The sequence below is a fragment of the Cryptomeria japonica genome, chromosome 7 (assembly GCF_030272615.1).
Source record: "Cryptomeria japonica chromosome 7, Sugi_1.0, whole genome shotgun sequence".
Classification (NCBI taxonomy): Eukaryota; Viridiplantae; Streptophyta; class Pinopsida; order Cupressales; family Cupressaceae; genus Cryptomeria; species Cryptomeria japonica.
In genome coordinates this window covers 318,527,713-318,599,801 of record NC_081411.1, presented here as the reverse complement: position 1 = coordinate 318,599,801, position 72,089 = coordinate 318,527,713, and the positions used below count along the sequence as shown (strand labels likewise).

The following is a 72,089-nucleotide window of genomic DNA, read 5'->3' as shown; positions in this document are numbered from 1 at the left end:
ACTGTATGGAAACCTACAGCAACATCTATGGCACCAGCCATTCCAACAAAAGCCACTAAATCAACACTGTCGATACTTCCAGTAACAAATCCTTTAATCCCCATCACAGTTCCTGCAGCACCGATCACTACAAAGGTACATAAACCAATCACACCTGCCGTGTTTAACTCCAAAGACATCCCAGTATGGTATAGCAATCGGATGCTGGAGAGTGATTCAGAGACCGACTCACATGAGTGGGAATTTGATTCTGTACAGCTTAACACTTCAGATGAGGAAGACACATCACCACCTCCGCCACGCAAAGACATCCCTGTTTACGGAGAAGCACAGATAAAGACCACTTGGGTACCTGAGCTGGAAACATCTTCCACAGACCCTATGTCTCATCCTACGCCTGATTCTGACAGGGAGAGTACCATTAACGACCTTCACCATAATGTCTTAACCCTCACTGATACATCTCCCGCACTTAAACTAATCGATGAAGTAATGCCCATTATCCACCCTGAACTCATCGAATGGAACCAATCAAATCCTCCATGTCTTGACCTCTTCCAAAACGATGAGGCTATCATTGACTTTTTGGAATTACGGGATAATCTACCAAGCGGGGATCACAAAGCTGGATTCGCCATTGAACTTAATAGCGCAGCATACTTCGGGGCGGATGTCAAACCTTTCAGCTGCAAAAATATAACAATGAAACATGGATCTTCCAGTGAAAACCACACTGTGGCACTATTTGATCCCACAAAAGTAAAAAGAAAGAGCGTATCCAATGGTGAAAACCTCTTTGAGGCACCTGAGGATGAAGGGTTTGACATTCTCCCTGCTAATGCACAACAGGAACGATCAACGATTCTCATCGAGGAAACCAAAGAATACAATGTGGGGACTCCTGAAAATCCTCATATCATACATCTGGCATCTCTTCTCACTCCAGAGGAACAACCTAAATTTATAGAGTTCTTCCAGAAGCGTCAGATCAACTTTGCATGGTCATATGCAGACATGCCTGGGCTTGATCCTGATTTAGTCATGCATCACCTCACCGTAGCAGAAGGAGCCAAACCTATCAAGCAGAAGCTTCGTAAGATGCATCCTCAGATTGCAGTGCTAGTCAAAACAGAACTCAAGAAACTCCTAGATGTTGGTTTCATTAGGCCAATTGATTATGCAGAATGGATCTCCAACATTGTGCCTGTCGGCAAACCAAAAGGGGGCATCCGCATTTGTACTGACTTCAGAGATCTGAATAAGGCATGTCCTCAGGATGACTTTCCCCTACCAAATATCGACATCATAGTGGATCTAACAGCAGGACATGCGATGCTTTCACTCATGGATGGCTTTTCCAGCTACAATCAGATAAAGATCGCACCAGAGGACCAACATAAGACAGCCTTCACATGTCCATGGGGCACATACTGCTGGAATGTAATGCCTTTTGGTCTAAAGAATGCAGGAGTGACCTATCAAAGAGCAATGACCACCATCTTCCATGACATGATGCATACTATGGAAGATTATGTGGATGACTTACTAGCAAAATCACTTACTAGAGAAGGACATCTCCACATCTTAGATCAAATCTTTGATAGACTGGAACAATATCATGTTCGACTCAACCCAAAGAAATGTGTCTTTGGAGTGACCTCCGGGAAGCTTCTAGGATACATTGTCTCAAGCAAAGGCATTGAGGTCGATCCAGCAAAGGTTAAGGCAATAATGGACATGCCACCTCCAAAGAATATCAGTCAGCTAAGGACATTACAAGGGCGGCTTCAATCCATCCGAAGATTCATTGCACAATTGGCTGATAAGTGTCACCCATTCACACACTTGCTACACAAGAACATCCGCTTTCAGTGGGATGCCAGATGCCAACAAGCATTTCAGAAGCTTAAAGACTATCTCATGAATCCACCATTGTTGATGCCACCAGATCCAAGTAGACCGTTGTTACTTTATATCTCAGCGACAAGTACAGCATTAGGTGTATTATTGGCACAACATAATGCAGAAGGCAAAGAGTGTGTTGTTTACTACATCTCTCGCACACTGGTTGGCTATGAACTCAATTACACACCTATTGAGTGAGCTTGCCTAGCAGTAATCTTAGCAGCCACTAAATTGCGACACTATCTGTTGACACACAAGGTACAACTCATCGCAAAGATTGATCCACTCAAGTATTTACTCAGCAAAGCAGCATTGACAGGTCGCTTGGCCAAATGGGTAATGATTCTAAGTGAATTTGACATCGAGTATGTGGACCGTAAAGCTATCAAAGGGCAGGTCATTGCAGATCAGTTGGCCGATGCACCACTCATAGGCGATCATCCCCTCATTTCCAATTTTCCAGATGAAGAGATATTCATGATCACAGAAGTAAAACCATGGAAACTATATTTTGATGGTTCATACACTAGGCACGGCTCAGGGGCAGGCATTTTGTTTATCACACCTCAAGGTGACAGCATCCCGAAGTCTTACAAGCTCACATTTCCATGCACAAACAACATAGCAGAGTATGAGGCCTTGATCACAGGACTCAGGTTAGCCGTACAGTGGAAATTACAAGAACTACAAGTATATGGCGATTCCCAACTAGTCATTCGACAAGCAATAGATGAATATCAAACCAAAGATGATAAACTCATGCCATATAAGAAAATGGTGGACACTCTAAAGACATCATTTACTACTATCACTTTTGAGCAGATACCAAGAGATCAGAATCGAGCTGCTGACGCCATGGCTACCATCGCATCTCTACTAGATCTTCCACAGAATTCAACACGCTACGAGTTCTTCGTAGAACAGCTTTGGATCCCCGCTTATGATATCCCCGAATCTGAAATGATATGTCGCCTTGTTGGTTCCGAATCCCCATGGTACAGTGAGTTCTACACCTATCTCCGCGATCATACCCTTCCTCCCAACCAATCAAATAACCAACGAAAAACCTTCATTCGCCAAACTGCTCGATATACCATTATTGCCGAAACCCTATACCGACGTAGTCTTGATGGTACTCTCCTTCGATGTCTGGAACAGGATGAGATAACAAAGGTTTTGGAAGAGGTACATGAAGGAATTTGCGGGACTCACTCAAGTGGTCAATCACTAGCCAAGAAGATCATGCGAGCTGGATACTATTAGCCATCTATGGAAAAGGATTCCTACTACTTTGTTAGGAAATGCAAGAAATGTCAAGTTCACGGTGACCTGATACATGCACCAGCACAGGAACTGCAACCAATCACAACACCATGGCCTTTTTGTCAATGGGGCCTTGACCTTGTGGGTAAGATTCATCCATCTTCATCTAATGGCCATAAATTCATTATTACCGCTACCGAATATTTCACAAAGTGGATCGAAGCTGTTCCACTTACCCAAGTCACCAGCAAGCAGATCGCCTCATTCATCCTCAACTACATCATCTGCCAGTATGGTGTACCCATGTCCATCGTCACAGATAACGGTCTTCCTTTCAAAAATCAGGATGTCCGTGAACTTTGTGAGAAATTTCATATCCAACATCGCTTTTCCACCCCCTATTACCCACAAGGCAATGGTCAGGCTGAAGCATCCAATAAAAACATATTGAGAATCCTAAAGAAGATAGTCAATGATGCCAGTCGTGATTGGCATGTTCAATTGAATCCAGCATTATGGGCATATCGAACTAGCATTCGAACCCCTACAGGTGCAACTCCTTATTCATTGGTCTATGGTGCAGAAGCTATCTTACCTATTGAGGTTGAGATACCATCATTACGAGTTTCCTTGCATAATCTCATCGATGATGAAGCATACAGAGTCTCACGTCTTCAGGACTTAGAGTTACTTGATGAGAAGCGACAAGCTGCATACAATCACCTCAAAGCCTATCAGCAGTGCATGAGTAGAAGCTACAATCACCGAGTTAGATCTCGTACATTTGAGGTAGGTGATCTTGTTCTTCGAGAGAATCCTCGCAACCAACCAAATAGAGAACATCAAGGTAAGTTTGAATCAAATTGGCTCAGCCCATATGTTGTCACTGCTGTATTCGGGTCCGGGGCATATCAGTTGGCTACATCAGACGGAGAACCGCTCACAGATCCAATCAATAGCATGCACCTCAAACGGTTTTATACCTAAGGTGTACAAGGCATCAGGCTCCCCTGCATATCAGAAAATACCAAAAACATTCAGAAAAATGTCCTAAAGAAAATACCAAAAACATTCAGAAAAATGTCCTAAAGAAAATACAAAAACATTCAAAAAAGTAAAGAAAAATCATGCATCCAAACGGTGAACAACCACTCGAGTGGCACCTTGGGTAAGTACGATGGCAAAAACCTAGCAAACAGGTGCCACTCGTAAAGGAAATGGCTCCAGTATCTTTCAGGCTCGTTGCGATCCCATTCATACATACACACATCCATCCATCTAACCATGGCTTGTTATAAATCTACAAATCCAAGAAAGTACTACATGCATCCTGCATCCCACTTTTTCATAAATCATGTCCAACTTGGGGGCAATGCCCTTACAATCTAGATGATGGAAGTGGATTCTACATTACTGGTGATTCATTGGCAAAAACATTCAAAAATGACTCACAAAATCCAAAACACATTCAAAAACTATTACACAAAATCCAAAAACATCGAAAAACCCATCGAAAATCACATAAAAACATGGCAACACCTTGTACATATTCATTCGAGCAGATGCAAAACCAACATTAACACAGTACTCACACAATGACCATTTATCAATCGACCACACAATCCACATCCAACAAATCAGAAACTGTCTTTAAAAACAAAGATGCATCCTTCCTTACCAAAACAAAGACAAAAGTGACGTTTTCTTTGACAAGAAAATTATGTTAAGCTATCAAATGCTTGGTTGATTCGTGAGTAATTCATTTGTTTATCTGTATTGGGATTTTTCAGCATTGTTTTGTATCGTTTGCGCATTATTTCCGATGAAGTTCTGGGGCATGTACTAATGGTGTCTACGTGGGAAGTTCACTAAGCTAAGTAATCTTATGCCAAATATAGTCATAGATCATTACGGCTTGCTGACTACAGCGTATACCTCGACCATATGAGCATGAACCATTACCAAGGATCCATATTCTTTTATTCTTTATGTATATACTATTTGTTTACAGGTACAATGCTCATTCTTTGGTTCCTCCTCATCCAATTTGGATAAAGGTTTTTATTTCTTAGTACGGTATGCACTTGTCTCAGGATATGATCAGCCTAAGATCAAGGAGGACGATCCAAGTCATGCATGAATGGAGATAATCCTTGTCTGTTCCGCAAGCAATACTCAGGTCAACTTGATCCATTATATCAAGTTGCTTGTATTAACTTACTATATCAAATCCATGTAAGAAATACTCTGGTCATCTTGAATCATTATGTTAAGATGCTTGTATTCTCTTCCAACATTTTAAAGCTCAATGATGAAAATAGAGCACTATGGATCGTCATTCCATCTCATCTATATATACTGCATTTTGTTGCATTCCAACCATCCATACATTCATAATAGCTGCATATCATGCATACATAGTCATAATAATGCATACTCTATTTTCCTCTTCTTCCATAGGAATGAGTCATAAGTCCTCCATATCTTCTATCTAACATCAAATCCCCCCTCACCCTCCCTATCTTGATCATCAACATCATCCTAATCCCTTCATCGCTTCCCATCCTCACTCGCCCACAAAATTAAGTCAGTTACTCTGTCTACACAGATACATCGACTCCCACACACCTAGACTATCAACAGATACTCTGATCACGTATCTTCGAGTCTCAACAGGTAATCGATTATGGTAATCCTAGACTACATCAAGCATTTATCATAATGACCTAGTCTCAACGGGGCTGCCATGATTCCCCACAACCATCCATCACACGCACATACTATCAATTGATCAACCAATCAAACACAATCCAACGGACAATTACATCAATTGTCTACGTCTCAACGAGTATTTTGCTTCATATACCTTGACTTCATCGGGCAATTACATCAATTGTCTAAGTCACATCAGGTCACTTTGATTCACTTACTCAGACTTTATCATGTCCAAGCGACCAATTGACATCAACTGTCATGCTTTGACTTGACCGGGGCAATTAAACCGATTGCACCAGATTGTCCAAACAATTTTGATCAATTGTATAGCATCAATCCAAACCCCACACTACATCTGCTATGTATCTCTTGCATGACCTCAGGGTACTCGTTGGCTTGTTGTTTCTTCATATTCACTCCATTTTCTCCCATTCTTTCATCATTAGTTCTAATTTCTTCTATTCTACCTCCCCTCCGCTTTTCATTCTTTTTCGAGAGATCGCCCGATTTTTCAAAAAAAATTGGCCCATCCCTCGAGGGGGCATACCACCCATTAAATTTACATTTTATGGGGCATTTCTTCACACCTATTTTTCTTTCTTTGAAACGACGCGATAAACTGCACCGTCTCAAAGAGGGGCAAATGTAGTCACATAAATCTGTCCACTTAATTAAATGAATACTTAGTATTTATTTGATTATTTAACCATCAATTAATAATTAATTAAATTAATATTTAATTAATTCATCTTAACCCTCTTCTCCTATTAATTAAATAAATTATTCAATTTATTTGATTTAATTCACTTAACCAAATTCATACCATTAATTAAATAAATAAATCATATTTGTTTAATTAAATCTTCTCTCACATTTAAATAAATTAATATTTATTTAAATCCCCCAAAATCCCACCTCTCACATTTAAATAAATTAATATTTATTTAAATCCCCCAAAATCCCACCTCTCACATTTAAATAAATAAATCATTTATTTAAATCACCTTTATCCTCCACCCACTTGTATTTTCCTACAAAAGCAAGTTGCACAATTATTTTAAATAAATAATTTATTTAAATCACCTTTATCCTCCACCCACTTGTATTTTCCTACAAAAGCAAGTTGCACAACTATTTTAAATAAATTATTTATTTAAAATCCTATTTATCCTCACCCACTTGAAACCTTTAATGGTTTCCCTTAAAGTATTCAAACTTGATGGCTTTAAAGTCTTCAAACTTGATGGCTTCCTTCTATAGTCTTCTTAAGACTTTAATGGTTTTCCTTAAAGTCTTCAAGCCTTTAATGGTTCCCCTCAAAGTCTTCAAGCATTTTAATGCTTTATCTTCCTTTTTCTCATTTAAATAAATTAATATTTATTTGAATATTTATCCAAATACAACTTGCACACATTTATTGAAATAAATGAATTTTTATTTTAATAAAATCCTATTTTCCCTCACCCACCAAATCCACTTGCAAAATCTAATCCCCTTCTAGATTCTTCTAACCCCTTCCTAATTAACTTAATCCATCCCCTAATTATTGTCACATTCCTAAGCAAAATGGAGTCACTTCTCAAAGCCTAAAAGTCTTTGATAACCATTAAAGGCTTTCAACCTTCAACCACTAAATGTCTCAAAGTCTTGGATAACCTTTGAAAGCTTCCAACCTTCAACCACTAAATGGCTCAAAGTCTTTGATAACCATTGAAGGCTTTCAACTTTCAACCACTTAATCCCCAAAGTCTCCAATAACCATTAATGGTTACCTCAAACCCTCCCACATGGTTAAAACATTTGTTTTGACTCAACTTCTACCCAACCCAAGGGTCTCATCAAGCCTTTAATGCTTTGACCATGATTATCTCTTAATCATTTGCACAAAGGTTTATCCTTGCATTAACTCCTAATCCAGTGGGTAATCCTAATTTAGGCTTGACCCTTACCTTCTAGATAACCATGAGGTCTCCTCAGGCATGTAATGCCTCCAACCTCTTCTCTCAACCCAATCTTATGTTGACACTTGTCACCATTTCATTGGTGCAAATTGTGCACATGGATCCCCAACTTTCAAGCTTGACCCTTGATTAAACCTTTCAATCCTGGCCATCCATTGCTCCATTTTTCCTATAAATAGAGCCCATTCCTTCATAATCCAGATCCTGAAAACTTGTATGCATTTAGGCTATAGACATTTTTAGAGAGCATTTAGCATAAGCAATCTAACATCTTATCATTTTTGGTTAAAATATATCATTTTAGCATCAATAGCATAGTATTTAGCTTTTCATTTCATATTTGAAGCTTAATATTAAATCTCAATCCTCCATAAGCATCCATAGTGCAAAAAGCTGCTGAGAGCTACACTATTTTGGAACTTGGAGAGGAGAGGAACAAGGGAGAAGGAACTAAGAGTATGTTAGGAGGTATTTGGAGATGCCTCATCATGTTTGCTTTGATAGTTAAATATGCTTGCATGCTTGTAGTCTCTCTTTTGGTATGCCTTTTTAGATTAGTTTTCGATTGACTAACACTAATGTTTTGTGTGTTTTTGTGTTATTTGATCATAGACTAATCTTGTGCCATTTAGGAGGGCATCATGATCTACTAGAGTTGTTTTTGGAAGATCCTTTGTTCTGGAATCTAGCATTTGCTAGTCATAGTTAAAGTTGTATAAGTTGAATTGGTATTCTAATGGTTGTATTGCATTATTTTCTATGAATTCTATGCTCCGAAATTTATAGTATTTGTATCCTGAAGTTGGAAGTTGTTATGCTTGGAATTTACGCTTATGGGTTCATATCTATGGGTCTGGTAGACCCTTGTTTTGTTTCAGTAATTAAAGTGTGTGAAGGAAGCATGTAGAAGATTTGTGAAGGCCAACTTGGTTACTCTGTTTTTGGTGAAAACATATTTTGGCAATGTGTTGATCTGAGTAATGCTTTATTGTGTAAACCTTTTGTGTTTGGTCAATGTATATTATCTTAGTGTATGTGCTTACATGTATATATATAGAACACATATGGATGTGTATGTATGACAATGTATGTAGTGTGAGAGTGACAAAGTAGTAGTATGCAAGGTATGCAAGTAAAGTGAGTAGTAGTAGTATGTGAGTAGTGTGCGGTGTGAACAGTGGAGTACGTGTTCAAATCAGGGATCACTAAGAGGGGGGTGAATCAGTGATCCATCGGCTATTAAATTTTCTGACTTAACTTTAACCATTAGAAGCATAAGCATGAACCAAAAATGCAAAAACTCAAAACAATCAACCACAAAATCATAACACCGATATTTTTACGTGGAAACTCAAATGGGAAAAACCACGATGAGATTTGAACCCATGATATTATTCCACTATGGCTAGTAGCAAAACAATATTATAAAATAGGGAACACACATGCATTCAAGCATAGTGCCTAGAGCTTACAACTCAATTAAAATAAGGGCTACAGCCCCAGAAGGCTCTCTACCTTATAGATCATCTATAAAGATGGATTACAATGAATGAACTCCAAAATAGCATCTAACCATGCCTGGATGAGTTCTGGTTAAGTGCCAAAGACTCTGACTGCATCACCTTTGCTGCTTTGCCTTGTTGTTTATCTCAATTAGCTATTGAATCAAGAATGCACACGTGAAACTGCACCAAAATGGACTCTTGATCACCACCTGCTCACATACAATCATATCATGGTGCCAAAAATATCATATGCACCGATCTTATATATCTGCAATCACAAAATAGACAATTATCAAGTCAGCCTGAAGTGTAACGTGTAGATTTGAGTCAGCTTAACCGGATCACTAAATAAAATGATGTCTCTATGTCAGCGCTATCATCCCATGCATGATTAACAACACCGCAATCACTAGAAAGCTTCCAGACCAAAAGTTGCTCTGCTCAACTTGAAGTACCAGTTTACATCCACTTTTGGATATCAAAGTCTGTAATTACCAGATAGGATTCTCATGAAGAGTTGCCATCAATGACAACCCTAAATCACTAATCAAGCATCAATAGCCACCAAATGAGTGTCAATTTCCAACAATCTCCCCCTTTGGCATTGATGGCAACACTTGTGAAAAATGACTAAGTGTTGAAATCAGTACACCAAATCAAAATTGCTATCAAAAATTTCTAAGGCTCCCCCTTAGACAAATAATTCTGAAACCTATATCATACTATGTACAATGCACTCTTCTGCTATACATTTTTCACCTTTACTCTCCCCCTTTGATAGCAATGCCAAAGATGGGGTGTTGTCCAAAACTTATATATAAGGATGTCTACTAGAGACTTTACATATACTCGAAGATATCAGCAAAAATGGTCTTCAAAAATCCTGAGTGAGTGTTCCACCCACTCTTCAAGTTATCCAAAACTGTAATGAATGTGTTGAATACATAGGCATGAATCTCTACATCTTTTAATTCAGATGAAATAGGTTGTTCCAGAGCCTTTATACAATCTACCTTATTACTTAACAAGGTGTCCAGCCAGGGGGCAATCAAATTCCAGAGTTCACCAACTCTCCTCAAAATTTTGTCCTTATCTATATTAAGGCTTGATATTTGATCATTGAGAGCCATTACCTTCCCTTCTATAATGTTGGTTAGGGCTACATTAGAATCAAAAGACTGTGAGATACCAGCTAGTTTACTCTGACAAATGCTTATTTGCTTGTCTATATCTACTGTGAACTTTGGCAAAATAAGATAAGACTTGTACATTTTATCACCTTCTGTCAATGTCGCTGAAATAGTTTGTAGGCCATTATTCAATCTTCATCTATCATCCTCTATCATTTTCCAAAATGTTTGCATTCTCACCTCCTTGAATCTATCCAATACTCACTTAGTGCTAGACTTCTCTAAAGAATCAAAATTGGTATTTACATTATTAATTAATTGCATTAATTTACTGGAGGGGCTAGAATTAGGATCTAGTTGCACACCCAGAACCACCTTTTGCAACACATCAACATATTGTTAGTAGCAATTAGGCAGGAAGACTGAAAGGGGGGGTGAATTAGTCTTCATCGGATCTCAACAAACTAAACTTCAAGACATTAACTGATAAACCATAGCAATAACAAATAAGCAAATTAACAACACAACACACAACACCAAGATTTTGACATGGAAAACTCGGTTTAGGGAAAAACCACGGTGGGAACCTACCCACAATAAGATGATACTCTACAGTAGTATATGAAAATATTACAATAGGGAATGCACATGCATTCAGGTACATTGCCTAGAGCTCACTGCTCAAAAGATATCTACCTAGAGGGCTACAACCCTTAGGGAAGTCTCACTACCTTACAATATGATTTGGACTACAATCTGGAAGGAATGAACTATAATAATAGCATCTACAAATGCTTGATGACAGTTATGGTTAAGCACAGTTGTCTGCTCTGCAACACCAATCTCACCACAACACTTCACTAAATGATATATCCCTTGTTCACACATTTACCTCTCTCTAATAATGCAAACAATATTGGCACCTAAATTACATAAGTATATCATCTATATATACAAATCATCAACCTTGTTAACAAGGTCGGCTAAACCCTCAACCCTCAACTCATTATTACAAAAAAATATATTACACGATACAAAGATTGACCACCAGACCAATATTATGATTTACTTTACATAGAATGGACCTAATTCAAATTCCCAAATGATTACATCCACCGAAAATCCCACCAATATCAACCGCAACACGCTACACCACCAAAAATACTGCATAACATGCAAATTATCACCGGTTCATAGAAATCACCAAAAACTTGCACAACGATCAATGTAGATCACCAAAAAAAATAGGACATGACTAGGAAACACCATCAAGCATTTTAGAATCATCCAGAATAGTTGCAACAACACCTCTTTTCAAATCTTCATCAGTCAACGTCTCAAAGCTCAAGAACACAACCAATCATCAATTGCCATGATGAAAGATAAATTGTGAAGCACCAAATAACGAACCATCTAAAATGAAAATACACAAGATCATCCCAAATAATATTCCAAAATCTCAGCACAAGATTTGATCATACCGAAATATACCAGAGGGAATACCAGATTCTGCAAAACAGTGATTAACAACACCAAACTACAAAATCGGACTAGAAATCCTTTCCAAACTCACCATAATAACTCACAGGAATATGTTGACATCAATGACAACAACATAACCTATCAGCAACAATGAAAAACCAAATCCAACAATCTCCCCTTTGGCATTGATGACAACATATGAATGTGAAAAACAGTCAATGCAAATAAAGAAGATATCACCAACAAACAACCCCTAAGATCAAGATAGATAAAGTAGTTTTTCACATGAGCTCACCCCCCCCTTCAACAATAATGCCAAAGATCACCAAAATAGAAAATAAAACCGTCTTCCCAAAATAGAATCATGAATCTCTCTCCCCCTGGGACACACAATCAAATCAACAGACTACTCCAGCAGAGGAGCAACACCAACTCATCAATCCGAATAAAAGAACAAGGTTATGAATTCCACCGTATCGATGCAACTCAATGCATCTAGTTCTCATCGGAAGGGGTGGATATCCCTAACTTGTCTCTTAGATAGACAAATGTATCTCCAGGTAAAGGCTTAGTGAAAATATCAACAATTTGTTCCTTTTTAGATACATATTCCAGCTTCACCTTTTGTTCACCGGCTTTCTCTCTCAAGTAATTATATCTGATTGATATATGATTAGTCTTTGAATGTTGCATCAGATTCTTAGACATGTTTGTAGCACTAGAATTATCACGGTATATAACAATAGGCTTATCATAAATAACTCTGATATCTTTCAACATTTTCTTCATCCATACTATCCGAGTGCAATTACTAGCAGCAACAATGTACTCAGCTTCGACAATAGATAAAGATATTGAATCCTATTTCTTGCTAGCCCATGAAACCAACTTCTTACCTAAAAAGAATGCTCCACTGATAGTACTCTTCTGGTCATCAACATCACCTGCCTAGTCTGCATCAGTGTAAGAACACACCATGAAATCATCATTCTTTGGATGCCATAAACCATAATCTTCAGTTCCCTTTAAATATCTGAATATTCTTTTAACAATAGTGACATGACTCTCCTTCAGATCAACTTGATATCTAGCTGCCATACACACAATATGCATAATATCAGGCCTAGTTTCAGTTAGATATAATAGTCCACCAACCATAGATCTATACAAACTCCGATTAGCTTTAGGAGATTCATCATTTTTAGACAATTTACAACCAGTCATCATAAGAGTTCCAACCGGTTTGGAATCATCTAATCCAAACTTCTTCAGTAGTTCCTTCACATACTTAGTTTGAGATATAAAGATACCTTTTCCTGTCTATGCAATCTGCAAACCTAAGAAAAATTTCATCTCACCAATCATAGACATCTCAAATTACTTATGCATATCACTGGAAAATTTCATACTCATATCATCATCACCACCAAAGATATTGTCATCAATAATGACTTCAACAATCAAAATGTTATCATTTTCAATCTTAAAATACATATTACTATCAACTGCACCTTTGACAAATCCCAATTTCAGCAAGTATTTGTCTAATCTAGCATACTAGGCTCTAGGAGCTTGTTTCAATCCATAAAGTGCTTTCTTCAACTTACATACCATGTCTCCATCATCTGAGAGTGAAAATCCATTGGGTTGTTCAATGTAAACTTCTTCTAGATCACCACTCAAAAATGCAGATTTGACATCCATTTCATATGCCTCAAAATCTTTATAAGTAGCATAAGCAAGCAATAATCTAACAACTTCAATTTTGGCAACCAAAGCAAAAGTTTCTTCATAATCAATCCCTTCTTCCTGTGAATATCCTTTGCATACCAGTCTGGATTTATTTATGATCACTTCACTGGCCTCATTCAATTTGTTCCTAAAAACCTATTTAGTACCGATAACATTTTTATCCTTAGGTCTAGGCACAAGTTACCAAGTATTGTTCTTTTCAATCTGATCTAACTCTTCTTCCATGGCTCTAACCCAGTTATCATCTATACAAGCTTCTATAACATCTTTAGGTTCAACTTTAAAATTCAAACATATTTCTTTTGTAGCTAACCTTCTTCTAGTCATTACTCCTTTATTCTTATCACCAATAATCTTATTCTTAGAATGATTCAATCTTACATACCTCAAAGTCTTCTGATTGTTATGATCTTTGGGTTCCTGCACATCATCACTAGCAACAACAACATCCAGATTCACTATCGGATCATTCTTCTTAGGCTCTCCAAGCTGAATAGGAGCTAAAACAACATGTTGACCTTCATCATAAGCTCTAATCTCCTTCCCAAGGTTTTCATACACCTTCACACTTACACTCTCAACTATCTTTCTTAGTCTCTTATTATAGCACCAATAGGCTTTGCTATTTGTAGAATATCCCAAAAAGACACCTTCATCACTTCTAGCATCAAACTTTTCAATATCCTCATCTCTCTTGATATAATATTTGCTACCAAAAACTTTGAAATATTTCACAATAGGAACATGACCAAACCAAAGCTCACAAGGGGTCTTACCGGTATCACCTTTGATATGAACTCTATTGAATGTATAGACTGCAGTGCTAATAGCTTCTCTCCAAAAGACCTTCAGAACATTTCCTTCAATCAACATGGTTCTTGTAGTATCTAAAACAATACGGTTTTTCCTTTCAACAATCCCATTCTGTTGTGGGGTCCTAGGAGCAGATAGTTGTCTTCTGATTCCATGCATCTCACAAAAATAATCGAACTCACCGGAACAAAATTCTCCACCTCTATTAGACCTCAGACACTTAAATTTCAATCCGGACTCAGTTTCAACTTTAGCTTTGAATATCTTAAATTTCTCAAATGCTTCTGATTTTTCCTTCAAAAAGACAACCCACATCATCCTGGAATAATCATCAATTAGCAACATACAGTATTTATCACCCTGCACACTTCTAACATTTGTAGGTCCATACAGATCAATATGCACAAGATTAACAATCCATCTGATGTGTATCATTTTCTCTTGAAAAAAATTCTTGTTTTCTTACCCAACTGACATTCCTTACATACTGGATTAACAGGTTTAACAATCTTAGGCAGATCCCTAACAACTTGTGTAGAACTGATCTTGATCAATGAATCAAATTTTACATGACACATACTTCTCTGCCACAACCAACTCTCATCTATCTTAGCAATCAAACAACTTTTCTCACTAGTATTCAAATGAAAAATGTTACCTTCAGTCTTAGTTCCAGATGCAATCTCTATACCAGAGGCATTCAAGATCTTGCATTTACCATCTTTGAATTGTAGATCATAACCCTTGTCAACCATCAATCCAACACTCAAAAGATTATACTTCAAACCTTCAACATACAAGACTCCATCAGTGTTATGCTTTCCATCAAAAGAATTAGAACCTCTCCCATGGATTACACAGGCTTTGTCATCTCCAAATCCAACTATTCCACCACCATACTTTCCATGCTTATAAACTTGCTTTTGTCATCGATCATATGATGTGAACAACCATTGTCAATCACCCATTCGCCTTTTTCTTCTACCTTAGCAACCAAATCTTTCTCCTCAACAGAGCAACTAGTGGAATCAATAGGCACACATCTATCTTCTTTAATGGCATTAGACACAACTTCATCTTCTTATGATTCTTCATCTATAATGCCTTCATTTGCAGCATAATAACAATTCTTCTTGTTCCTAAACTTCCGGTTAGACTTATAAGGCTTATCATACTTTTCATGCCTCTCATATTTGTCATTTCTATCAAACTTATCAAACTTATCATGTTTGTCATACTTAGCTATTCTCTCTGGACATCTAGAAGCAAAATGTCCTATCATATTATAGGAAAAACATCTCAAGGGCAACTTTCCATTGTACTTACCAACACCTTTAGGCAATCTCCAAGCAATCAATGCTTCAAGCTCATCAATCTCTCTTTCTTGCTCTGCTATCTTTCTCCTTTCTCTTTCATATATGAATATCTTGCACTCATCATAATCATATTTTTGCTTACCGAACACAAATGTTGATGCTTTAAATGTTGTCTCAAACTTTCCATGCGATTCTCTGAATTCACTCAGCTCAAATGCAGTGACTTTTCCAACCAATACATCTCTTGTCACTGTAGTTACACTTCGGATCTCATCAATCGCGGAAACCTTGAGTTTATAAGCAGGAGACAAATATCTTAGCACCTTAGCAACAATCTCATCTTCTTCAATCTTTCCACTGACATATCTGATACCAAGGACAAGCTCATTCACCTTAGCTATGTATGAATGTATGTTCTCATCATCTCCCGTCTTCAATGTCTCATACTTTCCTTTTAAACTCTACAAGTTAGCAACTTTCACTTTAGTATCACCTTCATACATGATCTCAAGGTTCACCCAGATCTCATGTGCGGTCTGAAGTTCCATAACATTTATCATTTTAGAATCAGTCAGGGCACTAAGTAATGCTTATTTTGCTTTGACGTTATATTCAGCTTCCTTGACCTCATTAGGAGTGGATGGTCCATTATGAGGAACAACATAGGCATTCTTAGTAATCTTCCAATAATCTTCTCCAAGACATTTCAAATGCACCTCCATTCGTTTCTTCCATATAGTGTAGTTGCTTTCATTAAACCTCAAACTATCCTTCTTGAAAAGATTACCTTGAGTTGTCATCCTAGATCTCCTCAAGCGATTAAGCTTCTACCAGAGGATCAAGCTTTGATACCAATTGTTAGAAGCAATTGGGCAGAAAGACTAAGAGGGGGTGAGAATCAATCTTCACCGGATCTCAACAAATTAAACTTCAAGACATTAACTGATAAACCATAGAAATAACATATAAGAAAATTAACAACACAACACACAACACCAAGATTTTGACATGGAAAATCCGGTTAAGGGAAAAACCACGGTGGGAACCTACCCACAATACGATGATACTCTGCAATAGTATGTGAAAATATTACAATGGGGAATGCACATGCATTCACGCACACTGCCTAGAGCTCACTGCTCAAAAGATATATTCCCAGAGGGCTACAACCCTTAGGGAAGTCTCACTGACTTACAATATGATTCAGACTACAATCTGGAAGGAATGAACTGTAATCATAGCATCTACACATGCCTGATGACTGTTCTAATTAAGCATAGTTGTCTGCTCTACAACACCATTCTCACCACAACACTTCGCTAAATGATATATCCCTTGTTCGCACATTTACCTCTCTCTAATAATGTAGACACAACAACGATACCTAAATTTAATAAGTATATCACCTATATATACAAATCATCAACCTTGATAACAAGGTCGGCTAAACCCTCAACCCACAACTCATAATTACAAAAATTACATTACACGATACAAAGATCGACCACCAGACCAATATTATGATTTACATTACATAGCATGGACCTAATTAAAATTCCCAAACGATTACGTCCATCGAAAATTCTGCCAATATGAACCGCAACATGCTACACCACTAGAAATACTGCATAACACGCAAATTATCACCAGTTTATAAAAATCACCAAAAACTCGCACAATGATCAATGCAGATCACCAAAAAAATATGACATGACTAGGAAACACCATCAAGCATGTTAGAATCATCCCAAATAGATGCACCAACACCTCTTTTCAAATCTTCATCGGTCAACGTCTCAAAGCTCAAGAACACAACCAATCAACAACTGTCACAAGGAAAGATAACTTGCAGAGCACCAAATCATGAACCATCTAAAAGGAAGATACACAAGATCATCCCAAGCAATAATCCAAAATCTTAGTACAAGATCTGATCATATCAAAATATACCAGAGGGAATACTGGATTCTGCAAAACAGTGATCAACAAAACCAAACTACAAAACCGGACCATAAATCCTTTCCAAACTCACCGAAATAACTCACAGGAATATGTTGAAATCAATGACAACAACAAACCTTAGCAACAACAATGAACAACCAAATCCAACACATACATCAAAATAAGCTTTTTATCTTCATTCTTTGATTTGACCAGATCTTGATTGGCCTAAGCTTGTATAGCAGCTACAAGCATCAGCTTCTCAACATGAGACATTTGTCCAAGATCAAGAGGACCATCAAGATTAATTGAAATTTGGGGGTAGTGTCCTTGTGCCTTTTACTACAGGAGTTTCAATAGCTGGATCAACAACACCCTCCCCTTTGTCTACCTCAACACCATGCATCTCTGTCTTCTCAATCTCCTTTTCCTCATCACCATCCCCTTTATCTTGTGCACCGGTGTTGCCACTTGGTGTAGTGTCATCCTTTTGAATATCAGGAACTTCTCCATAACTATCTACCACCAAAGGATTTATACTAATCTCAACATCAGTGGTTGCATTGCCTTGGACTTCCAGATGTCCCTCAATCTGAGTTTCATCCTTCTGATCACTAGAGACACCTTTTTTAACTTCCAGATGAGAAGTTTGAACTTCATCATTATATAAAGGGTTGTTATTTAAGATCTTTCTCTAGATATCCTCAATCCCCTTTCTCACCTCTTCAACCCTACCAATCATCAACTTGTTCACCCTGTTTCTGCTTCTGAATTCTTTCTTATTTGCTTCCTCAATGAGCCTTTTGGCTTCATCTTGAGAGATATAAGAGTAGACATTGATCAATTCTCTTTCTTTCATTTCATTATCTATTTTGCTAGTTGTTAGCCTCCTTGTATCAATAATGTTATATAGATCCTTAGGGATTCTTCTCTCCATCTCAATCAGAGCTATACTAAAGTTATGCAAATATAGAATAACAACTTCCTCAACTTTTCTTTGATCTTCCTTATCTAGATTTTCATAATATGCTCTAATATTCTTCAAATTTCCATCAACAATTATCTCATCAATCAATTGATTTGTTGGCATTGGAGGAACAAACGTATATTTACCTTGCAAATTGCATGTTTCAAGATCATCATCTAGTTGAGTTATGAGCTTCTGTCCCCTCTTGGGTCTTCTGGTAAGGGTAGTTTGAGATTTAGCTTTCTTGCTTTGTGAGGCTCCACTAGACTGTGGTTTTATCACCACCCTTAAAAATTCACCTTTGATCTTAGCCTTATTTGCTTCTTCATTTGACTTAGTCTCAAATGTCACCAGAGATACAACAACATAGGTTCGCTTGGGCTTCTCCTTTTGCTTCAAAAATACCTTTCTAGATGAGCTCTGTCCTATTAATGGTACGACCGGAGCAGGAGTAGACTTAGTTTCCTTTAGTTTAGCTTTGGAGGGAACTAGTTTAGCCTTAGGCTTCTTGGATTCTGCTTTAGCTTGCATCCGAGCATGCTTCTCCCTAGCGTGCTTTGTCGCCTCTCTGGTAAATCCCATCTGTACAGATACTTCCTCAACCATCTTAGAAACTTTTATCTTCCTTGCAGGTGCGGTGAACTGCTTGTGCAACACAAGGTCTTTCTCCTTAAATGTGCCAAACCTTTCTTCTTTCTCATCAACCAACTAACTCAACATATGTTGAGCATAGGCATCAAGGGTAGCAGCATCAACTTTATAACCCATTGGAAGAATCCACACAATCCTTGGCTCAACGACTTCCATTAGACATTGGTCTTTATCAACCATGAAGCATCTGAGCATGCTTCTCCCTAGCATGCTTTGCCACCTCTCTGGTAAATCCCATCTGTATAACTACTTCCTCAACCATCTTAGAAACTTTTCTCTTCCTTGCAGGTGCGATGAACTACTTGTGCAACTCCAGGTCTTTCTCCTTAAATGTGCCAAATTGATAGGGAGCTGGTGCAAGTGGGTTGCCCAAGTGGCTTGTATGGTTACTAAGTGATAGGTCCTTGCTGGTTTCAAGGTGTAGTCACCAAAATCAGAGTGCAAGAGGTTTATAACCAACCTAACAACTCTCCTTGATCCACCTCCCTAAGTCCAACTCTCCTCGGTTGCTCAAGGGCTTCAACACCATAGCTTTTGGCTTTGTGGTCTGACACCTTAATCTCTCATTTGGGATTCATTTTCTTTGTCCTGACCATCTCTTTGACTGCACAAGGTCTCCTTTTGCTGGTTTACAAATTGATGTCAAGTTTTGCTCCCAATGGGTGACTTTTGGGCTTCTACGTTTTGAGGTGTAGAAGTCCTTACAAGTGCTACAACCTAAGTTTTGGAGGCTATCTCACCCAAGGTGCTAAGGGCATGCAAGATTAACTTATTTCAACTGGACTTGATGGGTTTTAGACCTTACATCCTCCCTTTGTGTACCCGATTTAATAAAAAATCAATTTTGAGGCCTAAAATGGGCTACAAGGAATTAACCCTCCTTTTGGGGTTTTGTGCTCACCCTGCTTCAACGATGGACTTCCAGACTAAAAGCATCACATATATGGATACCCTTTTGGGAATTATTGAAGATTTTCTGAGTTTTAGTGTCCCTTGAGCCTTCTCCATGATTGTCCCAAAAATGGGTGCAAAAAGGAGGGTTTGGAAGGGTTTTGGTGGCAAATATGGACTAACAAGTTCAAGACCTTCAATATGAACCATGCAAACTTGGTTCTACCCTGTTACATGCTAGTTAAGCCACAAAAAGACAACTTTGTACCTTTCCAAGGTTAGAGAACAAGATTTCCGAAAATTGCTCATGAGGGGTATGCAACAATGACAACTTTTCCATTCTTGTTGTCTACAAACACAACTTAGGTATGAAAACCAATTACATTTCAAAACAAGAGAAAATTTCTATCATTAAAGACACACAAATATCACATTAGCCCTGCACAAAAGCCATTAAGCAATTACAAACAAAGATTTGTTCACTGTCAAGTCATTTATGACTGCACTTTTCTCTTTTCACTGTTTTTTTCACTTTAAACTTGCACTTTTCACTGTCAAAACTCTTTTCAAAAGGTCTGATTGGTTCTCTTTAACAATGCTTTGTATTTAGTTGTTTGTTGACCTCCATACCTGCCATTTTGAAGAGGGAGATTACATATTCAACTTCAACAAAAATGCAAAAATCAGTCATAGATGACTGTGACAGCCAACTGGGCATTACAACTTTGCCTCAAGGATCATCAATTGATCTTGGCAACTTTCCAACCCATGGAAAATACCAAAAATCACCCCTTTTTCTTGTTTGAAAGCAATTAGAAGGAGGTACAATGCCTTACAAGCTCCAATGCATAGTGGAGAGTAAGCAAGTGAAAGGAAATTAACTCTAAAATAGTGACTCACTGTCTTTTACATTATTTTCACATACTAAACATGAAATCCTCCTCCTTATGGCTTAGAAATCTTCTTTGCCTTGACATACAACCTTAAACATCAAAGCAAGTATGTCCAACTGATAAATGCACTTGCTATAGAAGAGCAAAGTATCAAATTTCTTCAAAGACCCTAGCCAAATGGCACACTTGCCTAGGGCTTTATGGCCACAAAACTCCTTACACCTGCAATTTTGAAATCAAAACAAGTATGTACATATCTTACAAGTTGACCAACTAGTTCTTGGGAAGCCATGAGCATTTAGGGCCTCAAGAAGCCAAGTTGGTCAGGCATCCTTGCCAATTTCCTAGACAAGGCAATGAAATTGTCAAAACTAGATAATTTTGCACAAAACTCAAAACTTAATAAAATTCAATGCCACCAAAGGGAAAAGCTTAAGGAAACATAGAAGAACTAGAAAATGCAGAAATAGTACAACCACGTACAGCAGGTGTACGGATTGCTGCTCAAATGGAGTCAAGACATAGGGAAAATAAGGTAAAAATTAATGCAAGTTTGCAAAATGCTTCATAACTTCAAATGATCAACCCTTACAATGGTTCAAACAAGAGAATAAATACCCCCACATATTAGTTATCCTCCTGTATGAACAAGTACATGTCCAAGAGCACACAAAGTTGACACTTTCATGTATAAAATGACAACTATTGGTGCCTATATGATGCAAGGTTGATCTCAAAAACTAAAAATCAACTAAAAACATTATTCATACCTAAAAACCAAACACCAAACATGTCTAAGAACTTTTCACAACAAAAACACACTAAAAACTCACTTTTGACAATATTTTGCCAGGCAACTCCAAACTGGCAACCTTGAGCAAAAAGATGAAAACAGGAAACATGACCACACAATCAGTTCAAAACTCATCCAAAAAACCTAGGTCAAATTAAAAAACATCTTAGACAACTTTCCAATTTAAAACTAATAAAAACCAACTTGCTATCAAACCTAGATGAAAAATGAGGCGTAGGTGCTCCTGCACCACAAACCTTTCTTCTTTCTCATCAATCGACTAACTCAACATATGTTGAGCATAGGCATCAAGGGTAGAAGCATCAACTTCATAACCCATTGGAAGAATCCACTCAATCCTTGGCTCAATGACTTCCATTAGACATTGGTCTTTATCAACCATGAAGCAAATTGTTTTCTCATACTTCTCTGCTATCTCTTTTGGGATTCTTTCTCTGCTCTTCATTGTGGCTTGAAAAGTTTTGAAATAACCCCATAGAGAGGATATCCTCATTGTGACATCACCAATCCCCATAATCCCTTCTTTGATTTGCATGACAACTAGATAGTCATAGGCCCATTGGACCTTTCCTTGAACACCAAGGATTTCATTCATGAAATATAGAGCCAAACAGATAATAAGGATGCCAGTTTTTTTATTTTTTTTAAGGGGTAAACGCTTTTAACCCAAATCTATGAACCGATGGGGCTTGAACCTTGATGGAAAGAACAACAACACAACAACCTAACCATCACAACATGACACTATTGGCAATAAGGGTGCCAAACTTAAAGGTGTGTTTCTTATCTTGTTTAATTTTCTTCAAATTGTTTAGCAACTCATTTAAGAGAATCATAAATAAATCATGCCTCTTATCTTCCTTCAACATCTGATAGGCAGAGTATATTGTTGTACCAGAGATAGAGTTTTGTCTGCTTGACTGGTATACTTTATATCCAACTACCATTGATACAAACTTGACATCATGCTCCAAAATATTATTGATTGTCATCGCTTTGCTGCCAAATTGAGAACCAGTGATGACAATCATAGTCTTGTCTGATATTTTCCTTAAGCTAGGAACTTCATCAGATGCGCTTAGACAAGGCACAACCTGGATTGCTTGCTTAGTGATCTTGTAAGGCTTATCCAACCACATAAAATTCAACGTGAATTTTGTTGAGTACGTACCAGATCCATTCTTTCTCATCAAATGTCAGAAAGTGTATGAACTAAGAGAAACCCTTGACCTGCAAATACCAATATTCAGGCTTGATATTCCCCAAGTTGTTGACCGGATGATTGTTGTATAGGGTCAACATGTCAGCATTGTTGAGTTCTTCCAGGTCACAGTGGATATATGCCCTTATGTCCTCATTATGAAGAACTCCATGAGGTATAGAAGAAAATGCTCCTTTAGTATCATCCTCGGCTGATTTGAAAGGATGTTTCTTGAAAACGAGTTGAGCCCTATCCCTGATTTCCACAACTAGCGAGGTAGCAATTCCGGATACTGATGCCATTGAGAACTTAGGGTTTTAGAAACTGATAGCTTGAAACAGATAAATACCTCAATTCGCAACTGAGCATAGGAATTCATTTAGGATCGCTATAATAGTTGTTTAGATCACCAAATTACTTTTCTCTACTGCTCTGCACTTTTATCTCGATCGCATTGTGAAAAATAAAGCTTTGAAATACCATTTTAACCTTTGAAAACCTAATTCTGCATTGTAATAAATGTTGCAACTGGTTACCTTGGTTTTCATGGAGTCGCTTACCAAAGCATCAAATCTTCACTAAATCTTTCGTATAACATTTGCATATATGATTTAAGCCTTCTACAACCTTCCAGAATCGATTGTAGATTTCTAAAGAGGGGGTTCTTAGAATCTGCATGAAAAGTTTCCCCTAAGGAAAAAAGCCCTAGTTATTGGATGAGGTTCTATCATCGGATTTAGGTATAGAGCCATTTGTTGTAGAGGAATCTTCCTTCTTCACCCACATTTTCTTATGTTGATCTCTGATTTCCTCTACTTTCGCTTTCCCTTTCTCATCTTATTTATTTTGATTCACTGGACCATTACTTTTGCTTCTTCAATATTTGCAATGTGACTTGGTTTATTGCATAAATGGCAAACAACATTTCTCTACATAGGTATGAAGCTCATCTGGTTTGGTCTCATCCTACATTGGTTAGAGATATGTCCAAACATTCCAAAAGCATATCATCTCTTGTTTTAAAAATTATTTATTACTGCTATGTGCATATTTGACTTGTGACCAAAATTATTGCATATGAAACACTGACCGGTAAAGATAGGACCATTGTTCATATTATTCATTCTATTATTCATCTTACTTCTGCATTGATTCACCATATGACCAAATTTATTGCAAGTAAAACATCTACCTTTGAATTTATGAGCATTAGGCTATCTTACCGGAGGATTCTTGCTCTTAATCTCATTAGGTTTTGCATTGCTTTGTCTAGATTAGGAGGATTCTCCTTGCTCAAATCCAAGTCCTCACATGTCCTTTCCATGTCTCTGACTTTCCAGCATCTCATCAAGCCTTATTGAGCTAACTTTGAATTTGTCTTTGTATTCATTTGTAGTAGCAAGTTCATCTCTTAGGGAAACAATCTATCTCTCAAGTTCTTGACCATTATTCCTTGACTGTGTCAACTTCAATTTCAACTGATTATTCTCATAGGTAAGCCTGAAACATTCATCTGCTCTTTCCTTCAATGATTGAATTAAGATTTCTTCATTCTTCTTCTGGTCTTCAATCTTCTTAGTCAACTTCATCACAATGGATTGCATTTCATTCTTCAAGGCAACATTCTCTCTTGCAAGTTTGTGACATTCATCAACTTTATCCTGATTTTCCATGATTTGATCTTCTTTCTTCTTCAACTTGTCCATCAATTCCTTCCTCTTGTCTCTTGAAGTGTTCACCCGATCCTTCAAGTCATTAACAACATTTAGGTTTCTCTTCAAGGAATTGATCTCATTCCTTTCTACATCAAGATCCTCAAGTGCCACACTAAGTTGTCTCTAAAAATCAGAATCCATTGATTTAATCTCCTAGACCTTCCTCATGCAGTTAGGCTTCCTCAGAGGAACTGGGCTCTAATACCAATTGTTGAAATCAGGGATCATTGAGAGGGGGGATGAATCAGTGATCTATCGGTTATTAATTTTTTTGACTTAAATTTAAACCATTGGAGGCATAAACATGAAACAAATGCAAAAACTCAAAACAATCAATCACAAAATCATAACACCGAGATTTTTATGTGGAAACCCAAATGGGAAAAACCATGGTAGGATTTGAACCCACAATATCATTCCACTATGGCGAGTAGCAAAACAATATTACAAAATGGGGAATGCACATACATCAGGCACACTGCCTAGAGCTTACGATTCAATTACAATAAGGGATACAACCCCGAAAGTCTCTCCGTCTTACAAATAATCTACAGAGGTGGATTATAATGAATGAAATACAAAATAACATCTAACAATGCCTAGATGAGTTTTGGTTAAGTGCCAAATACTTTGACTGTATCACCTTTACTGCTCTACCTTATTCTCTGTCTTATTCAACTACTGGATCAAGAATGTGCACGTGAAACTACACCAAAATGGACTCTCGATCACCACTCACTCACATACAATCATATCATGCACCAAAAAGATCTTCTGCACTGGTCTTATACATCTACAATCACAAAATAGACAATTATCAAGTCGACCTGAAGTGTAACGTGTAGAATTGAGTTGGCTTAATTGGATCACCAAAGATAAATGCATATCACCAAATAAAGTGATGCCTCTATGTCGGCCCTATCATCCCATGCACGATTCACAACATTGCAATCATCAGAAAACTTTTGGACCAAAAGCTGCTCTGCTCAACTTGAAGTACCGATTAATAGGTTATTGGTTTACATTCACTTCCTGATATTAAAGTCCATAATTACCAGTTTGGATTCTCATGAAGGGTTGCCATCAATGACAACCCTAAACCACTAATCAAGCATCACTAGCCATTAGATGAGTGTCAATTGCCAACAATATGATGTATGTGTAAGAGTGAAGGTGTATGTGGAAACCTATGAATGTCATGAATTGTAGTAATCCCTTACCGGATTTGCTGCAAACAATTGAATTGATAGAGTGAAGATAGTGTTGCAGTAATCCCTTACCAGATATATTGCAAGGAGTTGAATCGATAAAGTGCAGATAATGTTGTAGTAATCCCTTATTGGATTTGCTGCAAGTAGTTGAATTGACGTAGTGCAAATAGTGTTGCAGTAATCCCTTAGTACCTGATTTGCTGCAAGCAGTTGTGGATAGGTTGGTGAGATCCCTTACTGGATTAACTATGAGTTGTTATCTGAGCTTATCTTGGAACTAGCCTCATGCATTTGGAGATGCAATTTTCTTCAGTTCATCTATTTCTATTATAGTGAGCATTTCGGTAGTGATTCGTATTGTAATCAAGCAATGAGCCATTTGGAAGTGAGCGACCCTTTTTGTAAACACCATATAACTAGTTATATTATCTTGAGAGTTAACCCTCTTTGTGGTTTTTCCAATTTGGGTTTTCCACTTTTACAAATTCAGTGTTCATTTTGTGGTTATGTTGTTTATTTATTCTACATTACTGTTTCATGTTGATGAGAATATTTGCTAAGGTTTAATATCAATAAATTTTTTATTGGTGTCGGAATACTGATTCACCTCCCTCTCAATATTTCGGTCCTTTCAACCATTCAACATTTAACACCCCACTTTTCATTGGATTAGCCAAGTCACAAGCATCCCCTATGGTTTGGTTTGTATCCATTTGAGTTGTTGTTGCCTCAACCCACACTTTTCTCTAGTTACGCCTCTTGAGGCCCACCCTATATTAATATGAGATTGCCCGTCTCCTTAGATTCTGCATGATCACCATCCAAAAGGCCAACAAATAGAAAACTAGACTACAAAAATAAAGAAACAACTGAAGGTAGAAGAGCATAAAGACCGAGTTACTAATTTATTCATCAAAAAGTATTGCATATTTATAGTTTATAAATACTCAAAGATCTTCCTATTAAATAGCTAATTTATTTGCCAATACACTAGATATAATTGACAACAAACTAGTAGGTAGTGACAAATAACTAAAGATATTGACAACTAACTGGAATTGTTCAATAACTAACTAGACTTAACTGATAACAATAAACATAGATGGACACATCGACATGTTTATGTTGGAGCATTTATTCCAACAACCCCTCTTAATGCTACAATAGTAAACTAACTTACAACATTATATAGAAGCTATTCTTTGAAAATAGTTCATAGAATAGTAAGACTTCTTCAAGTTGCTCTCAATTGTTGGTATAGTCAAGCAACTATCATCCAAGTTCTCAACATAATTGGACATCATTTGCATATGAAGCAGTGTTCCACGACTGTTGGGGATAGGGGGATTTGGGGACGGGCTTCGGGGATGAGGGGACACAGGGAAAAAGTTTAGGAGACAGGTTTCGGGGACGGGGGGACTTGGGCCTAGGAGGGGGAAACACGTTTCCATGGAACACTGATATGAAGTGTCTCATCACCCTTGTAAAGGTATGATATTGTTCAACTTCTAGATTTTCAAATCTCCCTTAAACTATTGGTCACCAATCCTCACATGTATGTCTCATTGTCTCAATAAGGTATAGTTTCTTTGATCCGTTAGTACCTCAGACTATTGAGCAACTATCTAGCCTCTATTTCATCTTTTCCCATTTTAAAATCATTGGCCTCTTCCAAATAGAACAAGTTCTTCATCTTCAATGATGTCATCATCACTAACAACATCTAGTGGTTCCCCAACAACAACTATATTTATTAATTCTTTAACTTTACTTTTGAGAAGGTTATTTGCATAGATTTTACAATTAATTGTAGTATGATCTAATTTCTTGCAATAGTAACATTCAATCTCATTCTTACATAACATTCTCTTTCCCATCCTTTTCTTTGAGTATAATGCAAGTTCAAGCCGAGCATCTTCTCCTAAACCTCCTTTAATTGCATTCTTTTCTGCAACTAAGAGAGCTGAAATCACATCTTCTAAAATCTGTGACAACATTTGACTAAGAGTAAATATAACATTATTATATTTTGAAGGCAAACTATTCAACAAAATAGCTTTAGCATCTTCTTTATCAACCACAATTCCAACTTCCGTTAGCTGTTTAAAGAGAGATCTCATATTGCTTATGTGGTTAGACATGATAATATCATCAAATATCTTGAATCTAAATAATTTCATCTTCAAAAAGAACTTGCATTTGTTGCTTTTTCCCAAATAAAACTTACTTAATCCATATCATATTCTTTAGATGATTTTTCTAAATCAACATGATGCAATTCTAATTTTGAAAGAGCAAGACCAATAATGGACTTGGCTTTCTCATCTCTACTTTTCCAATCAATCTTATTTCTAGCATATGTAGGTACTACTTTAGTGCTATTAACTATACCCCATAAAATTTTATTCATCAATTGCATTTGCATTTTCACCTTCCATGTGTGAAAATTATGACCATTATATTTTTCTAGAGGTGCATCCATTTTCAAATACTTCAATGATGAAAGGTGACAAAATACCTTTAAATGGTGCACAACAACATGAATTGCAGTAGCAACAAATTTACAACCTCACACACAGGCAACAACTTCTTCTTCTCAACATAATAGACACTCTGCCTACTGCCGTTGAAATTTCATTCACACTAATAAAAATATAAACAAATTAACAAAACATTGAGAAGATAAAGTAGCACACAAGTCGTGATACCAAAATAGAAAACTAAACTACAGAAATAAAGAAACAACTAAAAATATAACAATAGAAAGATCAAGTTACTAATTTATTCATCAAATAGTATCACATATATATAGATGTTGAATACTCAAAGATCTTCCTATAAAATAACTGATTTATTTGATAACACACTAGATATAATGCACAACAAACTATAAACTAGTGACAAATAACTAAAAGATATTGACAACTAACTAGAATTGTTGAACAACAAACTAGACTTAACTGATAACAATCAACATAGATGGACACATCTACATGTTTATGTTGGAGCATTTATTCCAACACCAACCCTAGATTGCACACTTATTAGGAGCCTCTCCTCATGAGAAAGATCCTCCAAAGCATTAAATCGATTGAACATGCCATCATCCTATCTGTCCCTGAGAGTTCTCTTCTAACCCTTGCCCTTATTCTGAGGTTTGATAGGAATAAAAACCTCTTTATCCACAACCTCATCAACCGTCAGATATTTCCCTTTATTAGCCTTAGGACATTTCCTTTGTAGGCGACCATACTCATGATAGATTCAACATAAGAAAGGAAGTGTTTCGTAATCTAGACATTAAGTCCAATAAGAGGCTCACAACCAAAGCTCCGAAGAATCTAGAAAAAGGTTATTCAAATTAAGTTCTACACAAATACAAGCATAAGAGATTACCTTTCTACCCGTCATGTATTGGGGCATGCCCATAGGTTTTCCCAAGATGAGAGCAATCATTTGAAAGATATCATTCCTCTAGAATTCTAATGACAACCTAGGAAGCCGAACCCACACTAAACATCATGAAGGTAGTTCCTTCGTAGAGTTAAAATCCATGTGCCAGGGTTTAATGAACAATCCCACCTAATTGTAGAAGTAGGGAACTACTTCAAAATCCTATTTATATTTGCCATGCATGTAAAAATTACCACGAAGTAATTGTTGGCTGCCATCACAATCTCCATCTCCCCCTAGATTCTACGTTTTTTAGGCCCATGACTCCAAAAATGACAACGAGGGACGAAACCATATGAACTTGCATATTAGCACATGATTGCATAAATAATTAATATCGTCCATGATGGAATCAAGATGAATAGCATAAAAAAGGATGCTCATGGCTTCTTTCTAGGCAACCATTCCCAAAAAAAGGATTCCTCTTGCAGAAGATCCTTCACCATTGACATCTTATGCATCTAATCCATTACCATTACATGCATCCGAGAAGAAGGCTCTACCCTCTCCATAGCCTCATAGACTGCCAAATTTAATGCAGCTCTAGAATCATCCATAAAAAAACACCAAAATAAAAAACATAAGAGAAGAGAGAAACCCCTATTTCCAATCCTCGAGGTCCAAAACCCTCTTCAACTCTTAAGCTCTCCTCACATCATGATGGAGATCACCCAACACAAATGTCTCTCTAGAACACTAAGATGCCAAAGCTTAAGGCTCCATTGGTTCCACCACGTGAACATAGCTGCTCACCCATGAAACCACGACCCCACCAACACCGCACACAACAAAAAACTCCCTAAACATTGCAGCCATAACATAAGGGACCCCCACCCCACATGCACACCCCTTCAAAACATAAAGAACCCCCACGACAAAGCCATCCAAAACAGACTGAATACCAGAATAGAGAACATGACAAAAATGTTATGCATCTTACTCTCAAACCATTAAATTTATTATATTATTATGATATTGCAGTTAATATGAAATTATTATTATTAAGATATAATTATATAGATTTTTCCATTAAATTTTTTACAAAAGTAAAAATGCTTTTAGTTTTATATTTCCATTAACTTCTTTACAAAAGTAAAAGAAAACTTTCAATATTCTATTAAATTTTTGATCACAGCAAATGATCTATTAAGAAAAAGAATGAATTTATGTGGGGAAACTTTCAATTCTCCATAATTAATAATAATAATATTAGAAATGGAAATAAGATATAATTAACATTAAATTATTAAAAATAATATAAAATTTTAAAACTGACAATAAAATAATTTTTAATTTTCATATATTTAAATGTCGACATAAAAATATATAATTTAATAACTATAAAAATCACTAATTATCCATCACAATACTGATCCTACTAAAACAGCAAATAATAAAAATATATTTCCCAACTTTGAAAATAAATTTTATATATAAAATAAAACTACCTATGACCTTCACGTCATATTACCTAATCGTCTTACTTGAAAGCTTGCTCAAGAAGCGACGGGAACCGATGAAGCTTGGCTACTGGACTTATTCCTCCACCAGGATCCCTTCTGAGGAAAACAATACGTCCCACGACCATAATTGTCTCTTTACCAATATAGCGACTATTTCTGCCGACATAAAATAAAGTCGTGTGTATAAAAAGAATGAGAGTCAAGGAGTTTGTTTTTTAAGCATTTGTAAATAGGTAAGATTTAATTAACGAATAATACTGTGCTGGGTGCAAATTTGGGAAAACAGTACATTCATAATGATATTGTGCTGAGCACTGAAGTTGCACCATTCCGCAGACTCCGTACTTTATTGAAATTTGTGGTCGGGCAAACAAGATATTTGCGGTCATAGACACTCTAATGCAAACTATCTCAAGTGGGCATCTCATATTTCCTTATTCAGACTCTATTTTATCCTCGATAAATTTGTTCTCATCTGGTCCCTTCACAATTTTGGCATGCCCATCTAACAATACGAGGGAAATTGTTATCGGACTCTCAGAGTTTCAGGTTACAGGTTCAAATAGACAGTGGGTAGTTTCCAAATAGCTAAATTCAATATTGAATTATTAGCTTCGTCAATTGTTGCCTTTGTTTTGCTTTTGTGATTTTGGTATACCCATTTGACAATAGCATATGTCTTCTGTTTTCAGACTTGCAGGGTTTTAGGCTACGCTTTTTAGGGTTTAGGTTGTGCCAAACGACAATGTTGTTTTGAACAAACGCTACCGTTAAGCCTTGGGGAAAGCTCTTATTTTAAATCTTCGAGAGGCAAGTAGTTGAGAGGTGAAGATGGCATCAAAGGGAAAGCAACGTCCTGCACCGAAGATTGAGGAGCTGTCTGATACCAAAAAAATCAAGTCGAGCACAGATGGTGACGAGAAGGCCCAAAAAGTGCAGCTTAATCGTGCGGACTGCAATCTAGGTACATATTTGTGTGCCTATTTATGCATTTTTTTGCATTTTCTTCTTGTATGTTTCTATTTGGTTGCTACTGATTCTAGGCCTTGGCAATGGAGGATGCTTGTAGTAAAATTTGAAGTTTCAGAGGTTGGAGATGCTCTATTTCTGTAATTACGAGTTCTTCTATACGGCATTTTCATTATTGTTGCGTCTTTAATGATTGCTAACTTTTTTTTTTTTTTTTGCATTGTATTATTCCTTTTCATCACAGTTGTGCCCTTAATGCATACTAGCTTTTTTTGACAAATCTATCATTTGGTGTTAATGGGATTATGCTCGTAATTGTTAGTTAACTGCACTTTTACTCTAAAAACTCTTTCGTGTTCTGCTCAAAACTGCATGGACACGGATACGGATAGGGCCATTTTTTAAGACCCTCAATGATACTTTTGGATATGCTATTGATAAAAAATTCATGCACTCATATATTTAACACAATTTTCTAAACTAGTTATAGGAGATTTTCATTACTTCAAAAGCAATATAGATATATAATTACTACATAATTATAGGTTGATTTAAAATTTTACATTATGCAAAAATGGTAGAGTTGCATTGGAAGATAAGCCAAAAAATATGGGTTGCTGAAATAGAAAAACATTTCATTTTTCTTTCTCATTTGGTGTAGGTTTTGTTTATACCAATTAATATTTTTTAAAAATTACATGAATGAAGTTTTTTAAAATTAAATATAGGAAGATTTACATCAAATTTTTAAAAAATCAAATCACATAGGATTTGGCATGGTTGGAAAATCAAGTTTTTTTGGGCATACATGGGTCAGTATCTGTATTGGATATGTATCCATTTCAGATATGGGGATGCGTGTGCCTGCGGAGTGATAAAGGAGTATCTGGCTGCTCTGGTTCTGCTGCATACAAATTTGAGTAGAAACAAGAAAGGACTGTGCTATATGGCATATTTGGTATCTTAAATTTTTTATTCTTTGAACTCTGAAAAAATGTTTGATTTTATTAACACCATAAAACAAGCATACCGAAATTATAGAGGGATATGTAAAATCTAGTTGAAAAACCCTTCCATTACTCACAAAATTTGCTAGTACTTGCAATTCAAACTAGTTCATGAGTAATTCGCTTAAATACTTGCAAATGAGTAACTGGCAAGTTTATGGTAGAAACTAGCTAAAAATCGTCAATTGCTTGTCAAAGACTCATAATTCTCGTTGTAAAATTTGTCATTATTGGATTTTTCATCGCATTCACAACATGATCCTATGGCTGACGGTTCTGTTGAGGGTGATGCAGTTATACCATCTAGTTTGAGGACACTCACACAGTGGCAACAGACTTTTATGAGCTTTAGTTGTAAGAATTTTATAACTTGTAAGCTCTTTTATATGCAAACTTGAAGTTGATATGAATTGCACTCATTTTTTGGTTTATGATGTGTGTTGAACTCTAATTTTCATTTATAAATGGAAAAACCAAGAATATGTTCCCTAAATTTAGTAATATGCACGTTGTAGTGTTTTTATCAGTTTTCAATTAAATGGTTATTGAATCAAGCTCATTGACCCAAATTTCATGAGCAATGCTTCACAAGAAACCATCTCTCATGAGAATGAATGGTGCATTCAGCACTTATTGCATCATACTTAAAAACATGCAGTTGAATCCTGATAAAAACATCACATAATTTTCACAACGCACAAAAATCACCAACCACTTGACTATTCATGTTTTTGAAGAATATTTATTTTTTTATATTGCATATAGTTCACAAAAGAGGACTTACAATATGATAGCAAAAACTGTTCAATTAGAACCAGAAAGATTAAAAAAAATTCAGAATACAAACAAGAGACTCAACGATTTATCCTGGGAAAACCCTTCACCTGAGGGTGAAAAACCTAGCCACACCAAAATTGAATCTTTATTATCAATATGAATCTGATACAATGCTTTAAGTCTAACAAGAAGCTCTTAGAAAATGAGGACTTCTACTTTATAATCAGAAAATGTCCTCTTTACAATGAGATGAGATCACAAATCAATAGATGAGATCACAAATCAATCGAACATAGAAGAATAATACTGAGAGATTGAAAAACTAAAAGACAACTGAAGACAGCATCATCCCTTAAAAAATATGTCCAGCAAAAGATTATTGAAGGCATATGATAAAATTGTCTTGCTTAAGATATAGCTGCACTCCTCGAAGAACCTGTTACAATACGCATTCCTAAAAAGAAAGAACAGGAGCATGAGAACAATATAACACGAGAAGATGGAAGACGGAAAGCAAAGAGACACAAAGATTTCGGTGACAGTTACAAAACAGCTTGAAACTCCTCTGGCACCGACAGGATACACCAAGACGTTGACACACGAGATCCTCATACCGACAGAGCTCATGAAAGAGATGAAAACGAATATGAAACGATACAAAAGAAACCGAAACATTAACAGCCACGACAGGAAATGATATCTACTGAAGTTACGAACATTAACACTCCCTCTTAACAAAGGAGATATCATGAATAGCTTTTTCGAGTGCGTGAGTTTATGCTTCCTTCCTTGGAGTCTCTCAACATGACAAACACAAAATGAAAACAACAAAAATTAATCACGGATTCTCTCAACGTGATTGGCATCATGGATTCACTCAACATGATGTTTACCATGGCTACTACCATGAGTGAAATAACACAAGCTCTCATCACGGAGTCACTCAACGTGATGTTGTCATGGAGTCTCTCAACATGACATTCACTATGGCTACTCCCATTAGTGAAAAGAGCCTCAAGGGCTTTCACCTCAAATTTCTCTATCATAGAGAAAAATGCATTACAAGGGATTGCACCTCGAACTTCTCCTTCACAAAGAAGAACTCATTAACAACATGTAAAAGATTCATTACAGCTGATATTCCCTCTTAGCAAGAGCATCATTCTCCACAATACCAAGCTTGTCTCGAAAATAACAGAACTTCGCTCTAGGAAGTAGCTTGGTGAAAATATCCACTGTTTGCTCTTCAGTGCAAATGTACTTGAGCTCCACTGGTTTCCTTTGAAACATATCTCTCAAGTAATGATATTTTATTTCCACATGCTTGGTTCTATCATAAAAAAACAGGATTAACTGAAAGTTTCACACAACTTTGGTTATCACAATGAATCATTGTAGGTTCTAAAGGCTGTCCAAACAATCTTGCAAGCAATTTGCGAAGCCACACCGCTCCTCTAGCTGCTGTAGCAGCTGCAACATATTAAGCTTCTCTGTACTTTGAGCCACACATGATTGCTTCCTGCTGCACCAGGAAATCATAGCTGAACCTAAGCTAAAACAACAACTGGAAGTGCTCTTCCTGTCAAGTACACATCCCGCCCAGTCTGAATTAGAAAAACCTTGCAATTTCAGACCACACCCCACTGTACCACGCACATATCTCAATATATGTTTAGCTGCGACAAAATGAATCTATCTAGGCTCACTCATAAACTGACTGAGAGTGTTAACAACATAACATATGTCAGACCTAGTAACTAAATACATCAAAGATCCAATCAATTGTCTATACATAGTAGAATCAACTAAGTTTGAACTAGTTGCAACCTCATGTAACTTTTTCAGATTTGCTTCCATGGGAGTTGTCATAGACTTGCAATCTAACATACCAAATCTTTTCAAAAGGTCAATGGCATATTTCCCTTGACTCAATATGACTTCATTTGGTCTTTGCCACACTTCTAAACCAAGAAAATAATGCATCAAACCATGATTTTTCATCTCAAATTCAGAAGTTAACTCTTTCTTACATCTAGCAATGAGATCATCCTCTCCAGTAAGAAATGAATCTTTAACATATAGAACTAAAATTAAGGCTTTATCATTGATTACCTTGAAATAGATATTTGGATTTGCATCATTTTTGAGAAAACCCAAGCTCAACAAATACCGATCAATTCTTTCATACCAAGCACGTGGAGCTTGCTTAAGGCCATACAAGGCCTTTTTCAATCTGCATACATGTGATTCTTTCTCATGAATCACAAATCCATATGGTTGCTCAATAAAAACTTCTTTTTTAATTACACCATTCAAGAATGCTGTCTTTACATCCATCTGATGCAATTTCTACCCTTTAACAGCTGCAAGAGCAATAATATTTCTGATAGAAGTGTAACATGCTACAGGAGCAAAAGTCTCTTCATAGTCTATGCCTTCCTTTTGTGAAAAACCTCTAGCTACAAATTTAGCTTTATATTTTTCTACACTCCCATCAGTTGCATGTTTTATTTTGAACAACCACTTAGAAGAAACAACAGATTTACCTTTGGGCCTAGGAACAATATCCCACACATCATTTTTGATAATGGTTTGATACTCCTCCATCATGACATCCTTCCACACTTGCTGATTTGAGGCTTCTTCAAAATTAGAAGGCTCGGATGCTATAAAGTGACTCATCAAAGCTACATATCCAACAAACTTATGAGGCTTTTTACTCTCTTTGAAGGTGCCATGAGGGGCTGCATATTTTTCAGCCTCTTCCATAGTGTGCCGAGCCCACAATGGTCTTTTCTTATTAGCTGAAATATTACTGGGACCTGCAGAAGTATCTATAGAATCAATTGGATCAACAGGATCAGCAGAGTCTTCTAAATCTGTATTCTCCCTTTGAATCTCTGAAGGTGAATCCGGATCAGCCATATCTATGTCTTGAGGAGGCCCAACGTCTTCTCTATCAGATTCCATGTAAGACTCTTTGGATTTCTTGCAAGCTACATCTTCATCAAAAGACACATCCCTGCTGATTTCAATTTGCTTTTGACTTGGAATGTAGATTCTGTATGCTTTTGAAGATTCACTATAACCAACAAAGATGCCTTTCTTTCTTGAAGGTTCTAACTGAGTTCTTTTCTCGTTTGGAACATGAATATAGACAGGGCATCCAAAAATCCTGAGGTGACTAATGTTTGGTTTGATACCTGAAAAAGCTTCTTCTGGAGTCATGTTGTCTAGGATTTGATGAGGACTACGATTCTCAATGTATATTGCTGTTCTGCAAGCCTTTGCCCATAAAAATGTTTGAAGACTTTGATCATGGATCATAGCCTTCGCTGCCTCAACAATTGTCCTGTTCTTTCTTTCAGCTACACCATTTTGTTGAGGATTATAAGGGACACAAAACTCCCTCTTAATCCTAGCTTCAACACAAAAGTTATGAAATAAACCAGAAACATATTCTCCCCCATTATCAGATCTTAGAACCTTTATGTTCTTGTTAGATAAATTTTCAACAAGTGCTTTAAATTCTTTCAATTTGGACAGCACTTCATCAGATTCTTTAGACTTAAGAAAATAAATCCAACACTTACGAGAAAAGTCATCAATGAAGGTAACATAATACCAAAAACCACTAAGGGAAGCAACTGACATAGGGCCACACAAATCAGAGTGAATTAATTCTAGAATATCCTTTGCTCTATTTTCACTACTATGAAAAGTACTCTTAACATTCTTACCTAGAGCACATATCTTGCAGACATCTTCATGGTTTTGATTCAGCTTTGGAAGACCAACAACTATCTTCTCCATTGAAGACAAAGTTCTGAAATTTAGGTGACCAAATCTTTTATGCCACAACTCACTTGAGCTTGTAGAATCATGAGCTAATGCTTGAATAGGATGGGCTGAAAGCTTGTAAAGACTGTCATGACGAACGCCAATCTCACGAGTTGACTGAATGCTGGTGTTCTTCTTCCATGCAAGAACTTTTCCATCAACAAAAGCAACATGATAACCTTTGTCTTCTAATGTTGAAATAGAAATCAGATTCCTCTTAATACCAGGAACAAAGAGCATATCGCTTAGAAGAGAAATATTAGAATCCAACTGAAAGGAAGTAGAACCAGCACCCTTCACAGAATAACATGCATTATCACCAATGATAACTTGAAGATGAGAATCTATTTCCTTCAAGTTGGAGAGGTGTTCACAATAACCGGTAATATGGCGGGAGGCTCCACTATCAATAAGCCATGTATCACTGTTAGTAGGAATGTTACTAGAGAGCAGAAATAAATAAGAACCCCTCTGAATTTTCACTAGACTCTCTATGAGGAGAAACATTTTCAACATTTGTTGCAGCAGCTTGAGGCTTGGGTCTTGAAGGACATTCTTTAGCAAAATGACCAAATTTGTCACATCTGAAGCATTGTACCCTAGAGAGATCCTTTCTTTTCTTAGACTCAGGAGCTGAATCAGAATTTCTCTCTCTATTCTTTTTGAAGTTTCCTTTCCTTCCATTTCTATTAGACATATGGGCAGGAAGAACATGGTCTTCTTCATGATGAAATTTACGTCCAATTCCTCTTGCCTCCAATCTACATTCCTTTTGAATCTAATCAACCCTCAATCAATCAAACTTGGGTAATTCATTTCTTCCACTAATACCTTGAATGAAAGATTCCCAAGAGTGAGGAAGGCCATTCATGACCAGCATAACCAAATCTTTATCCTCAATAGAATCACCAATAGCATTGAGCTGATCCTTCAATTCTGTAATCTTCATAAAGAAGGAAACAACAGATTCACCTCTACTCATTTTAATATGAAGAAGTTGACGTCTCAATGCTAGAGCTCTGCTAGTACTATTGAATTCATACAAGCTTTGAAGGCACTCGAACATATCTTTGGCTGAATTCAACTTGGATATAATAGGTACTAGATGATCCTTAACAGAATCAATTAGAATCTTTCTAGCCATGAGATTATTCTTTCTCCATTGAGCTTTCTCGGTGTCATCTGAAGGTTCATCTACAACAGACTTCACATAGTTAAGAAGATCATTCTCTTCTAGCACAATAAGAATCCTGAATTTCCATGAAGTGTAACTGGCTGCACCATCCAATCTGTCTTCAACTTTGAGTCCATTCACCATAATGAAAAACTTGAAATAAACAGACCAGAGCTTCAAATAAAGAAAATTTCAAAACTAAGCAATCTGGTTCTTTATCTTTTCTTTATACCCACTCTAAAACCATGTTAAATTAGAACCAGAAAGATTAAAAAAAATTCAGAATACAAAAAAGAGACTCAATGATTTATCCTGGGAAAACCCTCCACCTGAGGGTGAAAAACCCAGCCACACCAAAATTGAATCTTTATTATCAATATGAATCTGATACAATGCTTTTAAGTCTAACAAGAAGCTCTTAGAAAATGAGGACTTCTACCTTATAATCAGAAAATGTCCTCTTTACAATGAGATGAGATCACAAATCAATCGAACATAGAAGAATAATACTGAGAGATTGAAAAACTACAAGTCAGCTGAAGACAGCATCATCCCTTAAAAAATACGTCCAGCAAAAGATTACTGAAGGCATATGATAAAATTGTCTTGCTTAAAATATAGCTGCACTCCTCGAAGAACCTGTTACAATACACATTCCCAAAAAGAAAGAACAAGAGCACGAGAACAATATAACACGAGAAGATGAAAGACGGAAAGCAAAGAGACACAAAGATTTTGGTGACAGTTACAAAACAGCTTGAAACTCCTCTAGCACCAACAAGATACACCAAGACGTTGACACACGAGATCCTCATACCGACAGAGCTCATGAAAGAGATGAAAACGAATATGAAACGTACAAAAGAAACCAAAACATTAACAGCCACGGTAGGAAATGGTATCTATTGAAGTTACGGACATTAACAAAAGCTAGACAAGCGTAATATCCAGCATAGTTCCACCAAGCTAAGTACCACACAATCAAAATAACCTAGACAAACAGTTTGTGGGGTCAGTACATGACATTGTATAGAGTAGAGTAAGCTAGAATAAAAAGAGTGAGAGGCAGATTGGTCATAGTTTTAGAATTAGAGTCAATATCCACTTCTGTCTTACACCTGCCATTGACATTCGGCAGTGAAGCAACAGACTGCTGATTAGTCATGGTGTTTTGAGCACGTTTATCTCATCCATTATATCCATGGTCAATTGCTCAGCAAGTGACAGACAGCCTGGTCAGAGAAGCTCTTATCAAACCATTCCTCATCTTTTGCTGCAGTTTGGTCATTGCAAAGCCATTCTGGAATGTCATCTTTCCTGTCAATGAAACTGTCATGCAACAGAGAGACATTCTGCTCATCATCCTTTTCTTCATCAACTTCAAAATCCTGCCACCATTTAGCATGAATTACATCTTTCTTCATTGATGGAACCCTTGTTCATCAGATTAAAGAACTCTGCTTTTGATATATCCAATGTCATTGACACCTGTGAGTCAACAAGCAAAACGGTAAGTTCATGGATGAAGTCAGTAAGTATTCTTACTCTTCCATGAAAAATCTCTAACACAAGAATCGAATAGAGAGCAAGCCAAAGACTCTAATACTTACCCAATGATGTATAATGTCCCTTTTTGTAAATGCCCTAGTTTTTGCCCTAAAATCACAATTCCAAGAAACTTTCCTGCTAGGGTTAGGAACATAAACTTAATCATAAGATATCTCTAATTTATTGGGGAAATTCAATAATAGGGAAGCTAGGATAAGTTGACTCGATAGGGTGCCCTAGAGATCCCCTACCCTAGGCTCAAGAGTGGATATACCATCCCTCTTGGTCTCATGTGGTCCATGCCATCCATATGAGGTGGTTTACCTAGTGAGGTGTCCTGTAACCATTCTCCTCAATGTTGCCACTTCTATTCTACTTCCCATGATTGAACATTCTTAATGCATTCACCTACCATGATAGAGAGCATGAGGAGTATTCACAATAGTGTGCCCCAGAAGTCCATCCATTTAAGCCCAAAGGCAGTACCCTTTGTATCCCTTTGGTCCCATGGGACTTCCCGGTCTTATAACATGAGGTGGTGTACCTAGAAGATGGCCCCATCGCTGTTCCCCTACTTGTAATTCCCCAATTTCTCTACCATGGCTGGTTACAGCAGTTAGACAGAATAAATATGCATAAACATCTTATATCATAATCACATATTTCCTATATCCATATGTTAAACCAGTCATAGATAGTAACACACCATGAATCAGCAATATATCTATTATGCTATGTTAGATAATCATAAACAGCAATGCATATTAATTCAGAAGTATACAGATATATGCATAATTATTACATTATTATGGAAATCCATACCACAACCAAAGTATAGAATCGAACTGCTGTGTATTCAATCTCTTATAAATGCCAAATTCGATCTTCTTGTTGATTTAGATCTGCTCCTAAATCTGCTTCTAATGCCTTATACATTTTATTCCATCTTTCTTCCTAACCTTCCTTTAAATGATCTCTCCTTTATACTTTATTGGTGGAAGAGTCACCACCTTTCATAGGAATTGAGGCACCACCTTTCATAACAATCAAGTCACCACCTTTCATTGCTTCTTTTGAGAATTATATATTATTCTCCAAATTGATTTCCCTTCTATCTCTTCTTCAAATGAACCCTCTTCCCTTTATATCTTCCCATATGAGGGAGAGGTCATATATCTTCATCATGCTTGCCCCTGGGCAAGAGACACAAACTTTCACTATTAGTTGAAATAGTACAAACCTTCATAATTCTTGCCCTTTGAAAGAGACAACCTTATCTACTTTCCATTCCTTTCTTCCTCCATCAATCCTTCCTTGATTCCCATGCTTCATTCATTTCTTCCCTCCTCTTTATCCCTTTTCAAATGATCTCTTCTCTCTCTTATATCTCATTTTTGAGAGAGTCACAACTCTTCATTCCATGCGTTTTGACCATGCATTAACTAAATTAAATTTTGATTATATTATATTATATTTTTTTAATTTTATGTCAATTATTATTTATTATTAAACCCTATTCCAAAATGGGGACATTACATGATGCTCCAAGTTCTCTTCCTTTTGGGTAAGCCAAGGAAAGGACAGCCAATGCATAGTAAAGTCTCATGGCTTGAGTTACATTTCAGACCTCCCCACCCAAATAATGCTTGTCTTCAAGCATTTGTAGACTAGGATTCTTAAGAATCTTCTCTCCTTCCCATGTTGCATCCTCCAAATGAATTTTTTTCCACTTGATGAGATATTCAGAAATCTTTTTATGCCTCAGTTTCTTCTCTCTTACTTGCAAGATTGTTTCTAGAATGAGTATCAACTTACCTTCTTCATCTATAAGGGGCAATTCTATAGAAGGAATCACATGCTGTCCATTAGCCTTTTTGAGGCATGACACATAGAATGCATTGAAAGGCTCCAACACATATGCTACTTCACCAAAATTATTCTAATCACCTTGAAAGGCTCATAAACCTTTGGTTTAAGCTTTTCCGCTCCACTTCTTTCAATGAGGATTGTCTGTGAGGTTGAAGACGCAAAAATGCCATGTCTCCCACCTCAAAAGACCGCTCAACTCAATGGCGATTAGCATATTTCTTTTGCTGTTCCTGTGCAATCTGAATATCATCCTTAAGTGCCTTAAGGATATCTTGATTCTCTTTGGCCCACTCAAGAGATTTTAGGGGCTCTAGAATCAGAAAAAACCAAGTCCACAAATGCAGAAGCTTCATAAACATACAAAGCGTTAAATGGGGTGATACCTATGGTCATATGATATGTAGTGTTGTAACACAATTCTACCGATTGTAACCACATTGCCCATGCCTTTTGCTGCCCTGAAACATATTTTCTCAAGTAGCCTTCAAGCCATTTGTTTACAATTTCTGTATGACCATCTGTTTGAGGATGATACCTACTAGTGCGATGATTGAGTTCTGTTCCATCCAGCTTCGTCAATTCTTGCCAAAAAGTGCTGATGAATATGCAATCTCTATCACTTACAATTCTTTTTGGCACACCATGAAGTTTGAACACACATTCAAAAATAGACCAGCAACTTGTGGTGTTTTAAGCTTGAAAGGCATTGACATAAAGTGAACGTATTTAGTGAGTCTATCCACCGCAACAAAAGTACAATCCTTACCATTGATCTTGGGCAGCCTGTTGATGAAATCCATTGATATTTGTTCCCACTTTTGATTGGGAACAGGAAGTGGATGTAGCAGTGCTGCTGGAAAACAAACTTCAGCTTTGTTCTTTTGGCACTCTATGCATTCTGGTACATGCTTGAGAACATCATCTCTCATACCTTGCCATGAAAGTCTTTCACAGATGTACATGTATGTCTTCAAATAACCTGGATGACCAGCAAGCTGATTGTTATGGACAGCAATAAGAATCTTATGTTTTAGCTTACTTTCTGGTACAAAAAAGATTCTCTCTATCATTACAATAAATTATGTCATTCAACACTTTATACCTTTCATCACTGATTTTACCATCTAGAATCTCATAAGCATGCTGATTTTTTGAATATTCTACGAGTAGATGATCATTCCAAGAGGCTGAAATTTCTGAAAGTGAGCAAAATGAGGGTTTCTAGATAATGCATCAGCAACAACATTATTTTTCTCATTGACAAAGTCAATATCAAAGTCATGTCCTTGAAGCTTACTCAGCCAACGTTGTTATATTTCATTTAATCTCTTTTGCTCCATGTAAAAACCCTTTCTTATTTCCTCAAGCTTTTTCTCAATATCACTAATTTCTGAAATACGAATGCTGCTGTTTGATTCTTGGTTATGGGTTTATTTGCTTGATGTTTGAAGTTTCAACATGGTAAGATAGAAAATGCATAACAGAAATAAATGCTTAACCAATCATAACTTTCAGAACCATTTTCAGAATCATTCAAACTGGAACTTAAATCAGAATAGAAGATTTTCTGACCTTGCACAGGTGGCACCAATAATAGATTGCATCAGTTTCTTGCTGGAGTAATACAGGGATATATTTTGGCATTGGATGTCGCCAAACAAGGATGTATTCAATTTATCCAATGCAAGAGATAACTGAAGACTGCTTTATTTGATACAGCAGTAATAATCTTCAGCCAGGGGTTCGAACCAGTCCGAGATAAGGTTCGGCAGCAATGTTGTCTTCATGCCATGAGCAAGATAGCGCCCACGATTTCTTTTAATAGCAAAACTAAGCCTCTGCAGAAATCACACCAATTTGGAAACCCTTATGCCACACAAAGCATGATTAAGAATGAAGCCACCGCTTTGAACAATCACCCTGCCAACTATGAGGTTGCTGTGCAATCCTCACACCAAAGAATGAAGCTGTGCTCAGCTTACCCCTTCATGCACTCAAGAAAATGTCTTGTGCTTTAGGAAAGTAAGCTGCTCACGCCAGGCACGAGACTACCAAAGTTATTTTGCTCAAAGCTTTAATATTTCTCTTTAATGAATCGATCTTGTTTTTCCACAATAAATTTATATCTCAAAACCTTAATATTTTCTCTTTATTGAATCGGCCTTTTTAATAATACCTGCAATATTAATCAAAGGCACAACTTCACAATATCAATCGTCAATATTGAACTCACCGCTAATATTATACCTTTATTACGAATAGGTCCATTTAACATAAAATAAACATGGAACTCACCAAATGGAATAATATTGAACCTCCAAAGTCTGCAATATCTTTATCCAGAAACTTATTCAATATTAGCTAAGTTGCCAGTTCGGATTCTGGTTTGAGATTCTGGTTCACAAATTCGTTCATTTTTTTAGGGGGGTGGGTTCGGGTTTGCTTTGGGTTCGTCCATACAAAAACATATAGAAATAAAAAAATAAAAATATATACATATATGCAGCAGCAAATAAATAGCAAAATACACCACCATATATATTAATGTTGTAGACTTTTAGTCCAGATGGCAAATAACATAGCAAAATGCCAAAATACACCACCATATCAATGTTTATGTTAAAAAATAATAATGTCAACATTAACAATCAGCCATCACTGATCAAATATCATCAAAAGTCATCAAACATATCATCATCATCCTCCTGTGGCAAATTAGAAGCACAAACAGTGCCACTGGCAGTGGTACTAGCAATCTCAGCCTCGGGAGCAGCCTCATGATCACTAAGTAGCTCATCATTATCATCATCAACTCCAAGTGCATTAAGGCGGGCAATTGAATCATCCAACTCTGCATGCTCTGGTTCAACATCCCAATGCTTTGCCTCCCCTTGTTTGTAGGTATTGTCTTTGTGTGTTAGGAGCCTCAAGTTTGAATGCACATAGACCAAGTCTTCCGCCTTCTTGGAATGTAGTTTATTGCGTTTTATTGAGTGGATGGAGTATGTGCTCCAATTCCTCTCGGATGACGATGAACTAGCAACCTATCAAGATTTTCAATTTTGAAATCAGAGTTAAGAGTTATCAGTTATGATTCTATGAATCATTGAATACAAATTTTAAGAATGAAGAAATTAGAAATTAGAACCTTAAGAGTTAAGAGCTTACTTGTGACAAAACTTTGATGGCAATGGGTTGTAGGTTCTGGTATATTTCTCCATGGTAGTACCACCATTTATGAGCATCAACATTTGCCTTGTCTTCAAGAGCCTCAATACCGCAATCATCCGTGCTTGTGAAACTCATGACTTCAGCCCTCACCACAGCCCGTAATGAATCTGGAAAGAGTCTACGAAGGGCTGCCTTGTACCCAATAGCAACTTCATGATCTCTATATGGGGCAACTCTAGTGCTACTCTTATTGAGGACCTCCCGACTATAGTATTTGGGGCTCAATGCAAAGGCAAGGAGATGCAAAGGGGTAGTCATTTTGTTCCATCTCTCCACCATGATTTTTTGTATTTCCTTGAAGAATTTTTCTTTAGGATCTTGCTCTTTCTCATTTATGATTGTTTTCATATCCTCAATCATGGAGTCAATGCCATCATATACCTCACCCAAGGAAGGCCTATCCATGTCAGTGTATCGGATCATGCTCAATATGGGCTCTGTAAATCTCAGGAGGTACTCAGCAAGATCCCACCAAGAGTCATCTAGTATCATTGCCTTAATGGCAGCTCCCCTTGTACCAGTAGATTGCCTCCATATGCTCCAATTAGCACTGGTTACCATTCTAGACAATGCCTCTTTAACCTTCACAAGATGTCTCAAAACAATAGTGTGGGAGGCAAAACGGGTCTCGGCAACCTTTTTCAAAATCAAAACCAATAATAAATTATAAATCAAAATTAAAATTAAAAACTTTGAAAGTTTACTAAATAGTAAATACTAAACTAAAGTCTAAAACATATTTAAATTTTAAATAATTTAACTTACCTTCAAGAGCTCCAATCTTGAGAATTGTCTAAATATGGCTTGTGACATATGGTGATTTGTGATGAACATTTAGATCTCTTGGGCATCACCATACATTTTTTTGATCCACTCAATTTTATTGCCAATTTTTTGCAGCATTAGGTCGAGTGAGTGGACAGCACAAGGTGTCCAAAAAATGTGTTTATAACGCTCCTCAGCCAATAACCCGGCAGCCCTACAATTTTTTGCATTGTCTATTATCACTTGAACAACATTTTGAGGGCCAACTTGCTCAATGGCTTGGAAAAGAATGTTTGCAATGAATGGACCGTCCTTCACTTGCCCTTCACAATCCACTGCTCTCAAAAACATTGCACCTTTGGTGGACACTGCAAGAACATTGACCAAAGGGCGATTTCTTGCATCTTTCCATCCATCTGATACTATGGACACACCTGTTTCAATCCAAGAATCCCTAATAGGCTTCAAGGAATTCTCTAAATTTTTCACCTCTTTGTCCAATAAAGTGGTGCACACCTTCTCATACCCTGGGCCCTTGAACCCCCTTGGAGCCTCATTAATTGATCTCACCATTTTTTGCCAATACGGTGAGCGAACAACATTAAATGCCAATCCATTTGCATAGATGCATCTACCTATGTCTTCCTCGGCAATGTCTCTAGCCTCATTCTGAAATGACATTTCCAAGGGCCCCTTTGCTCTTTTATTTGTCACTAGTTGTTCAGGAAGATTCAAGAACGGATGGCCTTCTACGGATTGTTCATTGGAAGTTGAAGACATAGAGGCCTTTGTTGCTTTTTTACTTCTAGACCTTTCCAAAGTATGAGTAACTGCATTCCCAACTGCTTCATCTGCTTGTCTTTGCTCTTCAATATATTTTAGTACAATAGAGTTTGCAAGCAAGGTTTTAGGTGCAGGCTGCCCTGGAACTTTTGACTTGCCTGGACAAAACTTGATGCCTTTTTGAGGGATAAAGCACAAATGTGCTTTCACTTTACTATAAGAGCTTTTATATTCCTCTTTGCAATGCCTGCAAATCCAAAGGAAACTTGCTCCACTTGGTAGTTGCTGAACCATTTCCACATATTTCCATAGTGGAGAGCCTAGCTCTGTTCTGAACCGGGAGTTCCCAGTGCTAGAAGCACTTGCCATTCTATGAATGTTGAATCTATAAACATTAAACAACATACAAATCCACAAACCAAAATGAAAAAATAAAATAAAAGTAGAACATTAAACAACATACAAATCCACAAACCAAAATGAAAAAATAAAATAAAAGTAGAACTAGAGAAATCATTTCATTTTGTAAAACAATGTAAAGAAAAATTTAAAAAACAAACAAAATCAACAAAAACCTACCTCTTTTGGTGAAATCTTCCTCTTCAATGTCTTTGAGGAGTTCTCAACACTTGCAACTATGTAGGAATAACTCACAAACCAGCTCAGAGCATGCAACTATCACCCTTCAACACTCCTTCAGCTATGGCAAGCAAACAAGAAAGTTTAGAAATGGAGCCAACGAGTTTTCTTTTTCATTCACAAATGCACAAATGAGAAAGGTTTTACCTATTTGACCTTTTTAGTGGTCTAATTTAGGGTTGGAGGGTCGAATAGACTAAATTAGGCAAAAAAAAACTTTAAAAAAGTTAAAAAAATGTCTTTTTCACCCAAATTCTTCCTGGGTTCTGCCGTTGGAACTGAAATTTGTTCCAAATATGCCAAAATTCGGCCAGGGTTCCTCTGAGAGAATTTGCTGGGCCAAAAACGAACCCTGACAAAATTTGTAACAGACCAGTATTTGGTGCAAACCGAACCAGGACTCGTGGGATTTTTTGCAGAATCTGGTAACTTAGAATATTAGAAAGAAAACATCCCTTGATTTATAAATCTAACAATAGATGGGAAATGGGACATCTCCAGAATGCAGGGACGGGGTGGGCACACCCACTCCCTGCTGAACCACCACCGCTGTCAGGACGTTGCTGAGACGTTGGGGATGGCAGGGACGGTGGGACATTCTCGAGACATCCCAAGGGTGCCTAGGAGTTTGGTGCAGGAGCACCTAGTACAAGTGGGTCACTTTGTTGAGAACATGGTCTAATGTTAGGTTTTAGTGTGTTTGTCTCTTGTTGGGTCTAATAAGGTCATAATAGACCATTCATGATGTAATAAGATTCAATTGGAGTCATATTGTCTTTTTTTGCAAAAGTTGTCATAAGGCAAGACTACAAAAATGTAAAAGATGGAAGATGAATGGTCATATAATTTGAAAATTAGTTGTAACAGTTGAAAAAAAGGTATAAAAGGCTTTATAAGGGCTTGGTATGGTCAAACCAAGGGTTGACCATGGTTGTTGTTACAAATTTTGAAGGAAGGCAATAATAATTACATCATTTTCCTACATTTTTCTCTAGTTTTCCTCTGTTGCAGCATTTATTCCATACTGGTACGGAAAGATTATGACTCAAGGCTGGGTTTATTTGAAAGAGCATTGAATTACCTTTCATTTGGTACCAATTTTGTGAGTTTTCAATAAGTTTTGAGCATTTTACAAGCGAATCTTTGAAAACTGCTCTGAAACCCTTGTTTTGAGGGTATGTAGTGAAGAAATATGCATATCTCACCATTCCATCGTTGAAATCTTACCAAAATTGGTGGAATGATTGTTCTATGGATGTTCCAGATGGGTTTGGAAGGATTTTTGCAAGAGGTGAAGTTTGATGCCGTTTTGAGCGAGCCCTAGCCTAATTTCTTCATGTGTTGGGCTCAGAAGTGTAGGTGGGGTTAATATTTTGTTGGTGAGCAATTAGTGAGTGCAAGTGGCGGCCAAAATCCACCTATTGGGACCCCATGTGATGTTTTTAAGCCTCAGGAGTAGTGGTTTGAAGTTTGGTGATTGAATTCTAAGTACTTGCTTTGAAAAAGTGGCCTAATTAGGCCTTGTAGCAGAGTTTGCAGTCAATTATTGAGCCTTGTGTTCCAAAGAAATCCTAGGAGCTTTCAAGATATGTTGTATAAAGCCCAAATGGGTACCCAAAAATGGTCTCACAACTTCTAGATCGGTTTTGGTTGAAAAGTTATGGTGGAAAAACCCTTTGAGTAGGGCTACAAGGAACTTAACCTAGTTGTGAAGCAACTCACTTCAAGACAAGTTATGGTGCCTCAACCAGGGTTTGGTGGTTGTTATTATGATGCCCTTAAACACTTTAGAAGCCTGCCCTTGAAAGATTGAATCAATTTAGGGTCTGTCCTAAGGTTGGGTGAAAATTGCCATTTGAGTTGGGATAGTGAAGGGTTGGTGAGTTGGGAGAAAGATTCCCATTCTAGGGTTTTGCAAGCACTTCAAGGAGAGTAAATTGGTCTACTTCTGTGTTTGATGACCTGCTTTGCATCAGAGTCTCCCATAGCCCCCACCTAGAAACTCGGTCCTTAAGCAAAAAATGGTAATTTTTTTGTGAAAATGGCATTCATACTGAAGGATTGTGAGGTTTTGGAGGCTTTATTTGTATTTTACTTGATTAGTTCACTAATAAGTCCTTACATGTTAAGTTTACTTAGGTTCTAGGAATCTTTCTAGAAGTCTTAGTTGTCAATTAGATCATGTCTTATCTTTTTGGCATTTAGTTCTTGAGTCATAGGTCATTTAATAATTGTCAAGTTAGTTGTCTCATTGTATAAGATTAAGACACATGTCACAATCTTGTCTAATTGTTACTAGAGAGAATGCTTGAATTGCAAAAACTATTGCAACTTATTGTTATAAGTCATGACATAAAATTGGAACAAGTGGAAGAAGTCAAAGGATGAACAAGTGGAAGAAGTCATTTAATAATTGTCAAGCTAGTTGTCTCATTGTATTAGGTGTCTTGCGAGCAATCAAATGCAAGGTACTATGCAAACCAAGAAGCTTTTTTGCTGACAACTCTTAAGAGATTATATAAAGCTGAAAAATAAATTGAATGAATGATTCAATAATCGGATAATTACATTGAACGATATACACACGTATATATAGAGGTTACAAGACGATGTTCTATAATTAGAACATAACATTAAAGTAAAAGATTAAAGAGCTAAATGCTAAATTAAGCTTAAAAGCTAATTAACTAAAAAGAAAAAGCTAAATGCTAAATAAAGCTTAAAAGCTAATTAATTAAAAAGCAAAAGCTAAATGCTAAATAAAGCTTAAAAGCTAATTAACTAAAAAGCTAAATGACCATTAAACAAGGAACTAAATATAGGTGACTAAAATATAATTAAATATTCTAATACCCTCCTTTAGTGGTCATGCTATCTATCACACCAAGCTGCCCTCTAAATTTGAGAAACTTTGTCGGGCTCAAGGACTTGGTGAGGATATCTGCAGTCTGATCTTTTGTAGGAATGTACTGCAGTATCACTGATCCATCTTCAACATGCTGGCGGATGAAATGACAATGAAGCTCCACATGCTTTGTCTGCTCATGGAAGACTGAATTTTTGGCTAATTTTAGAACCCCTTGATTATCACAAAACAAGGGAGTAGGTCCTGGTTGAGACATTTGCATGTCTGCAAGCATCCTACGTAGCCAAATTGCCCCACATGCTGCCTTAACAGTTCCCCGATACTCTACTTCGGTCGAGGAAAGAGCTATTGCCTGTTGCTTCTTGCTAGTCCATGTGACTGCACTTGTACCCAAGCTGAAAACATACCCAGAAGTTGACTTTCTGTCATCAACACAACCTGCCCAATCTGAGTCTGTAAAACCAACCAGCCTAGGATCTTTGCTTCTGCTGTACAGAATGCCAAAATCAGGAGTGCCCTTCACATATCTAAGCACACGCTTCGCTGCAATCCAATGTTCAACTTTTGGGGCTGATATGAAGCGAGAAATATAGCTCACAGCATATCTGATGTCAGGTCTAGTGGCGGTGAGATAGATGAGGTTGCCCACTAGTTCCCTGAATGAAGACTCATCCACTACAGGTGAATCTGATTTGGCTGATAATTTAAGCCCTATCTCCATAGGTGTAGATGCAAGTTTACAATCTTGCATTCGAAACTTATCTAGTAGGCTCTTGGCATACTTTGACTGAGAAATGAATATGTGGCTATCAGTCTGCCAAACCTCTACACCGAGACAATAATGGAGAAGTCCCAAATCTGTCATATCAAAATGCAGACACAAATTCTGTTTGACCTGCATGATTAGATGTGCTGCATTGCCAGTAATGATGAGATCATCAACATAGACTACTATAAATAGAATATCATCACTAGTATGTTTGACATACAAATTGGGATCTGAAGGACTCCTCTGAAAGCCTTGATCAATCAAGTACTTATCAATTTTGATGTACCATGCACGAGGAGCCTGTTTGAGGCCATACAGTGCTTTGACTAGTCTACATACCTAGTGTTCCTTACCGGCAATCGTGAAACCTGGAGGCTGCGTCATGTAGACTTCTTCTTGCAAATCACCATTGAGAAAGGGACTCTTGACATCCATTTGATGGACTTTCCATCCAAGTTGAGCTGAGAGAGCGAGGACAAGCCTAATGGTACTCATCTTGGCTGTGGGAGCAAATGTCTCTTCATAGTCGATGCCCGCCTTCTGTGAAAACCCTTTTGCCACCAATCGAGCCTTATACTTATCAAGACTTCCATCAGCTTTATACTTGACTTTAAACACCCATTTGCATCCAATGGGCTTCTTTCCTGGAGGAAGATCAGACAATACCCAAGTGTTGTTTTTCAGAAGACTATGTTGCTCCGCTGCCATAGCCTTTTCCCATTCAGGTACACCTTTAGCCTCTGTATATGTTTGAGGCTCATAAATATTGTGAATGTTGGCCATAAGAGCAAAATTAACTGTGTGTTGTTGGCTCTTACCTCTAACGGATCTACCTTCAATGAGCTCATCATCATGAAGATCACCAATGGTCTTGGCCCACCACTTAGGCCGGAGAGTAGAAGTACCAACATCTGCTACAGGATGAAGAGTGCCTGGAACATCTGGAGCAAGCTCCTTTGGATGTGGATCGAGAAGATCTTGAGGAAAGTCAGGGGGTGCAATGTCATGCCTGGGAGACCCCACAACTTCAGAGTCAACTAAATCCCTCCCATCAAGTGGAGCTAAGAGAAGACGAACACCCATACTTACAACCTTTGGAGGGTGATCCTCAGTGCTCAAATCAGGAGAGGAAGGCTGAAAAGGCCCTCTTTCTTCATCAAATACTACATCTCGACTGAATATGAGGTGATTAGTGTCTATATCAACCAGCTGATATGCCTTGTGGTTGTCATTGTAGCCGATGAACATCAATTTCTGACTCTTTGGATCCAGTTTGGTGCGCATGGCATCTGGAATCCAAACATAAGCTATAGAGCCAAAAACTTTCAAATGACTGATTTTGGGCTTCCTGCCAGACCAAGCTTCCTTTGGAGTCATCTTCTTAACGGCCTTTGTGGGAGACCGGTTCAGAAGGTAGACTGCAGTGAAGACCGCTTCTGCCCAAAAGTGTTTTGGAACATTTCTATGCTCCAACATAGACCGAGCCATCTCAGTGACTGTACGGTTCCTGCGCTCAACAACACCATTCTGCTGTGGGGTGTAAGGTGTGGTAAGCTGATGCTTAATGCCATGTGATGCACAAAAGTTGGTGAACTCTGTAGAACAAAATTTGTATATTCGTCTTGTAACCTCTATATATACGTGTGTATATTGTTCAATGTAGCCATCGGATTTGTATTCTGTTTTCAGATTCTTGGTGGGTTTTTCGAGACCTCAACTGAGTCGTCGTCAAATTTTTTGGGTGCATCATTTTTCATGCCTCAATTTTTGAGCCGTCGGATTTGCATTCTGATTTCAGATCCTTGGTGGGTTTTTCGAGAGCTTTTCTGTGTTGGTCTCAGATTTTTGTGGGTGCCTCATTTTCCGTGCCTCGAATTTTGTGCCAGCAAATTTGCCTTGGAATTTAAAAACAGTTCACAATTTTTGCTATTTCTGTGGACGTTGGGATTTTTGCTATTTTTTGGGCACCATTTATGTTGTTTTAAAGTGTGCAGAAAATTTTAATTTTTGGGTTTCTTCCAAACCTTGAAATTTGCACCTTGGAATTTGTGCCAGAATTCTCCTCCAGGGTTTCAGATTTTTTGTGCAGCTGCTTCTATTTTGATTTTTGAATCAGATTCTTCTGTCTCATGCTTTCACTAGGTTGACCTCGTTCAACCTCCATTTTTGTGATGGCATCTTTGACTAACATCATGTTGGAACACAGACAAAAGTTCAACCACTGTCTAACGATGACCCGATTGAGCTCTCAAAAACCCCACCAAGAATCTGCAACCAAAATAAAATTTCAACTTGAACAAAAGGGTCAAAACCCTAGTCGAAAATTGCAGAAACCCTAGGAAAATTTTCAACCTGCAAAAAAACAATTGCCCAGGAAGAGAAAAAAATCTGCTTAAAAAAAAAACCAGTTTTAAAAAAAAATCTCTTCAATAAAAACTTTGAAAAATTTTAATAACAAAATTTTTTCGAAATTTTTAATTTCCATGCTCTGATACCATGAAAAATAAATTGAATGAATGATTCAATAATCGGATAATTACATTGAACGATATACACACATATATATAGAGGTTACAAGACGATGTTCTATAATTAGAACATAACGTTAAAGTAAAAGATTAAAGAGCTAAAAGCTAAATTAAGCTTAAAAGCTAATTAACTAAAATGAAAAAGCTAAATGCTAAATAAAGCTTAAAAGCTAATTAATTAAAATGAAAAAGCTAAATGCTAAATAAAGCTTAAAAGCTAATTAACTAAAAAGCTAAATGACCATTAAACAAGGAACTAAATATAGGTGACTAAAATATAATTAAATATTCTAATAAAAGCTATATATGGATTGGTACCTGTTAGTAGTAGAGGAACTAGAAACTTGTGAGAGAAGATGAATGGCAAGTGTGTGCAATGGGCATGGAGGTTTATAGATTGTCCACCAACTAATTGGCTCCACCTATTCCAAACTATGCTTGTCAATCCTTGTTGAATTTTTGTAGCTGTCTAGTTTGGTAAACTTAATCCACTCAACTTTGATTATTATAGCTTCTTCCGAACTATAGGTTCTTTTGAAGTACATACCATTTTGGATTCAAAGCATGTCCAACCATGCGTAGAGGGGCGCTCAACTTTTCCCACCATTTTGGCACGATGGGATGAATATGCTTATTATACAATTGTAGGGTTGGGTGTTTCTTAGGAATTATAGTCTTCAGTTGGCCAAGCATGCTATTAATGCACTTGTAGATCTCTTTGAGACCATGACTATCAAAATCCTCAAATCTAATGACAATAAAAACAAGTATAAAAGATGTGATGTATCTCACGTTTGACTAAAAAAATTCACCGATCATAACTTTCCTCACCCTCTTCCCTTGTTCATCCTTTGACTTCTTCCACTTGTTCCATTTTTATGTCATGACTTATAACAATAAGTTGCAATGGTTTTTGCAAGTCAAGCATTCTGTCTAGTAGAATGAAATAAGAAACAAATAAAGTCTCAATTGGTTTGAGGAATTCTTTCTTTGTAAAGGTCCAAAACGATGCAAATGAGGGTGGTGGTATCAAATGAACATTTGCACGTTATTGTATCCACCACCACTTGTTTCACCCACTCTTATCTTTTCAATGTCTTTAAGTGCATTGTTCATAGTAGGCACACAAGGGTCAAATAGATTTGTTTGTATGCAGATTGAATCAACATACTCACTGCCTTGCAAACATTTGGTGCATTAGTAATCACCTACACTACATTTTGAGTATTGACATTATCAGTGGCCTTTATCAAGATTTGAAATTAATGCGCAAAGTGCTTCCTTGAGGAATCAATTGCATGCAAAAAATAAGGTCCATCAATGTGTCAATGTAGAATTTTGATAAGTGGATTGTGTTTGATATCCATTCCATCCATCCATGATTATTTTGCAGCCTTGTGTTATCCATTTGACCTTCCTATCCTCCATCAATGAGTTAATCCTATAATAACTTTTTTCTAGGAGTGTTTTTTAATATAGTTTTGCTACAACCCACATAATTAGGACCAACTTTGCTTACCTTGCCAATCATTTCCTTGTGCAAAGGAAATTGAGGAACATGAAAAGGAATGCCATTATCAAAATAGAAATTGACAATGGTCTCATTTACAACCTCCCTTCCTTGCACATTGAGCATATCTTCAATTGGATTTGGTGATGATGAACATGTAGCTCTCTATTTCCCCTTGATTCCATTGCTCTTACCCCAAATGGTGGAACTGAAGGTGATCTACTTGAACCTTGATGTGTACTAGAAAGTTTTGGAGTAGTAATGTCCCTTTAAAATAATATGATCATCTTAGCCCTCTCCTCAAGTGAGTTTAAGACAAGGCTTGACTCCCTTACCAGGGTATGCAACAAGTGTGCATTTATCTTTGTAATGTGGTCATTCTATCCCTCTAGACCACATGTTTCGTTTCTATATGTAGCTGAACTATTTGTGGCTATGCGAGCCTGCATTTGATGTCTCTCAACTATTCTTCATCAGTTTCATTCTCCAACTCAAGATTAGCATTAACATGGAATGTATCCATCTTGAAGTTGACTTTGGAAATGGATACAGCATAACCTATGTTAATAGTCGTCCCTATTACCTTGCCAGTTAGAGTACAATGCATTTTGGGTTTAGTGTGAGTGGGGGTGCAGCTAGTGCTCAGGATTTGGCTTGTGGGTTCCTCTTAGACGAACCTAAGAGAACCTATGAAGAATTTTGGTATTTTTTTAGAATCTGTTGCAAATGCACAATAGTTTGGCCCATTTTTAAAATTATTTTTTGCTTTTCAAATTATTTTTGGAATCCCCTTTTCATAAATGTGTTTGTCTGTTATATCCTATCATTCTCATCATCTAAGTTTTTCATTCACTTTTTGAGGAAAGGGTTTGAATGGTGTGCAAGAAGTGGTAAGAGACCCAGCAAGTAGACCCCTTTCCCTAACATTGTGAAGTGGTGTTTTTTAAACTGGGAATGGCTAAGAACCAGCATAACCAGTAGGTAGAGAAGCATAATGTTAAACCAAGCTCTAGTTGATGGCTTCATCCGATCAAGTGAACAGGGAGCCACCTTAGAGAGATAATGGAATAGCCTAGAAAAGGCGTCTGCAGGTGACAAAGCAGCAAGGACCTCTGGTAACTATTTTTCATGGCACAAACAGATTATATTAATATGAATGAGTATTATGAATATTAATATGACTACTTTCAAGTTTCATATAAAAAACAGACAAGAATTGTTACATCCTTGTAACCTTTTTGGATTTTCCTCTTTTTTGCAAGCAAAAAGGCTGAAGTAAAAAAAGTTAGGTGTGAGGTGTTATCAAATTGCTCTACACTATTATTCTACCCTCACGATGCCTAAAAAATGCTATAAATGGAGACACAAAATAAAAAAATGTTGAAAAATCTGCTTGCAACACTGCTGTGGATTCTTGATATTAGAGGCGAAAGAACAATGTACTCATAGGAGTGAATACTAAACTTGCAACAAACTGAAATGATGTTGAAAATCTGCTAATGACACTCGATGACCTTATTGTTCATGATAGAAACAAAAATCATGAAATGGTAAAAGTCAAATGAGAAAGTATGAAATGAGGACAAATGCAGATAGAGTTTTAGCATGTTTTTAATATTTAGAAGGCTTGTAGGGAACGCTAGATACGTTGGGTTTTCTGAAATTCCCAAAAGGTCAGCAATTTTTTTGGGTGTTATAAACATTGACTGGGTGGTGCAGGGAATGTCAAGACGTCCCTAATGTTCCCTTGGCATTCCCAAATGGGAAATGGCTAAAAACCTGGGAGGCCGTGTCCTTGGAGAATGCTGGTGAAAACATGGAGCAAGTGTTGTGTTAAATACATGGCAGGCACATCAAATTCTGATGTTGAAAAGTTCAATGGTTAGAACTTTGAGTTATTGAAGTTGAAGGTTGAAGATTTCCTGGTAGAGAGAGATCAACAAGCTGCAGTGTCGTCTTTGGTAAAACCCATAAGTATGTCTGATGAGGACAAGAGTAAATTGGATAAGAAGGCTAGAAATAATATTCCTTTATGTTTTCAAAATTCTGCATTAATGAATGAGTTAGAAGAGCCTTATGCTCATTTGTTGTAGAAGAAGATAGGGTCCTTGTATTACTCCAAGAGTCTTGTTAACAAGCTTTTCTTGAAGAGAAAGTTGTATTCCCTAAGATGAAATAGGAAGACTTGGTGAATGACCATTTTAATATCTTGAACTTGATTATGAGTCAGTTAGTGTCAATAGGAGCTAAGATAGAAGAAGAGGGTAAAGGCATTTTGTTGTGTGGTTGTTGGTATTTAATGTGGCAGTTAGATGGTTGGAATTCTTCGTTGGATGGTTTTATGGTTATATGAATATCTATCTGTTTGCATGGATGTACCGATGTTGGATGTTTTTGTATGTTGTTGAATCCCAAAGGTGGAAAAACCTAGTTGGAGGTTATATGTTGTTAGTCTACAGATTGAAACTGCATTTGGAAGAGATCTATTGTATTAGGTGTAATTTCCTGAATAATACGATTGTGAATGTACTTTTGTTGGTGAGTTTTTTCCCTGTAAGGTTGTGTCCTATAAGTATTTGTGACGTGTATTACTTCATATGCTTCCTTTAATGTTGCTTAATTTGTATAACAAACAAAACTATTTTTGATCACATAATCTTAAGGTGTTAGAATATCTCAATATATCGGTCATTTGTATTGGGGATGAATTCACATCAATATATTGCACACTGCCCTAGTTCTTCACGTGTTGGATCTCTTTGAGACCACATTACCCAAGTTTTCAGAAATTGGAGATGATGAAGAGCTGAAAAATGGAATTGGGAAATAGATTGATTTGTGTCTAAAACGAGCACACAATAGCTAAATGATTGTACTTTATGAATGACAACATGACTTTCAATACCAATTGGCATTCAGTTCTGATATGTTTGTCACTTTAGTTGAATGGCACATTTTGTTTGAGATGATCTGGGCATTTGATTGTTCCTATCCATAAGAAGTTTCCATTAATGAGCAACAAGGAGTTATCTATTCAAATAAGATTCAAATGATATTTAATAAGTAGTACCATGCATATACAATATTAAGATTCAAACAATATTTGAACTGAAACAATTTGGTTGAATTGCGGCATCACGTATACTGATAAAATATGTTGTGCATAAAGTATTGATTGTTTTTCTTACTGCATTAAGGGGTTTTCTAGTAGAATAAGTTTCAATTTTCAGGTAGTTTTTATTTTTTTATTATTTATGATTGGGATAATGAACTTTGGATATTAATGGACCTGCTGATCTGATCAACAATTTGTCAGTTTGTAGTTGAATGCTTCATTTGAATTTAGGTGTTCTCTACTTATTTGCAAAATGCCAATGATATATATATGTTTAACTTTTGTGAAGAAACTCAAAAATATATTTTGTTTTTTTCCATTTTCGTTTCACTGGAAAGAAATTAATATGGAAACCTGCCAGGAACTTTTTAGTAGTATTTAGAAAAGTGAAGAAACACCTTAACGGATTTCAAAAACTTCTGGGGATGTTCCATATGTTTTAGGGCTATGTCAGTTCTTTCTGTGATTCTATCATTATCTTAGGCCTGATTTGTATTATTATCGTCATTATTCTGAAGCATTACATCTTATTGTTTTTTCGACTTAATCTTTTGTTTACATTTCTTATTATGCTTGGGTGGGTCCACATATTTATGTTAGGGTTCTAGGGGAACATATAATCCTAATTTTTTATTTCTCTATATATATAGGTCGGGGAGACCTACAGGTAATGATCTGATGTTGGATTCCTCTCTATTTCTCTATTCTATTTATGGGGGAGATTTTTTGTCGTGGCATGGTAGATTTCCATTCATGATATTGCCGTTCTGCATTGTTTATGCAATATTTATTGTTTAAATAATATAGATGTGACTACTGAAAATACTTTTAGAAATGGAAATACATTTAAGGTAAACATTTCTTCAATTTCAATGCATAATAATGTTCTAAAGTGACATAGATATCTTACACTGTTTGGAATCATAAGTGAAAATTAATTGTGTTTACAGTTTTTCAATTAAAAAACTTATGTTGAAGCCAATATTTTACATTGGATATTCATTGGTTGATTTAATATTTTCTTTTGATAATGCAATACTTCAGTATCGTAAGATCCTTAAATGCTTGAATGATGAGGTATATTTGATGGAACCCTGTTGGTTTTTATGTTCGTGATCAATTTCTCTTTTCTTATCTCTAAATTATTACCTCTGACATAACATACAAATTTCCTTTTGATTTAACGTATCTTTATTTATGGTGTGCAGATTTTGACATTGAAGATGATGGTCTTCAGGGTCATGCTTTGCATGATAAAGGCTTTGCATACTGTTGGTCAGGTGCTCGTGCAACTGTAGGAATAAGACGTGGAAAATATTGTTTCTCATGCAAGGTCATTGCTAGACAACCAGTTGAAATGGAAGATACACCCCCTGATCAGCAAAATTTGTGCCGTGTTGGTGTTTCAAGAGGTGATGACAATGTGGGAAGCCTTGGTGAAACTGACCATAGCTTTGGGTTTGGGGGTACTGGAAAGTTTTCAACAGGTGGGAAGTTCTTGGACTATGGTTCAAAGTTTAGTGTTGGTGATACTATTTTGTGTACAGTGAACCTTGAAAGCCATCCTCTGGCTGAACTTTCCTTTTCTAAGAATGGGACACAACTAGGTGTAGCTAAACGTTTTGACTCGGGTCCTAAGGGTATGGAAGTCACAGGTACTCCCCTTAAGAAATTATCTTGGGAGTCTGCGATTTTTCCACATGTCCTTTTGAAGAATGTTGTGGTTCAGATGCAGTTTAGCATTGAGGATGGCCTTGTTCCACTAGAAGGGTACAAGCCTTGGAATTCTTCGCTCCAGGATGGGAATGGTCTAATTGGCCCCCAATTTGGTTCTGCAAAGGAATGTGAAGTTCTAATGTTGGTAGGGCTTCCAGCTGCAGGCAAAACTACCTGGGCTGAGAATTGGGTGAAAAGCCATCCAGAGAAACGTTATATGCTTCTTGGAACAAATTTAGCACTTGAACAAATGAAGGTACTTATGTTTAGGGTATATAGTTTTTAAATATGTTCTAGCTCTAAGAACCTAGAATAATGAATTCTGTTGACCAATAATGTGTTAGCAGTTGTGACTAATATTTTGATATAGCATCTTTAGAAACTAGAAAACAAATAATTGAATTCTGGAAATGTTGCAGGTGTATGGATTGCAGAGGAAAGGGAATTATGGGGAGCGTTTTGATCGGCTGATGGACCGAGCTACTAACATATTCAATACATTATTAGCCAGGGCTGCCAAAATACCCCGGAATTTCATCCTAGATCAAACCAATGTATATAAAAGTGCTCGAAAACGCAAGTTAAGGTCCTTTGTGGACTATCGCAAGGTAAAGGGATTAAAAAAATATAGTCTGTGATGCAGATAGATGGTTGAGACTTGAGATTTGTTAATACTGCTAATGGAAAAGATGCTGCAATTTATAGCATGTTTGTAATACTTAAACTCAAATGCTTGTATTCCAGATTGCAGTTGTTATTTTCCCTCCTCCGCAAGAGCTGAAAATACGAGCCAAAAAACGTTTTAAGGAGATGGGAAAGGAAGTCCCTGCAGAAGCAGTGAATGAGATGCTAGGTATTATAGTGTCTTAAAAATCTTTAGCCATTTGTTTAGTAGGTTCTTGACTCCAAAGTATTTGCAATACTTAGTTTGTTTGTGCTACATAATTTGGATATTCTGAAATTTAAGTGAAGTATTTTCTCTATCTAATAGACTTTCTGGTTTTGTAGCAAATTATGTACTTCCAATGAGCAAGGACATGCATGGATCTGATGAGTTTTTTGATGAGGTGATTGACTTACTACCTATTGATGTAAACGGTCTATTTGTACAATTTTTAGATTGTTTCTTTTGTTGGCTTGCTAATTCAACAGTTTATTGCTGTGGTTTTAATATGGCCTTTTAGGTGTGGTTCCCTGAATTAAAAAGAGAAGAAGCACATACGATTTTGGAGACAGATAAGAGCGAACTAAAAGCATCAAGCATGACAAAGTCTCGAGATGCCTTGCCTTATTCTCGTGCAGGTTCTGTTGCTAGTGTTACTGGTCCTAGAAATCTTCATACAGAAGTTTCCCCAGCACCAGGTTTTGTCTCTGACATCTGTTATATGAAATCTAAATTCATATTTGATGTGCATGGATTTATGGTGTCGCAAAAATGAATTCATCTAGGTCCATAATTATTATAGTTGATTCTTGCAGGTGGCAGTTGGCGAGGTACTCCAGCATCTTCATTGGATCGCAATATGTATGGCCCATCTAAGGTATGTAGGTGTTGAATGTAAACGGAAAAGCTCAACAAATTTGTAACTACTAACACCACATAATAAATGGATTTCAGTTTTCCAGAGACCAGATATTTGGTAAAAACCCTCAAGGACCTTTTACAACATAGAATTTTCAGAAGTTCCGAACAAACTCTGAGGAAAGTGGCCTCTTCCTATACCTGCATGTTGACAGTAGCTACCATGTACTGGAAAATGAATATGTGGAATGAAAATTTACAAAAGTTGGAGGACTTGAAAATTCAATATGGAATAACTTGAAAAAGGGAAAATATTTATATGCATGAAAGAAGAAATCTACAAAATCTAGAAATGATGCTATGCTTCAAAATTTTAAATATGTAATACAAGTTTGAAGGTCATAACTTTAAACACATAAACATCCTTACAATCTGAATGTGGTCATATCTGCATTGTCATCTTAATGTCAGAAAATTTTCTAATTCTTCATTTGCGTATCTTCTAGGCTATCAATTTCTTCAAAGTTATCATCACCATACTGAGAAGAGCCTACATGTTTGAGGGCAAGATTCAATAAATCTAATCAGCACATGAATTTTATGCTTTTGGTTAATTGTGCACATGGTGATTAGATGTTAAATGTTACATTTTATGTGATTTCTTGATTACCTTATTTTGGTAAACAAGTAAATGAATTTTTTATTTAGTTAGATACTGTTTTATCATAAAATGGAATATAGGAAAAATACTATTGGATAATAGATCTTGCTTGACTTGCATGGTTGTATGAAATGTCCAATTGCATCGCTAAGCTTTTCTATACTTTGAACATTTGTGTGAAATAGCTGAATAGATTGTTAAGCATTATATGCTAATACTGTGTTGCAGATTGGGGATGTGCGGAGCATGCCAGACATGTTGTGCAGGACACCAGACATGGTGCACAGTGCACCAGCTAATTTCCGAGGTACACCAGAGATGTTCCATGGCACACCAGATCCAATGCGCAGCACACCAGGCTTCCGAGGCATGCTAGATAGGGTGCAGGGAACACCTGATATGGTGCAAGGACATAGAACAGAACTTGGGGATTCAAGGGGAAGGTTTTCAGTTCCAGCTGATCCTCCACAGGGGAGATATGGAAGAGAGATTGGAGATCATAGGTTTCCAAGAATGGATCAACCATTTACAGACCACAGGGACTTCCGGGATCAACCATTAACAGACCAGAGGGGCTTCATAGATCGATCATATTCAGCAGAGAGTGGGTACAGAGATCAGCCGAGCCTAGATCAGAGGGGTTACAATGAGCAACCGTACCCAAGCCAGGGAGGCCCCTTCTCTGTTAACACAGGTAAAGTTTATTCTATTTTGAGGTTGTATTGGTGTGAAAGTCTTTTCCATGTGAGTTTCTAGGTTTGTGAAAGGCCGATTCTGAGTATTGTATGATGTTTTGATACATTTCACTTGCCCATTATATATATATATAAACTCAATTTTCTGGTTTTAGAGGTGCATATTGTTAAGTTTTGAACTCTCACCAGTGAATAAATATTGCAAATGCTTATTTTTATTTGAGGTTCTAATAATTTTTTTATATTTCTTAGATTATTGTGTATATTTCTAAGTTTGATTTGTACGTTTTTTAAAGCATGCTCTGTAAATGAATTATACTTATGGAAGTGGTCAATAACATTTTATCTTCTCATGCAGACCCTCAATTTGGAAGACCCCAACCATATGGAATCCCAGATCCAGGCACGAGACAGACTCAACCATATGCACCACCTCACCTGTACTCTATGCAGCCACGTCCTGGATGGGGCCATCAGCCATATTGAAAAATTCAAGTTACAGAACATCTATGTTGTTAGCTTCAAATGATAGAAATGATGGAAGGGATTGAACTGAGAATATGCATTGATTATGGATAACTATCATCATTCCAACATATTTTGAGTTTGATAATCTTGGTATTTTATTAATACAGATATCCTATTTAAATTGACAAAACATTCCAGAGAAAGAAATACGCTTTTGTTTTAGAACTCTTAAGTATTAACATGCAGATATGTATGTGGGGTCATGCATGATGCTCTTAAGTGACATACTGGCTGTCACTGGTTTACTTCCAGCGAATAAATATTGCTTGTACGTGGAAGCTTTCAATTTTGATTATAGTAGCAATCTTGTTCATAGAAATTGTCGAGAGGCTTCCCCAAAATGATTTAATGGTTCATTCATCTATATTTATGTAAAAATGATCTGGCACAAATATTTTCTTTGATGTTGAATATAATGACAAGACTGCTCTTATAAATATTCTTTGTAAGTATAAAGATAGTAGTTTTATTTATTTTAAGTTGAAGATGATGCATTTGAAGAGAGGATATTTTCATACAAAATCCTTACTTTATTTGCCAGTTGTGCATTTGGGTCGTCAAATCTCAAAGCATGTTTGCATTTTTGTGGTGTTTTGATTTATTCAACTGCTGGGTTACACCCTGTTAATGGGATATACATGCTGAAAGTGGAAAAGTTTCGATGTCAACTGTCTCTTCTTTGTGCTAGTATATTTTAGCCTCTTTATTTAATATCACTCCATAATGTTATTCTGATGATGCAGCCTGAACTTGACTCTTGCATGCCGGTTCACAAATTCCACAATTTATTTTAACATTATTTGAGGAAAGTAATCATTTTATTTTGTCCGCTGCAAAGTTATCCCAAAGCATTTGCCCTGGCCCTGTGCATCCCCATCATATTACTTGAAGACAGGTTGGGGGTTGGTGTAGTATGGGCATGGATATGAATCGGGATGGGGATGTGTAATATGCCATTTTTTTTTTAAATATAATAAAAAATACCTCACGATTATAATAATTTGCACAGTTAAATAAAAATTTGAAATCCTTATTTTATTTTGATGTGATTGATCTAGAATTTACAGTATATAGTTTATTGGTAAATCTGATTAAATGCTCAGAATATAGTTCAGAATGACTAAACTAATTCCTTGGAGAAACTGTTAATCTGTCCCAACTCAGCAGTGATTTATTTCTAAGTGAAACTTCTTTTTCTACCCTTAAAAACTGCCTGATAATTGTCCTTAGAAAGTCACAATCTGCTGTCAGTTGTAGTTATTCTAATTCAATCTCAGATTTGCACAATGGTGATCTCCGAATAAAATCACTCTTGGGAATTATGTGTTTTCGTTCTCCAATTCCAAACCTAGAGGGGTTTTGTCGTGATTGTAATTGAACCATAGTTTCATGCCCCACAAAAAATAATAATCAAATAATAAAATTTATTCTTAATGATCTCTCTCAAATAACTTTTTTTTCTCATAGACAACCTTTAACATGCCCCTTGATTTTATTTAAAAGTGTAATTGGTTGGAAAAGAAGATCCACTATTTTAGCTATGTAAACAAGGAATTAACCCACTTCCAATCAATTAATATTAAAGGGGAATGAAATCTGTGAGATTTTGCCAAGATCAAGAGTTCAATGAAAAGTACAATAGAGAGACAAAATAGATGATAGGAATAAATTGTATTCTATCAAGATGAAAATACTGATCAATTAGATCATCAATCAATTGTTACATACAATGAATATGAACCTGCATATATAGGCTAGGCTATATGGATATGTGAACACACAAACATGATATGTGGCTCAATAAGAAACAAGGGTAGGTAGGAGAAACAATATAATATTCCACATGAGGTGGATCACTAACTGAATATGAAATGTAACAACAAGATAAAACCACAAAAGATGGAAATTCTTCTACACACACTATCCCAATGTGACACAAACACCCAAGTATCTCATACCCAAACTACTATGAAATGCATGTACCTAAGTAAACTTAACTAAGGTGTAATAATATCCAACATGAATAATTAATTAGATCAACACCCTCCTTAAGTGCAACTTACGGGAATGCACTTTAGTCTACAATGCAACTAAGCAATGCAAGATGGATCCCGACTACGAGGCCATGTTAGGTACACATGTACAAATGCAAATGCACACAAACCAATGCAATGAAATCTCTCATAAAGCGGGGAAAGAGAAAAAAACCCAATGGAAAAAAACCCTCCCCCAAAAAGATAGATGAAAACATATACATAGAAACTCTCATAGAAGTTTGTGAGGAACAAAACCCCATGGGAGGAAAAAGTCCCCCCATATGAGAGAAGAAGAGAAGCTAGGAAGCCCCCCCTCAATGTAGAATCTACACCGATGATAGAAACTCGATGATGTATGAAGAAACTGCTCCACGAATGTCGAACAACATTCCTCCCCTTAGGAAGAAACAAAACCAAAGGTGTATCCATGAAGTCTTCCCAATCATGAAGGGAAGATGTAGGAAAAATACTCATAATGAATGAAGTCTCTGAAAATTGCTCGAGTGTCCCCATGTCGATGGTGAAAGTTACACCCTCCAAAGGTGGTGAACTGCTCCACACTGTTGAAAAAGGCACTCCAAGATCTTGTGGAGAAGAATGCAGAACAATATCCAAAGACTCACATGTCTCCTCTAAGCATAAAGGGACCTCCTCCAACTGCTGTACAAAAGTATCCACAATCATGTCAACCTCAAAAGAATGATCATGTAGAGAATGCACAAGAGGGTCAGAGTGTTCCCTCCCAACAATCGAAGAAGGATCATCTTCATCAAAGAGAAGATGAATGTCATCAATGATATCTCCCAAATCTGCAATGTAAGACTTCACAAACAAACTTGCAATGTCTGTCAAGTAGGCATCCCAATCAACTGAAGCTGGAAGATAAGGAATATCCTGCTGCACTGAATCACAAGAAGACAAAACTATTGCACTAGCTGCATCATCAGGTGCAATAGGTGATGTGATATCAATAGGAGATGAAATGCAAGGCTCAAGAATGGGGTCGCATGTGAGAACACCCAAGTTCAAGTACCCAAAGTTCTCAAAATCAGAATCAACATAGGAAGAGTCAACCTCATCAATAGGACCAAAATGTGAAAAAGAGTACAACCAAGATGCATGATCAACCACCACAGTTGCAATGATAGCTCTAGTCTCCAAGTCTCTAATGATAACGGAATCAGGTGTGAACTCCATAGTTTTCTTAGTCTCCCCATGTGTGATTTGATAGATGGAAAGAAGATTATTTGTCAAATGGGGTACACACAACATATCATTGAAGAAGTTATCCTCAATGACAATAGATCCTTTCCCAATCACATCCATGTATGTATGATTGCCCATCAAAATTTGTGGCATGTGGCAAGGCTCAAATAAAGAGAGCATAGACTGCGAAGATGCCATATGATGAGAAGCCCCTGAATCAAGAAGCCATCTCCCTGAATCATGACTTGTAGTAGCACAAAGAGCTTGCCCCTTTTCTTTATCTATCCCAAAAGAGTGATCCTTTCCTTTATCCTTTTCTTTGGAAGAAGTCGATGTAGACATTCTAGAAGGTAGGTTGATTTTGTTCTTCTCAAGAAGATTCTTCAACTCATCAATATCCTTCTTGTAACAACGATGTTCATCATGTCATGACTTCTTGCAATATGCACAAAAAAAATTGTCCTTAACTTTTCTCTTAGGTGAGTCACCTTGTTGTGGAGAGAAGGATTGTGCTCCATCTTGTTGTGGTTTTGACTTAGGTTGCTTTTGATTTTTGCCTTTTCCTTGATTGTTTTGATTCCCCTTATTAGCCACCAATGCTTGTGACTTTGAAGATTTGAGAATCCCCATCTTGGTCAACTTAGATTTCTCAAGTATCAACATCTCCGTGAATGAATCAAATGAGAGAGAAGTATAAGAGGAACCTTGGGCTAACCTATGGGTGTGAAAGCTAGATACAAAGGCTGCATACTCTGAAGGAAGCTTGTTCAACAAGTTATAAACCAATTGAGCATCCTTTTTGTCAATGCCACAATCCTTTAGCTTTGCTCTTAGTTCATTTACTTTTGTGACATAATTTTGGATTGTATCAAAATCCTTGGGATTCAAAGTTGTGAGCTCACTATCAAGCTTGTAGCCCTTAATCTCATCAACTTGACCATACAATTTCTCATAAATATCCCAAGCCTCTTTAATTGTAGTACACTTATCAATGTGAAAAATGAGGTCATCTGATACATACTTTCTAAGAGTTCCAAGTGCCATAACATTCTTAGTGAGCCATTCAATTTGAGCATTAGGATCAGCCTTAGGATCAGGTGGTGGTGTTATAGTTCCATTTATATAATGAATGAGTCCTTTTTCCATTAGTTTACTCCATGCCTTAATCTTCCATGAAGCATAATTATGAGGAGTTAAAAGTGAAAATTTAGGAGAACCCATAGCACCAAAATGAAAAAACAAGATAGAGAGAGACACAATCACACAAGACACCCCCTCAAATTCACATAATCAAACCCCCCCACCCCCCAAAAAAAAATAAAATAAAATAAAATGATGATTTGACACTTTATACTTAGTGCGTATACAATGGGCCACTTGCAAAACAAGACAAGGTGGACTTCTGATTTCAATTTTACAACTTCTCAAAATGAGATATAAGAGACTTCAACAAATACTGCAAGTGATCTAATCTAAGATCCAAACAAAATGCAAGTACCAAATAGGTCAAAAATGACCAAATACTGAAAGTACAATTTCTACTCAAAATCACTGCAAACTAATAGAAAATTATGAAAGTAGACGAAAAATTATACACTTGAAAAAAAAACGGCACTGGAAAAGGAGGTCGTAACAAAGCCTCCGAAGTTTCAAAATTGGGGATTAGACATGTACAGTCATGAAGATATGAAAATTTTGAAAAATCTGTCCATCCAAAATCAAAAAATTCTTCCACCACTACGAAGAGCACGAAAAATTAGCCCATTTCAGAAAAGAATGCACCAAAAAAGGAGCCAAAATGAGCAAGTTACAACCTCCTGAAGTCGGACTGCAAAACAGAAAAGCTCAATGAGAGGGGGGTAATTTTTTTTTCAAAATACCGTTGATGTAGTGTTAATGTCAGCAAATGACGGGCTTAAATTTGACGCGCGTCTGGCCGTAAAAAAAACTTCACCTCCTTCCCGCATGGCATCCGCACTGTACGAACATAGTGACGTGGCAATTGCTGAGTGGGCCGTACGACTAACGTGGCAGAAGTACGGTTGTTGACATGGCAAAACAGGTGGCAGGCTGATGTGACATATGACTAATGACATGGCAACTTCCGTGTTAGGCTGACTGGGCAGTGACTGTGCGCTAGTGTGGTGGTGACTGGGACTCACATGGCTGACGCGTGGCAATCCGAGTAAAAAAGCAACTTCATCTGTCTGCGTGGACACGTGGAGGGAGGAGCCGAAGTTGCAGAGATCGGATGACGGGGCCAGAGGCGGTGCCCAAGAAGCACCACATAGGCAGGTACACGACAGGGGCCCGAACAACGTTGATGGGAGGTGCACAAATTGGTAGGGACGCTGGAGCATGGGAGGATGTGCCGGAGCTCGGGGCAACAAAGATCGGCGACCGACAGGAGAGTGTGCTGCGGAGTCGTTGTCGACGAAGAAGCGATGGGAGGTAGAAGTGCGGCCGACAGTGGAGGTGGAAGTGGGGGCCGATGATGCTGGAGAAGAACCCGGGAGTGGTGTGGCCGGTGGGAGCTGTGTGGTCGACGGATGTCAGAATGTGGGTGGGGTCCCCACAATAAATAAAACCCTGCAAATAAATAAACCCTGTGGTACGGGGTGTCGGGGGGTCAAACCGCTCCGAAAAATATTTTTTGATTTTTTTTGATAAAATAAAAACTTTTACGATAACCCCGATTTTTTTTTTTTATAAAATTTTTGCAACTTGAAATAATAGATTTGAAAATAAAAAATCGCAGAAAATAAATTTTTTTTTTTTAACAAAAATCCATACAATATACCAAAATAGGAGAATTTTTTCCTTCCTTCAAATATGGCCAAATTTATACTCAAAATTTATGGAAACGGCCTCCCAGACTCAACCGTGATATCCAAATCGTTGTACGACGCACCAAAAAATAGAACCTCCCTAGATCCGAAAATTGAAGCCTCCAAAATGTCTCCAAAAGACTAATCAATGAAGCCCTCTAGGCTCTGATACCATGTGAGATTTTGCCAAGATCAAGAGCTCAATGAAAAGTACAATAGAGAGACAAAATAGATGATAGGAATAAACTGTATTCTATCAAGATGAAAATATTGATCAACTAGATCATCAAACAATCATTACATACAATGAATATGAGCCTGCTTATATAGGCAAGGCTATATGGATATGTGAGCACACAAACATGACATGTGGCTCAATAAGAAACAAGGGTAGGTAGGAAATAGGTGTGGTAAGTAGGAGAAACAATATAATATTCCACATGAGGTGGATCACCCACTGAATGTGGAATGTAACAAGATAAGACCACAAAAGGTGGAAATTCTCCTACACACACTATCCCAATGTGGCACAAACACCCAAGTGTCTCATACCCAAACTACTATGAAATGCATGTATCTAAGTAAACTTAAGTAAGGTGTATTAATATCCAACATGAATAATTAATTACACCAACAAAATCAATAGATTCAACCTCAAGTCTATCGAGAAGAGTGCTCTCTTTGATCAAGTTGAAAATGAGCAATTGAAATGTATGAATATAATGCAAAACCTAGGGTTAGAGATGTAAAATTGACAATAATTAGCATGTCAGATATGCAGTCATGAAGCATAGATTTGGAAATAGGAAGTAGAGAGGAACTTGTGTCTGAAATTGGGGTTTGGAAATGTGGGAGAACAGGGGTTATGCACCTTGATGCGGACAACATATATATTTTCGGGATCAGGATGCCGTTCTGATTGTTTCCTTCAAATGTTGTCAAAAAGGTGTTAGATGATGGTAGGGCCATGTGTGTCTCTACCTACTTTTTCCAAATCTATATTTGCTTTCTCTAGATCTTGTCAATTGCACATACAAAGGAGAAAAATGGTGTTGTTTGATAGGGGTTTTCTTGGGTCAAACCTTGGGTTAGAATGAACCCTTGAATAAAATTGATAATTTGAAAGGAAAGCTCTGAAGTAGAATGCTAAATTGAAAGGAACACTCTTAAGTTGTTGCCTAGGGTGTGGTAACAACTTCATATTGAAACCAGGTTAGGTTTTCTGACAAGCCACACCGTGAAGTGAAGATATGTTTCATAAAACCTTACTTTTGAAATTAAGTTAGGTTTGTCAATGGGCCCTTGGTCTACTGGTGAAGTTGAAATATTCTTAATGAGCCCACTAAGGATCAAGTTTTGCTGAGTGCAAGCTTGGACATGTATAAGGGATGAGGTCGGGATTGTGCCCTTGGTGAATTTGGCAATATTGAATAGAAAAAACGAATTTGTGGATGGCTTCCATAATTTTTTTTAAAGTTAGGTTCGCTGACAAGTACACGACAAAGTGAAGAAGTCTTGCATTCTTTACTTTGTTTTTAAATGTAGACGGTCTTAATCTCACACATAGTTGCTATGTTTGCTTTCATATTACATGTTAGATGTCAGTTCGATTGCCTAGGGTTACAATTCAAGCTGCTTTAGATTGTCTTCACTCTCTACTGAACTTCTTTGCTTTTCATTTTGTCTTGTTGGCTTAAGGAAAATACATTGGTTGCATCCCAAAATTGCTCGTTGCAAAGAGAGTGTAGGTTTCAGTTTTGTCTATATTCTAAACATACTCACGTAAGTGGCATAAGAAGTCATTTCTAGATGGACAACAGTTTTGGCTTAATTTAGACCAAGGAAATTAGTACTTCGAGAGCTACAAAACACATCAAAATCTGGTTCATTTAAATAAGTATACATTACACAAGAGAAAAGTAGTATAGAAAGAACATTTCTTCTTAGTCGCTTGAACTTATAGTAAAAGCCACTCTAGATTTTACTTCTTTTCATGGCCACCTAGCAAAGTTTCTATACTATGAGCCATTTGTTCAGTTTCCTTCTCTATGATTGCAATATGAGCTTGAATATTTTGGTGCTGTATAAGCATCTCCCAATTTTTTGGCCAAAGTTCTTTGAGAGATCAGTTCTTGACCCTTGATTATCACTAGATTTTACTGGATATCGTCAATTCTGTGTAGTTTCAACTATCTCAGTTGGAGGATTACAACTGCCATACAAAACCATACAAAATTTGCTTTCAAGCAATCTTTTGAACTTTGTTGCTTAACCATCCAGCCATGAGTCAAATTGTTTACCAATGGAGCTACCAGTACAATGTATTTATTGCAGCCTTTTTCTACGTTGTGAATGGTAAACATTCACTGTTGGTTGCAAGGGTCCATGACCAAGAGCATGGTAGGTGGTCGTCCTTGGTGAGGGTGGTCCAGATCTCCATTTTACAAAATAGTATTTTGTAGTAC

At 37.0% G+C, this 72,089-nt stretch overlaps 1 protein-coding gene across 4 annotated transcripts; it reads left to right on the top strand.

Annotated features, from left to right (window-relative positions):
• The first annotated feature begins 31,048 nt into the window (after nt 1-31,048).
• On the top strand, nt 31,049-63,880 carry LOC131051574 (uncharacterized). Of its 4 annotated transcripts, none has more exons than XM_057986150.2 (10): nt 31,049-31,611; nt 31,735-32,006; nt 59,641-60,404; nt 60,568-60,756; nt 60,893-61,001; nt 61,157-61,215; nt 61,333-61,510; nt 61,628-61,689; nt 62,560-63,025; nt 63,385-63,880. In XM_057986150.2, exons 2-10 carry the CDS (start codon nt 31,874-31,876, stop codon nt 63,510-63,512), a joined length of 2,088 nt encoding a protein of 695 aa, XP_057842133.2. In that variant the 5' UTR covers nt 31,049-31,611; nt 31,735-31,873; the 3' UTR covers nt 63,513-63,880. The 4 variants fall into 4 exon arrangements, with proteins under 4 accessions (XP_057842133.2, XP_057842130.2, XP_057842131.2 ...); XM_057986147.2 differs by having other exon boundaries at nt 31,057-31,591; XM_057986148.2 differs by having other exon boundaries at nt 31,057-31,598.
• Nucleotides 63,881-72,089: the final 8,209 nt, after the last annotated feature.

Excerpts from the sequence above, each read along its gene's own strand:
- LOC131051574 (XM_057986150.2), top strand. The coding sequence starts at position 31,874 with ATGGCATCAAAGGGAAAGCAACGTCCTGCACCGAAGATTGAGGAGCTG. Across the intron at positions 60,757-60,892 it reads CCTTTGTGGACTATCGCAAG|ATTGCAGTTGTTATTTTCCC; the intron begins GTAAAGGGATTA and ends CTTGTATTCCAG. Across the intron at positions 61,002-61,156 it reads AGCAGTGAATGAGATGCTAG|CAAATTATGTACTTCCAATG; the intron begins GTATTATAGTGT and ends CTGGTTTTGTAG.